This window comes from Danio aesculapii, chromosome 25 (genome assembly GCF_903798145.1).
Source record: "Danio aesculapii chromosome 25, fDanAes4.1, whole genome shotgun sequence".
Taxonomy (NCBI): Eukaryota; Metazoa; Chordata; class Actinopteri; order Cypriniformes; family Danionidae; genus Danio; species Danio aesculapii.
This window is the reverse complement of record NC_079459.1, coordinates 12,903,355-12,975,443: the sequence shown is the minus strand read 5'-3', so window position 1 is coordinate 12,975,443 and position 72,089 is coordinate 12,903,355. Positions and strand designations below refer to the sequence as shown.

General features: G+C 37.8%; 1 protein-coding gene across 1 annotated transcript; it reads left to right on the top strand.

The window, feature by feature from the left end:
* Positions 1-25,106: 25,106 nt before the first annotated feature.
* Positions 25,107-39,781, top strand: hyal6 (hyaluronoglucosaminidase 6). The gene is made up of 4 exons (XM_056452089.1): positions 25,107-25,259; positions 27,804-28,568; positions 33,991-34,080; positions 39,329-39,781. Exons 1-4 carry the CDS (start codon positions 25,107-25,109, stop codon positions 39,779-39,781), a joined length of 1,461 nt encoding a protein of 486 aa, XP_056308064.1.
* The last annotated feature ends 32,308 nt before the right edge of the window (positions 39,782-72,089 follow it).

The window sequence follows — 72,089 nt, the reverse complement described above, 5'->3', positions numbered from 1 at the left end:
TTTAGTACGATTTGCTCATCACCCAATAATGGTTGGGTTTAGGGGCGGGGCTGGGTGACATGCCTCCTTTTTGAAATTTGATATTTTGTCACTAAACTGACAAAACGTAAAATACCTATGTTTTCTCGTGAGATCAGGCTGGAGATGCTCTTCTGCATACTTCGGTTGTAACGAGTGGTTATTTGAGTAACTGTTGTCTTTCTATCAGCTCAAACTAGTCTGGTAATTCTCCTCTGACCTCTGGCATCAACAAGGCATTTGCGCCCACAGAACTGCCACTCACTGGATATTTTCTCTTTTTTGAACCATTCTCTGTAAACCCTAGAGATGGTTGTGCATGAAAATCCCAGTAGATCAACAGTTTCTGAAATACTCAAACAAGCCAGTCTGGCACCAACGACCATGCCATGTTTAAAGTTACTTAAAGAGCCCATATTCTACATGAAATAGGGTCATATTTTGGTTGTAAGGGTCTCCAACAACAGTCTTATATGCATGCAAGGTCAAAAAACACTTTCATGGTCTTATAATCTGCATTTATTTTTACCTAATTATCCCCGCGACTCCCATATAAATCGTTCAGCGATTCATTTGTTCCCAAACCCCTCCTCTACGCGAAGCTAATCTGCGCTGATTGGACCGATGACAGCCTGCTGCTATTGGTCGACAACACTGACAGGCTTCAGCACGAGACAGAGTGAAATGCCCAGCTGCTAATCAACAATATAAAAGTAGTCACAGTGCATACACGCTTCATAGTGGATTTTGGCTGCCAGTGGGTGAATGTAAATACAGACGATGGACTAGAAAATTCTGACGACTAACTATTTTATTGAGCAAAAAGTCAAAAAACTGGTGAGGAGATCTCCAAGCCCATCACAGTCTGCTCTTCACACACACACAGGGCCGGCGCGTCCAGAATAGAGAAGGCGCGGCGGCGACACCTCCCTCATCACCCGCGTCCTCAGTTATATCCGCGATAACCCCCAACCCCCACCCCAGGTCTACGATTCCGGTCCTCACTTTACAAACGGGTCCCTTTCGTTTTCTCCTCTTCAGAGGAGACACACACACACACACACACACACACATTAACACTCACACAAACGACCGTCCTTAGAGGAGACACACACACACACATCACACTCTTCCTCGAGGACATGACACACACGCCTAGAGCGCCAGTTCAGCTTGCTGGGTGCAATTTAGACACCTCACCTCGAACCTGAGCTGAACTATTTTGAAACTTGACTGTTGTATGTGTGTAGAAACAGCTGACGATCCGTAAACAAAGCAGCACGCGTCTCGTTTTCAACGTGGCTTTACACACGATATGAGAATATAAAGAGTTAACCAGATACAGTACATGCGGTTACAAGTAACAAAACACAACTAAAAATACATAACTTGCAAGCTAGAGTAAACGAGGCAACAGTTTTAATCGCACGTACTTACACTGGTGAATTGGGGGAAGAAACTGATTCATGATGCACTGATCCATGTTCTGACAGTCTTTACTGATCCTTCCTTTAACAAAACGATGAAGTCTTCTTTGTAAGCATGTAGTTTCCAGAAGCACTCGATTTGCTCAAGGCTGGGCTATATTGCTATGGTTTCATCTTTGGGTGAACTGTCAATAATATCCATCTGCACAGCGTGACTTCATTCGATCGGTGTCTGTTTGTGTCTCTGTGTGTGTCTGTTTGTGTGTGTTTCAAATCTCCCGGGTTTGCACGCACAACTACTTGTGTTTCGTAGCCGCGTCATCACGAAACACCTAATGACTCGTTATCAAGACGACTCGTTTGAAGCACTATGAGTCGACTCTTTTATAGATGAATCAATAGTTTTAAACACTGTACACTTACAGATTTAAGAGCATTTTCAAAAACCCATAATATGGGCTCTTTAAATCACCTTTCTTTCCCATTCTGATGCTCGGTTTGAACTACAGCAGATTGTCTTGACTATGTCTACATGCCTAAATGCATTGAGTTGCTGCCATGTGATTGGCTGATTAGAAACTTGCGTTAACGAGCAGTTGGACAGGTGTACCTAATAAAGTGGCTGGTTAGTGTAAAGCAAGTCCCACACCAGAAGCGCCGCGCAACGCCAGTCATTTCAGAATTCTAAAAATAAATTTCTATCAGGGTACACACACTGACTCAGGACACTGTTGATATTTCTGCCGTGCCACAGAGCACCATCTGATTAGTTTCAATTTAAATATCATGCGAATGTGTGCGTCTGTTGTGCAATACTTTCAACTGTCATGTGCGCGTCGCATCGCTGAGCGGCGCATCCGGTGTGTGAAGCAGGTCGCACACCAGAAGCGCTGCTCGGCGTCGCGCCACGCAGAGCTATGCATTTTAGAATTCTAAACTAGAATCCCATACATGAAATGCAAGTCAAAGGCACTGTAGGATATCGTGTCCATGTTCTGGTACTGTTTGGGACGATATGTGTTATTTTATACTAACATTGTTTTTTTGTTTTGTTCCTGCATGCTATATGGGATGCTCATACCATTTCATATTATTATCGTTATTAGTAATAATTTTCTAATTATATATGCATCTGTTCATTTGATCAAATAAGGATTTTAAAAAAATGTTCATTGTGAAAAGGAGATTTGCAAAAAGATTTGCCATTTGCTGGATTTGTTTGCTAACACACCAGTGTTACATTATTTATATAGATTTATATAAAATTAACAGATTTATATAAAATTATTTCATAAATTTTCATTTTAACTTAGTCACTTTATTAATCTGGGGTGGCCACATTTGAATGAACCACCAACTTATCCAGCATATGTTTTACGCAGCAAATGCCCTTCCAGCTGCAACCCATCACTGGGAAACATCCATACACACTAATTTACACACATACACTACAGACAATTTAGCTTACCCAATTCACCTGTACCACATGTCTTTGGACTGTGGGGGAAACCGGAGCATCCAGAGGAAACCCACACAAACACAGGGAGAACATGCAAACTCCACACAGAAATGCCACTTAAAGTCACGTAAATCACCTTTCTTCCCCATTCTGATGCTCTGTTTGAACTACAGCAGATCGTCTTGACTATGTCTACATGCCTAAATGCATTGAGTTGCTGCCATGTGATTGGCTGATTGGCTGAAACTTGCGTTAACGAGCAGTTGGACAGGTGTACCTAATAAAGTGGCCGGTTAGTGTAAAGCAAGTCGCACACCAGAAGCGCCGCGCAGCTCCACTCATTTCAGAATCCAAAAAATAAATTTCTATCAGGGTACACACACCGACTCAGGACACTGTTGATATTTCTGCCGTGCCACAGAGCACCATCTGATTAGTTTCAATTTAAATATCATGCGAATGTCCACGTCTGTTGTGCAATACTTTCAACTGTCATTTGCGTGTCGCTGAGCGGTGCATCCGGTGTGTGAAGCAGGTCACACACCAAAAGAGCAGCGCTATGCATTTTAGAATTCTAAACATAGGTTTCTATCAGGGTACACACAACGACGCCACAAGTCAGCGGCTGTCCGCCATGCTTAGCCACAGCTCAAGGGGGTCACACAACGGCGCTGCATGTCGTTGGCTGTCCGCGGCACTCAGCCACTACTCAGGACACTGTTCATATTTCTGCTGCGCCACAGAGCGCCATCTGATTAGTTAGTGATTTTGAATAGCATGGAATGTGCACGTCTGGTCTGCGATACTTTCAACTGTCATGTGCGCGTGTGACTATTTCAGATGTGCAACACTTTCAATGTGCAAACGATATATTTTGCAGCCTATTATTTTCTTTGCACAGTTTAGTTTCTAACAGCTTCAATGTTGTTTGTTGTTGCATTACACAAAACTATCATATGTCAGAACATATGTCATATGTAATTATTGGAATCTACTTACAATTATTCTAGTCTCCTTTCACTTTGGTTATGAGCAGCTTTGACAATGTGCTAAATATATAATTTTGCATTCGACATAAAAAAATCAAAAGGATTAGTATAAATTCACAGAGCATTTTGTGGTGAACCATTCCACTAAATGTTCTATTATGTATAAAGTAATGCACCGAAGCTCTGTTTTTTTCATCTCTGATGTTCTGCCATTGAAGATTTAGCACCTTCCAAGACATGAAGCTGTGAAACAGACCTCCGATTTAGTTCTTTTTTTTTTTTTTCATGGGACCATAGCACTCTCAGGGTGGGCTGACTACTTCGGGAGGATGGCCAAGCTCAAGATTAGATCCAAACCTGGTGGATACATGCCTTGGCCTACCATATATATTCTCTGAACAACTCACAAATGAACTGCAAAACAGATACAGTATATTCTGCAGTAACTATATACACCTCAGTCACACTCCATTTATTTTTTACTGAGTCTAACTCTACCCCCTGTTGCTGTTACATAAGAATATGCAATCTAACCACAGTCCTTAATCTGTCCTTTGTGCCAAATACTGTTGAAGTGTGCAATTTTCATGTTTTGCACGCAGAGAAGGAGAACTTGCTTTGGTCTTTAATTCCCTTCCATGTGTGGGTAACAAAATCAGATAAATACTGACAGGAATGCACCATTAGGCTTTTAGAAATGCCAAAGCACCTTCTTTTAAAGGAAAAAAAAACTATCATTGTATTTGAAAGGAAATAGTAAAGCTGTAGGAATGGGTTTGAATGTGTGAAAACATGCTGAGGGAAGAAAGGAAGAAACGGGCAGGTGGTCTCATGTAAATGCCAGAGGTACTTGCTCCCACCCTGTCATGTAGTCTAAACGTTTGTGTCTGAAAAGTTAATCCACCTTACATTACAGAAACTGTCTACTTCAGTGGATTTACTATCCATAACAGCAATCATATTGCATTACCGTAAAAAGGACGGCTGTGTTTTCACAACTGTTTAAACACAAGGACGAATATCAAGTGTGTTTCTTGGTGCTGAGCTAAGCATATTCTCAGAACATGATCATTTTATTAGGAATATGGGGAAGTTGGATGATTTTTTAGGAGCACCCTCATTTCATGTTAAAAGATTGTAAATATTGAAACTAAATATTCTGTAAATAATTTCACATACTGTACACACTGTATTTAATGTTTTATGACATATTCTACGACAACAGTTTCAGTCTGAAAACACTTCTATTCTTCAGAGAGCAAACGGGACATTATGAAATGACATTGTCTAGCTTATGGAGGGTCGATTTTGTTACATAGCAACAGTTGTGGAAAGAGTACTGAAAAAAAAATCATATGGAAGTAAAAGTACCATTATTTGCCCAAATAGTGTAAAAGTATCTGTTGTAAATATTACTCAAAGTTTGAGTAAAAAGTAGCCCTTTTAAAAGTCCGGTAACACTTTATTTTGATGATCCATTTGAGTATCAGTAGACTGTCTGCTTAATATCTGTTGACACTGCTGCTAAACAGATATCTAACTAACTTTAAGAAACTTTGCAAGTAACATGTCAACTTTAACCCTAACCTAAATCTAACTGTCTACTCATAATAATGAGAATTAATTGCAATGTAACTTAAATTCAACAAACGGACCATTAAAATAAAGTGTGACCAAAAGTACTCAAGAGTAGTGAGTATTACTCTGTATATGCAATATGTGCTGGTGTGTGTAAAGGTAACATTCTGTAGTACATTAAGTTTTTGTTTAAGGGTGCTTTCACACCTGTAAATCGATTCTTTTGTTTCGAAACAGGGATTCAAATTGTTACATTGTTGCACTTTGTTCTTGGTGCGGTTCGCTTTCACACAACAAAGTTTCTAAACGGACCAAAAGAGCTCAAACAAGTCATATGCTAGTAAACTCTCCTCACAATGGTCAGAGTTTCAGGGTTTATTTATCAGCTGAGTCTCGCTCAGCTGTCATGATTCCTTATTTTAATTTATGATGATGAGCAATAAGACTTTATAAGTGAAAAGCTGCACTTTAATTTTAAATGGTGGTAAGAGGTAAGACTTTCTCATAGCAGTTGGCTTAAGCATTATAGGCTTTACATTATAGAGAGAAATAACTGATAGGCTAAACCAAGACTGCTATTTAGTCAATTTTCCCAACAGATAAATAGCTCTTGTTAACATTCAACATGCTTTCATTTTCGTATTTGACATGAAACGCTCATTTCCCGGAAGGAATGACATCCTGCTCTACTCATAATTCTCTCTTCATATAGCCATATGCCTATTACATATCCATAATACACTGTACAACCCAGAATATAGCCTGGTTCAGATCGTATTGCTTTATCACTACAATTGATCTGCTTCAGAGTTAATTTCTATCAAACCGAGACCACCTCATTCAGGCAATCTCGGACCGATTGTTTTGGTTCAGATCTAGCGTAACTGCTGGATTCACATATGCCAAACAAACCGCGCTAACAGGGGAAACGTGCCAGGTTATGAAACAAAAGTACCCTAAGACTGTTTGGCAATTTTCAGACTGTCTAAACAGCCTCTGGGTCATTATGTGTACAGATTGTGGCCTCTCCTTGGACACTTTTAATGCTTTCAAACAGTTAGTTGCATTTATATAGCGACCATGTCATGAGGTTGTTCAGTATGATGCGATTTACTTTCTATGTGCAATTTGATTGGACAGGAATCACAGGACTAACAGTATTTTTCTATTCAGCCAATCACCATAGACAAGAAAAAAAAATTAAGTAGTGACTGCAAGTGGAAGGAAAGTAGTGGAGTAAAAGTACCAATACTGCACTGAAAATATACTCAAGGGAAAGTAAAAGTACACATTTGTAAACTACGTAGTAAATTACAAATCCTGAGAAAAATTACTCAATTACAGTAATTTGAGTATTTGTAATCTGTTACTTTGCACCACTGCATAGCAACTGTGTCATTTGCAAGCAAATGTTTGCTCTGGACTTTTTATAAAATCCTTTTAAACTGAAAACAAAATGGGATTCCCTGCCGATCTACATTTGTTCACCTGGAAATCCTGTGTATACAGTTGTAGTCAGAAGTTTATATACTTAAAGGGAAACTATTATGCAAAACATATATTTATAGGGGGTTTCAAGCCTGTTTGGCAACTATACAGTATGTGATATATAGCCAGCCTCTAATGCTTAAAATTTAATTATTCTATTTTTTATAATTACACCATATTAAAACAGTCTGTAGAAACACTTTGATTGACATTCTCATAGATACCATAAGAGGGGGAAAGTCCTGCCCATTGATTACTATCTCTCCCTCATTAGCATAGACTACCCTGAGTGAGAAGCAGCTGTCCGCCATTAGTTTTCATGCTGTACCAGATAATGTCAGCAAATAATAAGCATAAATGTTGAGTTTTATGATACACAAATGAACAGCGTGTACCTTCTTCTAAGTGACTTTTTTTTTACATTTTCAGATTTTTACAGATAAAATTTGTCCTGTTTTGTATCTACCACTATACTGATGCCACTATGCTCTTTTGAAAAGAGGGCTGGGAACACAATCTAATTTGAATTTAAAGCGACAGTCACCAACACAACACAGTTGGACAAAAGCCTAAAAAGGCCAGTCTTAAAATGTTACAAAAATGATTTGTGAAGTGTTTTGAGCTGAAACTACATACACACTCTAGGGCAGTGGTTCCAAACAGGGGGGTCGCGGCCCACAAGGGGGCCTCAGGGGTCTCGTCATATTTAAAGCATATATTTAGCAGTGGACAATAGAGTGGAGGAACTATGATGCCAGTTTCTATGCATAAACCCAGAAGCGAGTTAGCATTTTAGCAGCTTCGGTTCCTTAGTTTCAAAGTCAATGGGTATTTTGACTGGGATTTTGGTTAAATCGCTTAAATAAGGTTTGTGGCAAACACAACCTCAAGATATTTCACATTTTATTCTATGACATAAAACACATCAGTTACATCACACAAATTTTTTTTTTTATCTGTTACACTTCTTTAAAAAGACGGTTGCTCTCAAGTTGCTAAATGGCACTACAGGTGGTGTCAGCGACATTATATGTCATCGAGCTGAGCTGGTCTGTAATGCAGCTCGCTTGTGTTGGGCATTTGGATTTGTCTGTGAAGTATTTTCATAAATAGTATTTTATAGTTTGTAGTATTTCTAATTGGGAATCTTTCCTGCTCTCAGTAATGCAAACGTGTGAATTAATGTGTAAAAAGTGCATACGTGTTAACTGTCACTTTCTCTGTCATAACTGCAGTGTTTACACTCCTTAAAATTTATAGTACATGTGACTGTATGGGCTGCTTTTCGCTGTACTTTGGGGAAAAAAAGATGACAGGAATGAATGAATGTTGTTTTGTGTCCATAATGGAACTTGCAGACATATAGACTTGTTCCTCACACCTCATTTCTGTCGTCTAAGGTAAGCGGGCTTTATGCACGCAAGCGATACACTTATTTAGTCTTTTGATAATACTATGTTGGCATATTTATACATACAGTTTTAAAACTTTTACAAAAACCGTAAAGCAAAACAAAATTTATTTCCCATGTAAAAAACTATCCAAAAGGCACATAGGTCTATGTGTTTTTGCGTATTTATTTGTTTAGAATATATAGCATGGATTATAACATAATAAAGGGATAGAGTAAATCGTTAGCATGGACCATATTTATAAAAATAAGCTTGAAAAGTTGTGTGTAGCAGGGTAGTGCTGACGTCACGAGCGAGCGCCCAAAGGCACTGTAGTCCATTTATAGCCTAATGTTAGCTTTTCAGTTCTTGCGTTTACATTTAAACACAGAGCTTATTATTTGCAATCTTCAAAAAGCCTATAGGAAATTCTATAGGGATTTTATCAGAGGACCAGTTTTACGATAGCATCCGATTAGCCTACAAGGTGACGTCATAGTTCCTCCACTCTATTAGGAGAATGATCGTATTGCCTTAGTTCATTTTATCCCATAACGGACCGAAAAATGAACAAATTTGTCATTCGTGCACCACAAAAAAAGACAGAGTCTCACTGATTCGCCTTCAGCAACTAATAGTAATGACCCAAGCATACTGGGCCCAGGTGAGGAAGCTCCAAACATTTCAGTTCACAATGCTAGGAATACTGGAAACACAATATGCTGGAAATACCATGATAGTTACCTGAATATGGTTTTAGTCCCTGACCAGCCAGAGTGCATTATCTGCACCAAAGTTCTTGCTAACAAATGCATGAGGCTCTCCAAATTAATAAGACATTTGCAGATGACTTATCCCAATAACCAAGCAAGGTGTACCCAATACAAATGGTCTACTGATGTTTTGCTTTTATATTTTACATTAGGCTATTATTTCTGCATAAACATATCTAGATATAGTAATAAACATACTTTTTGTTTGAAAGCAAATCTTTTTTTGTCATACCTACTGCAAACTTATCCATAAATAATATAGCAATATAATATAGCAAATATAACATAGCAGTAATATCCATACATGTGGATGGGGGCCTTACAAAATTTCTGGGGGAAAAGGGAGTCACAGGCAAAAAAAGGTTGGGAATCACTTGTCTAGAGAGATCAGAGACATATATTACATTATGTGAAAAGGGGCATAAATTAGGTCCCTTTTAACATGGTCATGGAATTTAATCGGAATTTTTGACTTTTAAGGACTTTAATTATGAAAAACTAGGATTGGGTACACTAGTTGAGATGTATTTAGTGTTTTCTGAAACAAAAAAGTTACAATTATACATACAATGTAAGAAATATACATACTGAATGTTTTAAAATTTCCTTTTAACAAGTTTAACAAGGGCCATTAACTCCCTTCAGCTGATGATTGACTACAGCTGGTGGCAAATAATTTTTTTTTCCCTACTACCACACATTGCCTTGCAAACAAGTCAGAGCTCTTAACACACCCATATTCCGGACTGGCCGGTTCGGTGACACCGTGGGTGAATTCGCCCAGGGGTTCTTGCCGGTGAAGAAGCAGTCGGAGGCAATGGGTGAGGTCATCTATCAGCAGGATCGTTAGGCCCATCCACATCCACTGCTTTTTGCCGAGGGCGCTCGTCTGCAGCTTTTTCTCCGCCGCCCCCGTCTGCACCTCTGGCCAACCGGCTACGCCAAGCATCTCGCAGGCAACCAGCGCCACAAAGTTCGGTAAATGGACTGTGAAGCGTCCCTGAGATGGGCCATCTGGAGAAGAGGGAATTTGCTCTTTCCCCGGTGGAGGGCGGGGCTCTTCATCTAACGGCGTTTAAAAAAAAAAGAAAAACGCCATCAAATTCTCAGAGAAAGAGCATTTATCCCCTTCCCCGGATGTGACAGCCTGAACACTGCCAGTCTGGGACGCTATGCCTTCCAGCTCACAGGATCGGTGCACTTCGCCAGTGGCTCGCGGAGCGTGAGAGAAGGATATCCTTTCTCTCCCACTCCCAGCCCCTCCTCCGGAGTATGGGAGCGAGACAAGAGTGGATCTCTTGCCTCCTGCTCTCCTGTGGGACCCTAGCACTCTCTTGTTGAGCCCACCCACTCTGTGCTGCTCCACTGCTGGTGCATTAGTGATTGTGCGGATAAAGCCACTTATGGGGGTTCTGCCTGTCTGGTTAGCGTGGACCAGCCCATCGCAATGGCTCATCCGCACGATCAGACTTGGATATGCGATTCAATTCGCAAAATGTCCTCCCAAGTTCACGGGTGTGTATTTCACCAGGGTCAGCCCTGCATCCTCCCCTATCTTGCGAGAGGAGTTTGCTGTCCTCCTGGCAAAGGATGCAATCGAGCCGGTCCCTCCAGCCAAGATGGACAGCGGGCTTTACAGCCCGTACTTCATCGTTTCCAAAAAAAGTCGTGGGCTATGGCCAATCCTAGATCTGCGCATTTTAAACCGAAGTCTTCAAAAGCTGCAGTTAAGAATGCTTATGCAGAAGCGCATCCTCCAGTGTGTTCCTCCTCGGGATTGGTCTGCAGCAGTAGACCTGAAGGGCGCGTACTTTCAGGTCTCCATACATCCACGCCACCGCCAGTTTCTGCAGTTTGCGCTTTAAGTCCAGCCTGGCAGTATAAGTCCTCCCTTTTGGGCTCTTCAGCGCACTCGCGGGATCAATTGATTATGCACAGTGACAGGGTGCTCCGGCACTTCGACCAGTTGGGGCTTCAGGTCAACCGAGAAAAGCAAGCTCGCCCCCGTGCAGAGCAACTTTTTTCTCAGGTTGGAGCTGGACACAATCACCATGACGGCGTGCTCTTGGGGGAGCTGATGCTGACCTGTCTGAGAGAATTTGGCAGGAAGGCTCCTGGAGCATATTTCAGAGGCTCCTGGAGCATATGGCATCCGCAGTCGCTGTCTTGCCACTCGGGTTCTCCATATGAGACCGCTTTAGCATTGGCTTCACGATCGGGTCCCAAGACGCGAATGGCATGCAAGCGTGCACCAGGTGACAGTCACTTCGCTGTGTCGCCGCGCCCTCAGCCTCTGGATGGACCCTGCATTTCTACAGGCCTGCGAGCCTCTAGAACAAATGTCCAGGCTTGTTGTCTTCTGACAGATGCTTCTAGAACGTGCTGGGGGCCGTGTGTTGCGGGCATGCAGCTGTGGCTCTGTGGAAGGAACCTGGTTGCATTGGCATTTTAACTGCCTTGAGCTGTTGGCAGTGTATCGCACGCTGCGCTGTTTTTTTTATACCGGTGTTAGAAGGGAAACACGTGTTGGTTAGGACAGACAGCATGGCGACGATGGTGTATATCAACCGCTGTCATGCCGAAGCGCTCTCATGGCAGTTTGCCTGGGAAGATGGAGACTCCACCCCCGACTGTCTAGCTGTTATGGGTGCGTTCTGTGCACTGGCTACACAGCTGGCTCCGGGGCGTGCATAATATGCATTTCTCCAGTGAACCTACTCGCACAGATAGTGTAAAGTCAGGGAGGACAAGGAACAGGTCTATGTATTGCGCCTCTCTGACTCAATTGGACCTGTATTTCAGCTCTCTCTTCATGATGGCCCCTCCCTGGCACATTGCCTGAAAGAAGCTTCTTCTCTGGGACAGGCACCGTTAGGCACCCCCGTCGAGATTTATTTCCCATGAGATCTGAAACCTCACGAGCGCGGAGGACTTAGGTAACCTACCGTTTAGGTGGTTAACACCGTAACTCATGCTAGAGCACCCTCTATGAGGCATGCCTACGCCCTGAAATGAAGTCTATTCGCTGTGTGGTATAGTTCTCTCTGAGAAGGAAACCTCGAACATGACAGATCAGTGTGATGCTATCCTCCTTCAGTTGGCTGGAGCTAAGGCTGTTTTCTCCGCACTGAGTTGGCAGGAGTTGGCATTGCGATCTGGGAAAGCATCGCCTCATCATCCAGCTCTCAGAGGCGCGAGACGTGGATATTAATTCTATCCTGTTCCCCTCTCTTACCCATTTGAAGATCTCTTTTTGGAGAGGTCTGTTCGATCAACTTGACTCAGTATCTTTAAGATTCTGTCCAGCTAGACAGCTCTGCTGGTTGCGTTGGCATCGGTCAAATGGCATCTGGTATCAAATGGCATCAAACGGGTATCTGGAGGCATTTTCGGTCAGCGAAATGTGCCAGCATTTTGGGTCAGCCCTCTCTCAAGTTTTCCTGAGACCCCGGCCCACCTAGGTGCCCTAGGTTCCTACAGCATTTGTGTAAACTATGTAGTGAACCTGCAAGTGCTGCCCACGGAGGAGGCAAACCCAGCCCTTTTATTGCTGTGTCCTGTTCACGATTTGCGTATTTATACGGACTGTACTCAGAGCTTTAGATCCTCTTAGCAGCTCCTTATCTGTTACGGTATCTAAACAGAGGTTGGGCCACTGAACAGTGGATGCCATCTCCCTCGCTTATCAGAGCCAGGAGTGAGAATCGCACTTCATTCGGACCGTGCGTCCTTTTGGGCGTTAGCATGCAACTCCTCTCTAACAGACGTTGTAGAGCTGCGGGCTGGGCGACACCTAATACATTTGCAAGATTTTTTTAATCTTCAAGTAAACCAATTTCCTCACATGTGCTGGAAAACCCTGTTGAATGAGGAAATTCAGTTAGGTGTTGTAAAACGCTTGCTGCGCCTTTCTTTCTAACACAGAGATACGTGCGCTTTCTCGCTTTCTCAGTCTTCCTCCCCCCACTAACCTACTTCTCATATGAGTACTCCCCTTCTCAGGGCAAGTCCATATGCTATTTGCCACCAGGTGTCCAGCATGTGTCCTTCGCAGCGTCCTGTCATATCTAAAATTCCAAGAATTTAACTAGGTGTATTTTTACGACTGGCCAAAACCGGAACAGGTAAGTAAGGGCCAGGGGACACGTTGGAAGGCTGCATCTCTGGTGATGCAGGTTCGCTCGTACTGCTGCGTGGCGCGCCCCTCACCAGAAACGAGGTAAGGTTCTTTCGTTGTGGGGTTTTCCATAGATTTCCCCATAGTGGAAGTTTTCCACATAACATTGAAGTTCCCCTCGCGAAGGGGACTGCTCTGGTTATAAAGATAAACCTCATTTTCCGAGGGGGGGAATGGAAATGCTATGTTTCTTTGCCACAGTGATTGTCCATTAGCTGTTGAGCGTGAAAGTCTCTTCAGCTAGAAAAGGATGCCTCAACTGAGCACATGCAGCACTTTTATGCCAAATTGATTGTCATTAACAACAGCTGTGCACGCTGACGCTGCAAAGTCATTGGATTCTGACGAAATTCCCATAGTGGAAGTTTTCCACATGAAATTTCCGTTCCCCCCCTCGGGGAACGAGGGTTACCTTTGTAACCAGAGCGTTGTCCTTCACACTGTTTTTAAAGACACACACACTACAATGTTAAGAGAATGAGATGAAGGTGGAAGACGAAAGAGGACCAATCAATACAGGTGTGGAAGCACTTTTTAAAAAAAAACTGTTAAACTGATCTTTCCCAACACAATCTCATGGCAATTCGTAACTTTTTGATTTAGTGGTTAATTCGTATGATTTCGTACGATCTAATTCATGCAATTTAGTACGATTTTCTAATCACCTCATGATGGTTGTGTTTAGGGGTGGGGTTAGGTGCCACGCCTCCTTTTTAAAATTTTACTACTGAATTAGCCAATAAACTGACAGAACGTAAAATATTTACGTTTTCTCGTGAAATCAGGCTGTCTTTCCTCATGTCATGATAAAATTCCATGTTAACACCTAAAATCATTCATTCATTCATTTTCTTTTCGGCTTAGTCCCTTTATTGATCCGGGGACGCCACAGTGGAATGAACCGCCAACTTATCCAGCATATGTTTTACGCAGCGGATGCCCTTCCAGCTGCAACGCATCTCTGGGAAACATCCATACACACTCATTCACACTCATACACTACGGACAACTTAGCCTACCCAATTCCAACACAATCTCACGCCAATTCGTAACTTTTTTTTAGTGGCTAATTCGTACGAATTCGTACGATCTAATTCGTACAATTTAGTACGATTTGCTCATCCTCCAATGACGGTTGGGTTTAGGGGCGGGGTTAGGTGCCATGCCTCCTTTTTAAAAATCGTACCATTTCGTACGACTGAACTCGTACGAATTCGTACGAATTAGCCACTAAACTGTCAAAACGTAAAATACTTACGTTTTCTCGTGAGATCAGGCTGCCAATTCCCCTGTACTGCATGTCTTTGGACTGTGGGGGAAACAAGAGCACCTGGAGGAAACGCAACGCGAAAGCAGGGAGAACATGCAAACTCCAAACAGAAACGCCAACTGACCCAGACGAGGCTCAAACCAGTGACCTTCTTGCTGTGAGGCGACAGCACTACCTACTGCGCCACTGCGTTGCTTCAACACCTAAAATAGTATTTACAAATAAACTAGTCATCATATCTGCTAAAATTAATCTTTTACCTCAAAATAGGTTTTTAAAACTGCACAATTTACATAAAATGCATTTTCTAACAAATTGATGTTTTGAAAACTGTACAATTATACATCAAGCTAAATTAACCGTAGTGTATGTGTGTGAATGATTGTGTAGAGGTGTTTCCCAGTGATGGGTTACAGCTTGGAGGGCATCCGCTTTGTAAATTTTGGTTATTTTCGCTGTGTGTTCCCTGATTAATAAAAGGACTAATCCTAAAAGAAAATGAATGAATGAATGAATAAATTATACATCATTGACACACAATCGGGCATTCAATTCTCAATTCCTTCAAACAAAAAAAGACATTCCATTGTAATTAGGCCACAAATAATTTGAGAATAACTATAGTCATGGAGAAGCACAACTGCTTTGGGATGTCAGCGATCTCTAATTGCAGCTGATTTTTTTGGAGCTTGATGAGGAGGAGCCAAATCAATTAACAAAGAAACAGAGCATCAATGTTGGCACCTCACAACAAACCGCACAATAAATCCAGATAAACTGTGCTATCCCTGAACACAGCACAACAAAATGCCTCAACTGGATGTTTAGTACAGGGAAATGATAATTGCACCTGATATGCTGAGCGGTTCTGGGACCAGGGGCTTGCTGAGGAAATCTCGTTTTTGAAAACAGGCTCAAAAGGTTAGTGCAAAGAAATTTAATGAAATACTAAAATCTTGCTTTAGCATATGTTAAATACAGTTTTTAAAGCTTTATTAATAAAAATATAGTATTGGAAGTCACAAAAAGGGACCTGAAGCTGATATTGATAAATGTTTTAAACTTGAATTTAAACGTGATGTTAAATGTTTTAAACTTGAATTGAACTTGAATTAATTAATTACAATTAGTTTATTAATGATCAGCTGGGTCACGCTTTATTTTGATGGTCCATTTGTCCATTTAAGTTACATTGCATCTACATGCCAACTAATTCTCATTAGATTATAAGTAGGCTGTTAGGTTGGTGTTAGGGTTAGTGTAAATTGACATGTAGTTGCAAAGTTTCTTATAGTCAGTTATATGTCTGTTTAGCAGCAGTATCAACATATAAGCAGACAGTCTACTGATACTCAAATGGACCATCAAAATAAAGTGTTACCAAGACTGTGATACTTTATTTTAAGTGGCAAAAGTTAATTTATGCATCAAAATATTATCATGTACAGTTTTCAAAATAAGTATTCTGAAATTTACTAAAGATAACTCAACAGTGTATTTAAATGATTGTTTCTTTTAAAGAGTTACTTTAAATGTGGCAATATTAAGTTAAAATTGGTTTCAAATGCTGCTAAAACTTTATTTAGATTCATCTATTACACAAAAATACTATATTGTGCAAAGTCTAGTAGCTGGGAATGTCACTTTGTAAAGAAATATAACATTCTTGCACACACCTGTAGCTATTATTGTTTTGGTTTCAAATACGCTTACCTAACAAATCATGTGCTTATCCCCTGCTCTACCAAATGGTTGACCAATGGTTCACTGTTTTAAATAATGACTGTTAAAGTCATTTAAAGAATGACTGTTTTAAATAACGGTTACGCTACACAGCATTAATGGTTTACAAAAATAATCAAACAAATATAATCATGTTGCAGTTGCACTACTACACTTGATTTTGGTTTTATTGTAAAAGGAAAAAACAAGAAAGTGGGTTAAATGAGATGCTTTAATATTTTATGGCATACTTCAGAAAATAAAGATAATTTAGTATTCAAAAATGCTTTATTTTGATGTTTTTAAATAAATGGGTCTTACACATTTTCTAAATTTCATAGTATATGTATTAATTCCACTACTTTTACTATAAAACGACATATCGACCATATGGTAGAGGTTGATATTTTAGAAATTATGGGGTGTGTTGAAAAAAATGCATTGTGTTAACTAGCGACATTGGGAGTTAATAAATGCCATCCAAAAAAATTTATTGGTCGGGCAGTTTTAATTATTTATATTTTTTAAAATTCATGTTGTATAGTTTACATAAGAGCAATAACGACATTGTTTTAATAACTGTTTTTCAAAAGACCCCCCCCCCCCCCAAATTAAATAAATAAAAAAATCTAATAATAAAAAGTTCTGTTTTAGCTAAAAACAGTGTTATAAAAAGGGCTTTACCTGACTGTAATCAAGTTACAAAATACTTATTCTTAAGTATCTTTAGAGTGTTTAAAATGGAAGGTCAAAATAAGCACAACCAAAAGGTCTAATGAAAAAATTTTTGACTAATAGTATTTTACTTATATATTGTGGATTTGTAACTGATCTAAAATACATTAAACAAGCACATTTTCAGCTGAATGAAATATTGCATCATCATGCTGTTGATGAGATGTCTCTAAAAAGGAAATTACCTGGCGCATGTTACTAGTGAAATCCCTTATTTGCTGTAGTCTAAATGACCATTGAAATTGTAACATGGAAACTGACCAGTAATAATAAAACACTCAGGGCAACTGAACATTCTGGCAGTAAAGTATGCAGAGCAAGTTCCTCCTAATTAGCACTGGACTAGGGACAAGTTCACTAAGAACAGACTTGGTAGGCTTTCAATAGCTAGTTCTTTCAGCACCACCAGTGGATTCATTGTGAAAACAACCTACTTCATGGGAACTATACAGCTATAGAGCACATAAACAAATGCAAAATTGCATGTAAATTGCATGTCTGGACAAAACACTGTAAACATCTATGTGACACTACATTGACAGCACAATAACACTAATGTGGTGTATGTGGTAACACTTTATTGTGACGGTTCTTTTTAGGCCAGATATGCCCAAAGTGGGCCCTGCGGGCCAAAGTTGGCCCATTGTAACCTTTGATTTGGCCCACCATCCCATCTGAGAAGAGAGTGGAAATGATGGAAAGATTTGGAGAAAATGCCTTTAACAGAGATCAGCATTTCTAATTTGAGAAACACCATTTCACATTTTTTTTGTATGTTTTAAAAAAAGCAAACTGAAATTAAATGTTGTAAATTAATCAAAATGTTTTCAAAATGTAAATACTGTCACTCAATGGATAGAGGAATATGAAGAAGACATCAAGCAAATCACGGCAAAAACTAGTGTAACTCCATTCTGTTGTAAATGAGTTATAAAGTTAATTATAAAATATAATGTAAAATAAAGATTATTAGTTAATATTAAGCAATGTTTTGTAGTTCTTTTCAAATATTATTTAATTAATAAGGAAATTACACATGGCAACTATATTTACCTTCAGCCCAGTAGACTCAATTAAGTTTGGTGTTTGGCCCTTCATAAGAAATAGTTTGGGCATCACCGCTTTAGGCATTGTGTTGTGGGTTAGTAACATTGCAACTATGTCAAGTAGCGGTCATGAAAAGATATGTAATCTGTAAACATGCACACAATAGCCTGCAACCATTTTAATGGCAACCCATCAGACATTCTGTTGTCTAAACTTTGCAAGTAAACGGTAACTTATTCTACCAACTTTTATGTACACACCATTTTCATACATGCATACAAAGTGGGAAGAGAGTGTCTCACACAGGTGGTTTGTCAAGCCCACTTCCCTGCATGTGGGTAAAAAAAGTGGAGTGTTTATAAGAAAGTGTCCAGTGCAAATGAAGAGCAAAGAGTCCCTCCTAAAGGCAAGGCTTTGGCACCTCTGAAATCTGATCCGGCACCCCATTTTACCGATCCAGAACTCCCCAAACCTCTTCGTCCTCAACTCCCCAACCTTCTTTGTCCGTGACACGGTCCCCCACCCCAGCTTTTCACATTTTTTTCTGCGACTCCCCAACCTTCCTCTACCATCCCCATTCCCCTCCCGTCACTCTTCACTTTCGTCCGCAAACCCTCTCCCTCCTCTAGTAACATGCCAAATCCATTAGCCCTTGCCTTTTACACATTAAGCACTGCCTAAAAGTAAGGAGTAAGTAATGTAAATTCAATAGCACATTTACTATGTATCACCATACACCCAAAGGGCTTCAAAATCATGAGGGGGTCTCTCCACACCACCACCAGTGTGCAGCATCCTCTTGGATGATGCGACGACAATCACAGGACAGTGGTGCCAGTGCACTCACCACACACCAGCTATGAATGGAGTGGAGAGACAGTGATAGAGCCAATTCAGTGGATGGGATGATTGGGAGGTCATAGGATTTTTAATGACCACAGGGAATCAGGGCCTCGGTTTAACGTCTCATCAGAAAGATGGTGCTCAATTACAATATGGTGTCCTCTTCACTTTACTGGGGCATTAAGACTCACACAGACTGTAGGTTGAGCACCTCCTTTGGCCTCACCAACACCACTTTCAACAGCAACCTACATTGTATAAGCGCTATACAAATAAAGGTGAATCAACCTAACTTTCCCATGCGGTCCCCCATCCTGGTACCGATCAGGCTCAGCCCTGTTTAGCTTCAGTGAGTAACCAGTCTTGGGCTTCAGAGTGAATGGCTGTGCTTTCACTCACTGAATGGCTGTGGCAAGTCCACTCACCTGCATGAAGCACACTCAGAATTGCATATCGTTTTTCCAAAAAACATGGTGTTTATAAGAAAGTGTCTTATAAGTGCATATAGAGAGGAAAAGAGTGTGTACTTAAAGTCAACCAACCAGTTTAACAAATTAAGATGTGAGATACAGAGCTACATAAAAGATCCATTTGCAAAGTTTGGGGGTATGCAAAGAAATAAATTTCATGTGCAAAAAATGTACACCATGAAGTTGTATATTAGCTTTATTTTAATGATTATTACAGGATTGGTGCATTGTTTATAAGACAACCTGTTGTTACATTTACTTGCTGCTTTCGGATGGGTGTCAATGTTGTACTCAACAGGCCCTTTTCCATAAGGTAACTGGGAACCAACAACAGTTATAAACACATTTTTCCACACATGGACTCCAGCAGGCCAAAGACTCATGGCTACTGACTCATTTCTTCTGTCCCTTGTTGAGGCAAATTGAGGCAGCTTGTTCTTACCCCCATGTAACATATTCCACATCAGCCATGTGCCATATGCAGATTATATTTAGTATCAAATTCATAAGCCACACAGGCCATTGTAAAATATTTTGGATGGCATTAGGACACATTTCATTGAACTGCAAGCAAAAACTCATGTTTAGAGAAACACCCGGTTTCTGTATGAAATGATAGTCCTTTCACAATTGTCTGACGCAGTATAGACTTACATTTTATTCTTTTGCTCTGACTCCATTTTTCCAGATTACTTTTCAAATTTAGGCACAAACACATTTTAAAAGCATGCAACACAAGGCTTTCTGATTGCAGCTGACCACTCTGTTTATTCCAGCTGCATGCTGGTTACAATGTTCTGTAAATGTTCTGGTTTTATCATAGAGAAGCATTTTTGCAAGCCATTTTCATAATGAACAAGGTTATAATAAAAGCCTCTGTGGTTGTGAGAGTCATTGAAATGAAGAAATATATATTACACATACCATTTATGAGAAATAATGTACATCTGGTCACATCATAGAAAAACCTCCAAGATCAAAACTCATCTTGTGGGTTAGAAATTCACAAATATGTGATACATTTAGAATTGTGAGATATAATGCTACAAATGTAACGTTAGCAAGCAAGCACACAGATTTCAAGATAAAAGTAATTTATCAAAATCAACAACACTATTATGGTATATAGTATGTGATAAATGTATTGCCAAATGTTCATGGCATTCTAAATCAACCAACTTTCAGAGGGGAATATTAGAGGGACACTTTACTATCCCATAAGTCATAGGAGAGTATTTATGAATGAAACTGAACACTGGTAGGTCATGGGATAAAGAAACATGGCAGATGTTCTGTGTCTGAAATTTTTCTGATAACTGATTTTGAGTGTACTGTAGGTCAACTGAACAAGAAACAGTAAAAACAAAACTGAACGTACTGTAATCCTGACAGTAAGATAGAAGTCACAACAGTGGTGAACTGTAAGTTCACACAGGAGTTCATGAAGGATGAGTTAATGGTCATGTGCTCCTCCAAGTAAAGTCATGCCATAACTATACATTAACAGCTCATGAGTTCGTGTTGGTTACATGCTTAAACTTAAATGTTAATTAATACATTAATTAACAACATGTTTTAACAAGTAATTAAGGTAGCTGTTATTTAAATATGAACTCATGTGGCTTATGTTGTAGTTAATGTTAGTTCATGATTAGCGTACACCTTAACTCATCAATAATGTTTAGTTTACATATTAATACATCATTATTCATGTACTGTTATTGTAAAGTGTTACCGAAGTGTTTTTACTGCACTATTGTAGATAAGGGAATCTTTTTTTGGAAATTGCTAATTTTACAATTCTTCTAGCACTATGATACAGTTTAGCCTCACATATGGAGGATTGCACTATTAAATAGCAACACTAGACTTTTTAAAGTGAATTGAAGTTGCTATGAAAAAAATACAAAATAAAAAGTAAAGAATGCTGAAAATTTAAAAATCATTGCATCTTCAATATTTAAAGCATGCAGCCTATATGAATTGTGAGAAATATAAAGCTACATTGAGAGATATAAAGTCACGTTTAGAAGCTATAATACTGAAATTGCATGAAATAGTCAAATAATCAAAACTTATATTCAGTTTTAAGTGAATAAAATGTTAAAAAGTTATATGTATAACATGATGTGGCTCCTCAGTCATCTGGACTTAATCAGTCCATTTTCTAAAGAGGAGAAAGAAAATAGCAGTTCTCATGTCCCTCGAGCACTGTCTGTCTGAGGAAAAAGCCAGTGCCAGTATGTCTCAGACGGGTTTTTTGGGGGGTCTTTTTTGTGGTGGGGTTCTGTGGATGGTTGTGGTTTATGAAAAGACTCAGTGACTTCACCACGTTGTTGCTCTTGGTTAGATCGACGAGTTTCACTGCCATTTTCTTGGAAGGGGAAATGCAGATCTTCCCCGTGTACCGTAAGCTACATCATCCCTTTTATTTTATCAGACAGACTCCAACAAAGCCACAAGAAGGAGATATTGTCCATTACAAATATGTGAGGAGGAATGACCCTTCAGTTGGTCAATTGATATCATTGTTTTCCTTGACTTTGATTTCTCTTTGAACATGTATTGCAAGCTTTAATTCAAGATAATTCAATAATAATAGTAATAAATGGGCAGAGCTGGAATATTCAGGGCTGATTTCATTCACGAGGCCCCCTGAGTGTTCACAATCACACTAGTTACTGTGAAAGGAATTTGACAGAGATTAGCAAGGAATTTTAATGTTACACACATGTCATTTTTTATGTCAAATTGAGAGGAAAAGGTAAAAGGGAGAATTCCAGAACTCCTGTAATTCATCAAAATATTCTTAGATGAAAATGGTTATGTCTCGTTGTCATGTTATCCTAACAAAATAGCAAAAGAGATTCCAAACATTCAAGGGTGTATTTAACAGCTGAATAAAAAGTTATTTTGTGATTCAACTTAAACCTTTCACAAATTACGTGCTCATTTTCACCATCATTTGGAGAAGACACACTTTTAAAATGTCATTCAGTGACATAACAGGTTACATATCATCTTGTCAGAGAAATTTAAGATCAATAATTATTTGATGACATATTGACAACTAAAATAGTGATTATAATTTTAAATGTTTATACTTTTCATCACCTTTTCGGTCGCTTGATTTTCTCCAAAATGCCAAGATCTAATACAATTCTGTATTCTTTTAACTATAATAATTAAAGTACAGCTACACTTAAACACTACTTTACTTTTTACATGATTTATTAGGGGCCAAGCATCAAAGATGCGTAGGCATCTATTGTATCCGTTCTGGTTTTTATTATTACTCTTGCGGCTTCTTCCTCTTCTTCTGCTCTGGGTGTCTATGGCTGTCCTATCAACCGGTTGCGACAATTGCACAAACTTTGGCACACTGATAGAGGACAGTCTGATCTTCAACCACAACAAATTTGGACTCTCTAACTCAAACTCTCTCTCTAGCACCACTGCTTGTTTAAAGTTTCACTCATGTTTATCTTTATAACTTTAGAACAGAATGGGCTACAATCAAAATTCATGAAAATTCTTATGCTATTTTGAATTTTTTGCAAAACCTATTTGAACGAACTCGTTCTAGGCTGTTTGTCCGATTTTCACCAAAATTGAATCACATGATGTACAGACCATGCTGACAAAAACTGAATTCTAGTTGATTAGATGATCTGTTTTCAATTAACTTGTGAACAAATTTAACGTAGATATTGCAAAATGGACATGAGGCAATATATTCGTAACGCATTGATGTAGTCACACCAAACTTGTTGTGTGTTATGACAAGCATGGAAACTACCTGCTGGATTATCTGAATTTACCTGTTTCAGCGCACTGCCCCCTAGTGGTCCGGAGATACAAGAAAATGGCTTTTTTTGCTTATAACTTCTCAACCCTCGGTCAAAAATTTGTCTCTTTACATCCGGCAAAGCATGCCGAGGCAAATGATGTCTGATTTTCCCAGGTCAGCCATTTTGGCCGTCGGCCATTTTGAATTATGTCAAGAATTGCTATATTTTACGGACACATAGACGAATTGTTATGAAACACAGTATATGTGTTCAGGACTCTGCCCTAAAGGTGTCCAGAAAGTTTTGTCACAGCGCCACCCTTTAGTCAAACGTTATAACAATATTTCTAAAAATGCTAATAACTTTTGACAAATTTTGTCTATTGTTATGGAGCTTGTCTTGATACATTGATACCAATTATGCCTTAATTAACTAAACTTCCTGTCCATCATCTAGCCTTAAGTCAAAAACCTACTTTTTCAAACTTCTCCTACATCTTTGGCTGATTTGCCCTAAATTTGACTCATCATCTTCAGACCAGGCTGACAAAAAAGTTCTGGAAATTGTGTCGATGGGTGTAACGGTCTTTGTTTACTGCACAGACAAATGTAATGGGATGATGCCAAACTACATCTACGTCTGTATCTCTGCGATAGTTAAAGATAATGACACCAAATTTTTTGCCTCACACCATAAAAATTTGGTGACAGCGCCACCTATGTGTCAAGAGTTATAAGACATTCATTAGCCATTATTAATGAAACTTACAATTTTGGTAATAACTTTTGTCTGCATATGCTTATTTTGATGTAAATTGGTCTCAAACTCCTTTGGTCATACCGACAACACAGATCCCAATTATGCCATAATCTGCCAAACTTCCTGTCTGCCATTTTGATTTTGTTCAAACTATTCTTTTTTTAAGTCCTAGACCGTTGGTCTAATCTTCGCCAAATTTGAATTGGATCATCTTTAGACCATGTAGACCAAAAGTTATGGCATTCATGTTGATAGACAAAACTGTTGTCACTTAGCATATGCGCAAACTTGATGTAATGCTGCCAGATGAGCTTACAGGTTGAATAAGTGCAATGATTTGAAATATTGAAACCAAACTTAAAATCTACTGGTCTTGCAGATTCCTTGGATCATACAGAGAACATTGATATCATTTCTTCCTTTCCACCAACTTAAATCAGTTTGAAAATATGTTGTTTTGAACTCTCCATAGATGGTTAGCAGAATTGCTAGCATTGGCTCAGACCATGCTGCCAAAAAGATATAGAATTTTCTCATTGCTCTGTAGCTTGTTGCCATGCTTGTTTATGATGTGGCTCCTGCGGGCTGCTTGGCCCCCTTAATTGCTGCTTGCAGCTATATTTAGAATTGTTATTATATTAATTATGTATTAACTTATGTATTAACTAAAATGAACTAAAATGTTGTTAGAACGCAAAACATAGCTGAAATGAATCAAATGAAAATTAGAAGAAAGAATCACCAAAACTAATACCAACGTCAAAGCACATAACAATATAATAAAAATATGCAGTAAAAGGAAAATCAAAGAAAAAACAATTAAAGCTAATTTAAAATGTGAATAATTTTTTATAAGAATGTTTTATGAATGTCAATGTATAATTTTGCTAGATTATGGTCAGCTAATCAAGTCGTGGATGCATTAATTACTAAACTGAAAACTGAAATTAGAGGACAGTTAACTGAGTGTAGTACAGAGGATCATTGTGCTGTGGAATCTAGGGCATGGCTGCTCATTGAACCTTGCTTTTCTGCCACTCAATTATGCCTTTGAATATCCTTGCCAAGTTAACCCCACAAAGCAATCTTTTTTAAATGCAATTCATCATGTTTTGTTTCTCCATAGGTTGAGGCATGTTGGTTATTTGATCTATGAGGGTATTCAGGCAATGGCGCTGATTGGATTTCTGGTGGTGGCAGTGTGTGGATTTCTGGTTGCTTGGGGTGATCAGTTGAAGCAAGCTCGGACACCATTGTTACCTCATCGCCCATTTCTGGTGGTGTGGAACGCACCTACGGAATCCTGCCGTCTTCGATTTAAGGTTCAAAATATGTCAAAGATCCAGCAAAATTCACTGCGTGGTCCAAATGATGGGAATAAGAATTGGAATGTGAATCTTATTGTCATTGTCTAGATGTACAGTACAATGAAACTTAAGTGTAACTCCTTGTAGTTTGAAGTCACAGTAACAGATTAAAAAGCATATTGTATAGTGCCATGCTAATGTGCATAAACAGTTGAGTGTATATGGGTGATTCTAGAATTGTGGGTACATTTAGCCTCGCCTAACCATCTAAATATAAAAACAAATGATAATAATAAACTAGTTTTAAATTATAATACAAATTATGCCATGATATCTCTATACAATGTTTGTACTGTATGTGTATTTAGGGATATTAAAATATTAACTTAAAGGTCCTATGAAATAAAATAATCTATAATCTAGTGCGCACCAAAACACTGACAAAGTTCACATTTAGAAGATATAAAAATTGATATATGTTAAGCTTGTAGCTTGTAAAGCTTGTCACCTCCGCCTAATTGTTTCAACAGTCTCATCAAATCATGTCCAATCAAATGCCCTCTAGTATCTGACATGCCCCGTTCCCTTCAAGACACTTCACATTTGACGGCTTGAGCTCAACCACTCTCACTGGCAGAGTGGTGATAAAACAAAACGTCATTAGCTGTTTTTTTTTAAGGCGAGGAGCTACTATAATTCCCACCCTCTCTTCATGATTCAGTTTGGATGGTCAAACATTGGATAAAAATGCACATTTCAAAGCACTTAACGGGACTTTTAAAACTACAACTACAGTATGTCTATTTTTGACCGTAATCATACATTCAGCTTGACTCACTCTCTCACTTACTTACTACCTTAATCTTATTGCTGGGTTTATTAGGGGTCCTCACAGCAGAATAAACTGCCAATTACTCTGGCAACTGTTCTGTGGATACCCTTCCTGCTGCAATTCTCAGTCCTGGGACACCCACACAGTCTCCCATTGACACACTATGGCCAATTTAATTCAACTATACCGCATGTCTTTGGACTGTAGGAGAAACTGAAGCACCCAGAGCAAACCCACATAGACACAGGGAGAATAAGCAAACTCCACACAGAATGACATCCTGGTCTAGCCGGGACTCAAACCAGCAACCTTCTTGATGTGAGGCCACTCTGCTAACCACATCCTCCATATTTTTTGTGTCTTTACTAAGTTAAATAAACATTTGCATTACACATCTAATTTTGGTATTATTTGTAGTTTCAGTTATAAAGAGCATTTTGACTTCACTGATATAACATGTGACTTTCTCCATTTCACTTCCTCTGGCAGGAAACTCTGGAAACCCAGTTCTTCTCTCAATCATTTGTACAAAACACAAAATGTAATAGTAGACTGATTATATGTCAACACTGTTACTGTGATATTTCACCAAATTTCTCACTAACATTTTGAAAACTCTAATTTCAAGAGTTCACACTTAACTGATTTTTAATAAAGCGTATTTGGCATGCTGTCCCGGGAGAGAGCCCTGAGCTCGGAATATCTTCGATCCCGGGGCCCCCTCCCATTAGAAGGGCGAGAGGGGAGTTTGAGCTCAGGTAGGTTTCGAGAAAAAAAAATAAAATAAAAGATTAAACTACTCTTTTCAAAAGACATCCTGGGATTTTTAACGACCACAGAGAGTCAGGTCCTCAGTTTAATGTCTCATCCAAAAGACGGCACTCACTGAGCAGTATAGAGTCCCCTTCACTATACTGGGGCGTTAGGACTCACACAGACCGCAGGTTGAGCGCCCCCTTCTGGCCTCACTAACACCACTTCCGGCAGCAACCTAGCTGCATGTGATCTCTCATCCAGGTACTGACCTGGCGCAGTGGGTGACCATGTGAGAGTTGCAGAGAGCTAACTGCTGACGTTTAAGACATGCCATGTAGGGTTTGAGCTTAGCATATTGAGCTAAAGCACAAAATTACAAATGTCAACTCTGTTATTGTCAACTCTTAGTGATTTAAAAAGTTTAACAACAAATCAACAATTAATAACAATCAAATGTCATCTATCACATTTATGCATTTTGCATTATTTTACTTTAGTAATATATTTAGTTTCCTGTAAATAATATGTTTGTTGTAAAATGGATGAAATGTACTCGCAATTGTGGAATGAGTCATATATAAATTACAGAAATAAAGGTACAAAGCTATTACTAGGTTGTTACTGTAGCTTTTCACTTTTTGGTTTGCACATTTTAGGTATGAATTTGTATATTTTAGATATTATTTTGTACCTTTGGGATACCAATATGGACTCTTTAGGAAATTTTTTTATTTTTTAACAAAGGGGCTTCTCCAGATTTTGTACCTCGACATAACATTCATATCATGAATAAGTTTTGTATAAAGTAATTTTCACAGTGCCATAGTAATTCATATTAAACAACCCAGTGTATAATGTAATTAATTCAGATAGTGGTTTGAACATATAAGCAGCTGCAGGTAAAAAAAAAAGTATATTGTGCAGTCCCATGTGTAATATACATAATTACATTTTGTCTATTTCTTTGCAAGGTGGATTTGGACCTTAGTGTCTTCGACATTGTTGCTAACCACAATGAGACCTTGAGTGGCCCCAACGTCACAATCTTTTACCACAGTCACCTGGGTTACTACCCTTACTACACAAGCTCTGAGACTCCTATCAATGGTGGCCTTCCTCAGAACCAAAGCCTGAGCAAACACCTCAGTAAAGCGCGAGCGGATATTGACAAGCTCATACCTATCAAGGACTTTCATGGTCTTGGCGTCATTGATTGGGAAAACTGGCGACCACAGTGGGTACGCAATTGGGGCTCGAAGGACATCTACCGTAACAAATCTAAGGAGCTTATAAGAAAGTTACACCCTGGCTGGCCACAAAGTAAGGTGGAAAATGAAGCAAAGGAGGTGTTTGAGAGGGCTGGACAAGTGTTCATGAACTCAACTCTACTGCTAGCCGAAAGTCGCCGACCACATGGTCTTTGGGGGTTTTACCTGTTTCCTGACTGTTACAACTATGGTTACAAGCAGTATCCATTTCGTTACACAGGAGAGTGTCCTAATATAGAGCACGTACGCAATGACCATCTGATGTGGTTGTGGAAGGAGAGTACAGCCCTATATCCTTCCATCTATCTAGACTATGAGCTAAAATCTTCAGCTAATACTGTCAAATTTGTGCACTACCGTGTCAAGGAGGCCATGCGGATTGCTTCAATTGCCAGGAATGACTATACACTGCCTGTTTTTGTTTACTCCAGACCCTTCTACGCATATACGTTTGTTGTCCTATCAGAGGTAAGTAGATTATTTGAGTTTTATGATAATATATTCAGTAGGCCTAGAGGTTAGAAGATGTGCTTTGACATATGAACAAAGTTGTTGAGCCAGTGTTCTAACAACATCTATCTATCTATCTATCTATCTATCTATCTGAGATAACAATTTTCTTAATCTTAATGTGTTCTTCCAATTAAATTCCAGACCTAAATTACTACAAAAAAAACAAAAAACAAAACTGGTCTGCACTGCACTGGTCTCTCTCTCTCTTTCTCTCTCTCTCTCTCTCTCTCTCTCTCTCTCTCTCTCTCTCTCTCTCTCTATATATATATATCACATGAGTAGCAGTGCGATATGGCTGTAATCGTGCGCATAATCGTGTATAAAACACGGAGAGTCTAAAAATCTTTTTGTATGAGGAACTACTTTTTTCCGCCATTCATTCAAATCTACAGCTGACGTCACAAGGCAAAAGCCGTTACTAATTCACCAACATCATTTTAGAGCTAGTATTTGAATGATTCTCTAGAGTAATGTCTAAAGTTAAGTGACATTTTAAGATTATAAGGCTGAACGACATGAAATGCCATCAGTCTAGAGACATTTCCCAGTATTTCTCTGTTGCAATCAGGATATGCTGTTATTATGCTGTCTTTGTCGCCATCTTGTGGATGGACAACATCAACCATCTTTGCTCTGCTCAATGACAGGCTGATGGATATATCTCAGAAATTATAAATTTTTAAAATAGGTATTATCCTGCATAGTTGCATTCTCAACTAAAAAAAAAACCAAAGTACATTATGTTGTCCAACAGCTGCAATATTTGTCAAACTGTAGTGACTTTTTGATCTGCTGTCACTCTATATGGGATAGTAATATAGAAGGGTGAGGAGGCTGTATGAGTTCTGATAATGGCGAATATCGCATGGCTATCAGCCAATCAGATTTGTGAACCAGACAGGACTGTTGTATATCTATATATACACAGTATGTCAAAAAGGTGAGTACACCCCTCACATTTCTGCAAATATTTATCTATAACTTTTCCTAGGACAACACTGCAGAAATGACTCATTGACACAATGAAAAGTAGTCAGTGTAAAGTTCGACTTAGCAGTGTAAATTTATTCTCCCTTCAAAATAATCAAAAAAATACACCCATTATTAGCTGAACCCCTGGCAACAAAAGTGAGTACACCCCTAAGGAAGAAATTAAAATGTTAATATTTTGTGTGGCCACCATCACTTTCCAGCATGGCTTGAATTCTCCTGGGCATACAGTTGACCAGAGCTTCACAGGTTGCCACTGGAATTCTCTTCCACTCCTCCATCACAACATCACGGCGGTGGTGGACATTTGACACCTTGTGCTCCTCCAACTTTTTTTTTCAGGATGCCCCAGAGGTGTTCTATGGGGTTTATGTCTGAAGACATGCTTGGCCAGTCCATCACCTTTACCCTGAGTCCCTTTCGCAAGCCAGTGATCATCTTATAGCTGTGTTTGGGGTCATTATCATGCTGGAACACTGCTTTGCGGCCCAGTTTCTGGAGGGAGTGGATCATGCTCTGCTTTAGTATGTCAGAGTACATGTTAGAATTCATGTTTCCCTCAATGAAATGTAGCTTCCCAATGCCAGCAGCACTCATGCAGCCCCACATCATGACACTCCCACCACCATGTATAACGGTAGGCAAGACACACTTGTCTTTGTACTCTTCACCTGGTTGCCGCCACAAACGCTTGACACCATCTGAACCAAAAAGATTTATTTTGGTCTCATCAGACCAAAGGACATGGAGTACCAGTACTCCTGGTCCCTAGTTTGGATGTCTGCAGCAAATTGTTTACGAGCTTTCTTGTGCATAGTCTTTAGAAGAGGCTTCTTTCTAGGACGACAACCATGCAGACCAGTTTGATGCAGTGTGCGGCATACGGTCTGAGCACTGACAGGCTGACCTCCCATCCCTTTAATGCTGGAAGCACTTATCTGTCTGTTTTTCAACGACAATCTTTGGATGTGACGGCGAGAACGTGGACTCACCTTCTTTGGCCGACCATGGCGAGGCCTGTTCTGAGAAAAACCTGTCCTCTTAAAGTGCTTGATGGTCTTGGCCACTGTGCTGCAGCATTGTTTCAGAGTGTTGGCTATCCTCTTATAGCCTAGGCCATTTTTATGCAAAGCAACAATTCGTTTTTTCAGGTTATCTGAGAGTTGTTTGCCATGAGGTGCCATGTTGAGCTTTCAGTGGCTAGGTTGAGAGAGTGGTAGAGCTTTTATACCAAATTTAACTCACCTGCCAATTGGTGACACCTGAGACAGTGTAACACTAATGAGTCACATGACACAGGGAAAGGAAAATGACTAATTGTGCTCAAATTGTACATTTACTCTTAGGGGTGTATTCACTTTTGTTGCCAGGGGTTAAGCTATTATTGGCTGTAATTTAAATTATTTTGAAGGGAGAAAAAAATTACACTGCTAAACGAACTTTACACTGACTACTTTTCATCGTGTCAAAGAGTCATTTCTGCAGTGTTGTCCTAGGAAAAGTTATAGATAAATATTTGCAGAAATGTGAGGAGTGTACTCACTTTTGTGACATACTGTATATATATATATGATGGATTGTCAAAAGCTCCTGATCTTTTGGAATATGTTGCACTTAAATAAAAATAGGTTGTATAACAAATTTATTTTGTTATCCAAGTACTAAAAATGACCACATACATTACGCGAATTCCACTTAACGTAGCTTTTGATGTCGGGTATTTAAAGTCAGCTGTTCAACAGTACCTGTTTTTACCGGCAGGTGGGAGTGGGACTGTTTTCGTGGTTTTCACACGGCAAGTGTTAAAAAAATCCCACCATGACACTGTCTTCATTCATTCGTTATTTTGAGGAACTGAAGCTGATGAGGTAATAATCCAACTGTTTCGCGAAACTAATAGTTCTAACAACTGATGAAGCTTAATATTTGTTTTCACAGTATAAAATGTGTTTAGTTTTGCTGAAATAAAATAACTGTAATCAATAAAAATTTAATCATATAAATGTAAATACATGCGAGTTATTCAGAAAAACGTAAACTGTACTAGCTTTCTAGATATGATATAGATATCTAGACATATTTATCTAGATATGAAATAGTCAACCACATCTGTTTCTGTAATAGTTAAATCACAATGAGTTCATGCATCTACTTTGTTATTTTATAGCTATATTCTACTGTAACATGCTATGACAGTTAGCATTGGATTATAAATAAATTTATTCTTATGAAAATACCTAAAATAGCTGGAAGAACACAGTTTAAGCCTTTTTATGTTTATTTGGATCTTATTTTCATTCATTCAACTACAGCAATAGCTGGATGCCGTCATCCATATTAGGGATTTCCTGGAATGTTCTATGTGATGCATTTAAAATGCCACAATGCCCACATCACCAAAAATCTCTCTCTAAAGAAATCTAAAGAAATGGGTTATTTAGCAGGGTGAATTAGAACTTTACTTGAACAACTTTTTGGGGGGTTGGGTGTCCTTATAAACATGTATAAAGAACCTTACATGTGCGTGCGCACACACACACCAAACAAAAATCACCTGCTTACATAAAGGATGATTATTGAGTCTCACCTTGTGCTTGGAGTCATGGCAATTGTGACTGCGTCTTTAGAGAGTGTACAGATATCTTCCCTGAGGGTGACAAATGACTGTTCAGGCCCCAATCACATCAAATGCATATATATATATATATATATATATATATATATATATATATATATATATATATATATATATATATATATATATATATTTTTTTTTTTTTTTTTTTTTTTTTTTTTGTGGTGAGGGGCACCTTTTTAAAATTGTTTTCTATTGGCATCAAGTGTTTGTTTTTTTTTGGTGTTTATGTGCCCACATGCATTTCACCTTTACTTGCTGCGCCTCACATTTTGACGGTGTGCTCTGTGGGTCTGCAGTTGAAAAAAGTCAACTCTGTCAGAACTGAAAGCATGTTCCACATCACACATCAAAAATTACCCTTAAAGCTTTTTGTTTCAGTGGCATAATTGTATCTTCTTAATTCATAATTTGTCTTATAATTTTCTGTGGACAAATGCTGCTTTGCAAGAAGCCCTTATATGGAGCTGGTTTGTGCATGTATAATGTAATTTACTAACCTCATGCATGCAGGCGCTCATATTAAAACACTCAAAATTCTGAATTTTTTTAACAAAAAAAATGCAATTTTAGATATTTGGACAAGAAGCAAGACAAAAACGTTAAAGAAAGAAAAGATTTTATTTATTTATTTATTTTATTCTATTTTTTTGCAGTGCATCACTTTGTTTGCCATTAATTGAATTGTAAAACATCATATCATTGAATTGTATTGGATTACTCACTACCAGCTTTCTACTTTGCACACTCTTCAGCCATTTAGAGGGACCTGTCAAACACACATTGTTTTAATCACTCGTCAAATACTTGAGTGACAGACCCAGCCCCTAAATCACCCTCCTCCGCCCCGACATCTTAAATGCCAGAGATATGCTTAAACACTCAACTGTCACCTCATTATGAGTGGAATGTTCCAAATCAAACTCTGCAGTAGGTCTGCAGTCGTGTTTTCAGTTTGATGGGACCACCCGCTTTTCTAGACAGTGAAGTACATCAAGGTAATGTACTTATTATGGCTAGTTTAGGTTACAACCGATAGTTTCCATATGTTCATTGTGATAGTACAGGCTCCAGACTGTACATTATACATTTAGTTCTACTGTATTGTTTTACTTCCCAAAAGGCAAAAAATTAAATGTGCAATTACACACCATGATTTACGAGATAATGCTAAACCTATGTATGGGTAATGATAAAGAAGATGTTTAACTAAATCATCTTAAAATGATCACCCTTTATGAAAAGGTTCCAGTAGTTAAGGTTAGTTAATATATTTACATGAACAAACACTAAATAATACATTTAGTACAGCATTTATTCATCTTTGTTAACATAAACATATTAATAAATGTTAATAAATTATTGCCTTTTAGATCATATTTTTGTATTATTGTTTTAATTGTGGCAATTAGTCATGTAATAAAATGATAATGTACATCTAGGTAGTTGTTTTCGAATAAAGCCCTTTAGTCTTGTAAAATTCTACTGCCTAGATCACATTATCCCTTTCTTAACAAGCCCAACTTCGAATTTGAATAATGCAGTAAATGCTGAAATCAACACTTTTACATTATTTAACAAATTAAGCATTTAGAACCTTATTGTAAATTGTATATATATATATATATATATATATATATATATATATATATATATATATATATATATATATATATATATATAATTATATAAATTATATATATATAATTTAATTTTTTATTATTTTATTTTATTTATTTTCATTTTGAACAGAGTGACCTGGTCCACACCATTGGAGAGAGTGCAGCATTGGGGGCCGCTGGGGTGGTCCTGTGGGGGTCATCTGAGTATGCAAGATCTCAGGTATTATCCAAACAAATGCCTTAAACAACAGTAAATGTTCAAAGAATATTACAACATTTCTGCTTTCAGTTTTCGGATACACAGTTGAATTCAGAATTATTAGCCCCCCTGTATTATCAGCCCCCCTGTAAATTTTCCCCCCCATTTTCTGTTTAATGGAGAGAAGATTTTTTCAAAACATTTCTTAACATGATAGTTTTAATAACTCATTTCTAATAACTGATTTATTTTATCTTTGCATTGATGAGAGTAAATAATATTTTACTAGATATTTTTCTAAGACACTTCTATACAGCTTAAAGTGACATTTAACGGCTTAATTAGGATAATAAGATTAACTAGACAGGATAGGGTAATTAGGCAAGTTATTGTACAGTATAACAATGGTTTGTTCTGAAGACAGTCGGAAAAAAATTAGCTTAAAGGGGCAAATAATTTTGACCTTAAAATGGTTAATAAAAAAGTAAAAACTGCTTTTATTCTAGCTCAAATAAAAGAAATAAGACTTTCTCCAGAAAAAAAAAATGTATCAGACATACTGAGAAAATTTCCTTGCTCTGTAAACATCATTTGGGAAATATTTAAAAAAGAAAAAAATCAAAGGGGGGCTAAAAATTCTGACTTCAACTGTATATACAGTATATATTCAATTCAAGTAAATTCATGTTTATTTATAAAGTGCCTTTACAATGTAGATTGCGTTAAAGCAGCTTAACATAGAAGTTCTAGTAAATTGAAACTGTGTCAGTCCAATTTTCAGAGATGAATTTCAGTTTGGTTCATTTAACTGTGGTTTAATGTTCACTGCTAAAAGTCCAAACACTGAAGAGCAAATCCATGAATGAGCAGCTCCACAAGTCCCAAACCAAGCAAGCCAGTGGCGACAGTGGCGAGGAAAAAGACGAAAGTGAAGGAAAAAACCTAGAGAGAAACCTATATATATATATATAAATCATGTGATTGCAAAGATTACTCCAAGCTTGAGAGATTAATAGACCACAGATTATTAAAAAATGTCATAAAAAATGATATACAGTGCGTTTTTTTCTTACAGTAAATATCAATTTAATTTATTCTTTGTTTTTTATCCTTTAGTGAAGATGAAATTTATTGTCATATGAACCTTCAGAATTCAGACTTAAAAGCTAATTCCACCCTAAAAAATAGTTTTATTGTCAGTGGTGTGCTGCTTAATATTTGTGGAAACCATTATACTTTTATACATTTTTGCAGAATAAAAGTATTAATTTAAATTATTAAAAGTATTCGGTACATAACCTGTTGTACATTGGACAGGGTGACACTTTACTTGGGCATGTTTATTGACTGAACAAGATATAGTCAAATTTGTGTTTTTGTAACTTCTTCCTCCCCAAAAATATTATTTAAATCAAGGGTGCCCAAACCTTTTCTTATGAAGGGCCAAAAACCAAAATTGATTGAGGGCTGTGGGCCGAAGGTAAATATACTAAACTGTATTAAATTAAAGTGTCCATGAGTAATTTTTAAATTTATTTCCTAATATTTAAAAATAACTACAAAACATTGCTTTATAATATATTAACTAATGCAGTATATACAGGTATTTAAAAAAAAAAATTATTACAGTAAAAACATAAACAAACCCATTAACAACACAATAGAGTTTAATGTTGAAGACACTATTGGCTCATTTCCACTACCAAGGGTACCCTTTTGGTGGGCGTGGTGTACGACAGAAAGTTTCAGTCGACGTCTACAGTAAAGCTGTACGGGTCGTTTACATATCATATGAGAAGCACTTCTCACAAAACAGATGCTTTACACACATAAATACTTGTGTATAAATGTTTATTACTAACTTTTCTATGAACATGAGTTGATCATAAATGCAGATCAATGACAGTGCGAAATAGTCTACTGTAACGTCTGTAATTATATAAAATAAATAAATGCAACATATATGAACACACACAGACCCTTACAGTCTTCGATGTGTTATCAACTACAGAAGAACTACACACAACATACATTTAGTCCTTATTAAGGTTCAAAAACAACACAAAATACAGCCTACAGTCAGTGTAAACCTCTCATCCGTGACATTAATCTTCAGCAGCACATGTAGCCTCTGTTCCGAGTTCATAATAGTGCAAAAGGTGATGATAATAATAGTTAAACATTAACAAAGTTAAAGTTTGTTCACGTTTCCGCCTTCTCCTTTGTTTTTTCGCGCGTCACTCTCGTGTTTGTCAGTATCTGACAGGATCGGGTTTCAAAAGCACACTCAAAAAAATATTTGTTTTTACTTGTTCAAACTGCTTATTTAAAATGAGCTGAATCAACACAATTCTTGAGATTTCATTGGGACAACTTAATTTTTTTTATGTTCAATCCACATAAATTTTCTAAAACTGTTAAGTTAACTTAATCCATTTGTGTTGGGACAACATGAATGCATTGTGTGGAACCCTGCATTTTTTACAGTGCACGTCAATAATTAAATGCACGTTATTATCATCAGCTCAAGAAGTTTGTTATTTCAGATACAGATGCGCAGCAAGCGCAAGCAAGAAAGCGAAACTGCTCGCGCTTCAGACTGGCTCGTAAAAAAAAACTAAGGGGCACAGGGTAAATCTGCTCTTCTTTTTGGCTTTGTGGCTGTTCCTCAAGACAATCACAAGGAATGTTAGAGCCTGGGTCCATCATGGCTCATTATTATATGCATATGTAATTCCGCTGTAATCTCTCAGCTGTGTATTTTAAACATGGCAGGTTTTTTGTTTTCATTCTGACTTGTTGCGTTAGTGAATGATGTACCTCTGTAAACCAATAGCATTCAGCTGTGCGACTAGCTCTGCCTTTTGGTTCCCTTTCTCGTGTTTGATACCCTTTCGAAAGGGTGGCGAAAAAGAGGTATGGTACGGTACGGTTTGGTACAGTTTTTGACAGTGGACACGGCTATAAAACCGCACCGAACCGAACCGTACCGTACCACTCAGTGGAAACGGGCCATAATCTGTACGTGCCATTGATTTGATTTGCTCGCTGATGTCTTGTGCATTACCCTTTATCCATCGAGTGACAGTATTTTTATTATTATATTCCTGTTTGACTTTCTTTTTTTTTAACACAAAAGAAGATATTTTAAAGAAAGTTGGATATCTGTAACCATTGACTTCTATTGTATTAGTTTTACAGCTTTCTTCAAAAAATATATTTTAATGGGTTTAACAGAAAAAAACACATAAAAGTTTGATTCTACACAAGGGTGATCAAATGATGAACTAATTTAAATTTTTAGGTGAATTATTAAATCACTGAATTACTAACTCTCTGGTTGTTAACAAAATGAATTGAACAAAAAATTGACCTGACTGGATTTGCTGCATTTTTTAAAAAGAATATATAAATTCTAACATTAGAAACCATAACAGACAGTCTTTAGAACCAAAGGGGGATCAGCGTCTGCTAAAGCTAATGGTATTAATATATAATCTACCATAGAAGCTTGGGAAACTCTCCTCAAAGTGTCTTAAAACAGACTTCTTATAACTTATTTTTGTCTAAACCAAAAATACAACACACAACTGTCATCATGGCTGATGACATCATGACATCTCTATATCTGGTGATATATACAGTATCTCACAGAGACAGATGTGCTCCTGAAGGACACATGCTCATTTTGTGGGCGCATCCCATTTCCTGTTTACAGAAAGCACAGGGATGAGTTTAAACTGAAGCAGATGGAAAGAGTTAACAAAGCGCTAATGTGTCTGTCTGTTGCGTGACATAATGGCAATTCTGTGTTTGTTTGCCTTGCATGTAATTGAGCTTGGACATTTAAACTCGCTTAGGGGAAATTTCTGGTGAACAGAGTATCATGTTTAGTGATCTTGATGATTCAGCATCTCGCTAACAGAAAAACACACTTTCTAATGATAAATTACAATGAGCTATACAATATATGAACTGAAATAAATGCACAGATATTGCCATGAAGTCAGAATTATTAACCCCCTTTGATTTTTTTTCTTTTTTTAAATATTTCCCAAATGAAATTTTCTGATATTTTTCTTCTGGAGAAAGTCCAGTCCTTATTTGTTTTATTTAGGCTAGAGTAAAAGCAGTTTTTAATTTTTTAAAAACCATTATAAGGTCAAAATTATTAGCATCTTTAAGCTTTTTTTTTTTTTTCAATAGTCTACAGAACAAACCATCATTATACATTAACTTGCCTAATTACTCTAACTTGCCTAGTTAACGTAATTAAGCCTTTAAATGTCTCTTTAAGTTGTATAGAAGTGTCTTGAAAAATAGTAAAATATTATGTACTGTCATCATGGCAAAGATTAGTTAAATAAATCAGTAATTAGAAATCAGTTATTAAAAATAATATGGTATTTTTATTTGTTTATTTAAAAAAAATTGTTGTGTACCTTGGTCATTTTTTACAATAAAAATAGTAATAATAAAAAAAATAAATAAATAAACAAACAAAATAAATGTTAATAATGGTCCATTAGTAATGCTAATAATTAGTTAGTTAATGCATTTACTAACATTAACCAAGTATGATTAATCTTGTAAAGAATGTATTAATCATAGTTCAACATTAACTAATGCATTATTAAAATCCAAAGTTGTGCTTGTTAACATGGAGATTGAGTTAACATGAACTAACGTTAACTAAGTTAAATAACATTAACTAAGATGAATTAATACTGTACTAAATGTTTAACTAATTATTTGTTCATGTTAGTTAATACGTTAACTAACATTAACTAATGGACCATTATTTTTAAGTGTTGCCAAATAAATAAATAAATAAATAAATAATAAAATAAATAAATAAATAATATGTTGTTTAATACATTTTTATTTCAGTTTTATTATGGCTACAGTAAAACAAAAGTTCAGTTACATCATGTACATCAAGTTACATCACACAAAAGTTCAGTTTAATAAATAAATAAACAAACAGTTGTCATTAAAAGACTAAATTTAATTTAGTTTAAATTGATTTAATTTAGTAGGGCATATTCAATATAACAATATTAATAAACACAACAGTAAAAAGAACTCAAAACCTGAACAACCTTTAGTTTGCTATATCTAATATTTATATTTTTTATTTAAATTAATTTATACTTTACATATTTAATTTTGAATATTTTTTTTAATAGTATTAACTAATAATAATGGCTTACTTTTTTTATATGTAAAAATGTCCTAACATCTATAATATGCTTTTATCTTTGTGCAGAGAAACTGCTTGACAGTGAAGAAGTACATTGACGGTCCTCTTGGCCACTATGTGATCAATGTCACCTCAGCTGCTAAACTGTGCAGCAAGGCCTTATGCAAGAAGAATGGTAAATGTGTCCGCAAGAGCCTGGACTCTGGGGCTTACCTGCACCTCAACCCTCGCTTCTTCAACATTCGCCTTAATCAAGGCATCCGTGGACCGCGTTTCTATGTCAGCGGCCACCTCAATAACCTTGACATCCTGGACATGAAGCAGAAGTTTACCTGCCAGTGTTACCAGGGCTGGACGGGCATCTACTGTGAGATGCCCCAGATGGCAGAACCTCTCCCTCCCCACCCGAGAGACAGCATCCTGGGAGAACTACTGTTTGTCCTGTCCCTTCATTTCTCCTGCTTGTCTGTTATCATGTTCTTGGGTCTGTGTCTCATTATTAAGTGTTTGATATTGTAAAACACAAGGTAGATGGGCTTTTGTAAAGTATGTGTTATAAAAACATGAAATTAATGCAATGTGGGGCATCATGGCATCTGTATTCACAAAATATCTTGAGGCTATAAAGTAGCACATTTCATAAAAAAATTAAAGTTAGTTTGGAAATGATGGGCAAAAATAAAGCCTTGCCCCTACTCAATATTCAGTTTCAGTTGGAGGTATATCAACATACAACATACGAAATACGTCCCAGGAGGTGTTTTTTTACAGTTTTTGTTTTCGCAAATCCACGAGAGGCCACTGTGTACACTTTTTGAGATCTCAAATTTCTCTCGTGAGTGCCATACATGCCTGCTGTTCTCGCATAAACCCACCAGAGGCCGCTGTTGACTGACTGTTTGACTGACTGAATGACTGACTGACTGACCCACTGACTGACCCACCCTCCTCCTTCCCTAAACCCAACTAGTTTTATTGATTGACCTGCCCACTCACTTCCCTAAACCCAACCAACAATTTAAAGCAATCTAGAAAAAAAAAAGCCCTTGTCTGATTTTTACCACCTTTTCAGATTTTACCACATTCTCACTCACCCTGTTATTTATTTGTTTATTTTATTTCTTGGATCTGTTTTTGTTATACCTGCTTATTAGAACATCTCATCGCCGGACTCAAACCCTGTCGTCGTGTTCAACTCGTCTCTGGGTCTCAAGTCCGCCAACGGATATGGCGAGCTAATGGGACAAACTGATTACAGCGGGAAAGCCGTCCAATCCGAGGTAAGCGGTCAGCTGGTAAGCACAAAAAAACTGCGTCAGACTGCCCCATAGCATTCTTTTAAAAAACGAAATGCAGCCATGCGTACCTCTAGCTACACAATTCACGGCCTCCAGAAATGAATATAGGGCTACGTTTTCAGAATGAGCCTATGTTGCACACTTCTGTTGTCATGACTTTTTGTTACATTTGTTATAGTAAAAATCTGTGCAAGAAATATATTTTTTTACTTTTCATTTTAATTTTAGCTTTTAGACTGTAAACTGTAAACACTGTAAAATTGGTTATTAAAATGAACAGTTATGAAAGAATTTAATTATTGTTTACGTGAAGCATATACAGTCATTTGAAAAAGTCAGGATGCCCTATTGAATTCTATGGCTTTGAGTTGTATGCAAATCAAACTAAACTCTTATTCTGGCATAATAATCAAGGAAATTTGCTGCTGTACCATGTCTCCAGCAGGCGCAATGATATTATGCAGCACTTGAAAATAGTCCCTAGCTAGATGACCAGATAACCGTGCTGCATAATATCATTCTGCCTGCTGCAGCCGTGATACAGCAGGAAATCCCTTGATTGTTACACTAGAATGAGAGTATAGTTCCTCGTCATATTGACTTAGAAAATAGCATTTGTTAATTATTAGCCCCCCTGAATTATTAGCCCCCCTGTTTATTTTTGTCCCCAATTTCTGTTTAACAGAGAGATTTTTTCAACTAATTTCTAAACATAATATTTTTAATAACTCATTTCTAATAACTGATTTATTTTATCTTTGCCATGATGACAGTAAATAATATTTTATTAGATATTTTTCAAGACACTTCTATACAACTTAAAGTAACATTTAAAGGCTTAACTAGGTTAATTTGGCTAAATAGGCAGGTTAGGGTAATTGGGCAAGTTATTGTATAAGGATGGTTTGTTCTGTAGACTATCGAAAAAATATATACCTTAAAGGGGCTAATAAGTTTGACCTTAAAATGTTTTTTTTATTAAAAACTGCTTTGATTCTAGCCGAAATAAAACAAATAAGACTTTCCATATAACATATACCATGAAAATTTCCTTGCTCTGTTAAGCATCATTTGGGAAAAATTAAAAAATAAATAAAAGCACGCTAATAATTCTGACTTCAACTGTTTATAGATATCTTTCCTGTTCATTTTATTTTTAGCTTTTAAACATTGTGAAAACATTTGGAAATGGTTATTAAAATGAGCACAAACAGTTAGGAAAGAATTGAATGAATGTTAATGTGAAGCATATACAGTCAGGCCCGGATTAGCTAATCGCAAGTCATACCTGCCAACATTTGTTTCAGAAAATCATGCATCGGGTTTGGTGCACGAACATGCACCAGGTTTCAGACAGCTGCCTCAAGCAGATTGTACCAAAAAAGCTGACATGGGGCGTTGTGTTGGGGTGGAATTCTGGGAGTTTTCTGGGAGACAGATCAATACGGGAGATGGGTTTGAAATACGGGAGACTCCCAGGAAAAACGTGAGTGTTGGCAGGTATGCCGGGAGGACCAGCAGAATTCCCGGTGGGCCGGTCCGCTTTTTGGCCGCGAGGGCCAGTGTCTGCCTGTACTCACAGCAGTCGTACTTTTTATTCATTGATTTATTTACTTATTTTAATTTTTTTTTTTTGACCATAGCATTCTTTTTATTCATTACTTTATTACTTTATTGCAACTCTTTTTATTTATTTACTCACAGCCCCATGAGCTAAATGACTGCAGCCTGCAGGTTAAAGATGACGTGATTCATTCGACTCCAACAGCGGTACCTTGCTCATGAGCAAAATCATTTGTCAAGAGATACGCGAGATATGGGTGGGGTGTTTCTGTGTATGTATGCAAAGAACGGGGGCTATGGCATCTCTTTATGAGATCAAAACAGGTGTATGAGGGCAGACCAAGGCTGGTGGACACGCCGTTGCAAAACCGCTCAAATTTTCACTACCTGCCCATGTCATTTTTTACCTGCAAAAGTAATTTCAAACCACCCAATCTGGCAACACTGATTCTGAATGATTTTAAAAAACAACCAACTACTCTTAAATAACTGGTTTGTAAATAATGCAATACTTAATTTAGTAATGAAAAATAAATCATTAAAGTATGAAAGTACAATTATTAAGCACATTATAAATGTGGTTGTAAGTCAAGACTACAGCATTTGTAGATGTTTTATTAACTGCTTGCTAACACTTATTAATGTGGAGTTAATGCTTAACAGATAATGAGTTTACTAGATGCTAATGCTTAATAAATGGTTCATAGTGTGTAGTTATTATAAAGTGTTACCAATGTTTTTTAATTTCAATGTTTGGATATTTATGAGCACTAATTCTTACGGAACATAGATTCTGATACTGTAAACATTACTTTGTGTTAACTGTTCAAATAAATCTTCCCTGCGAAGTACTAAATTGGAATTGACATTATTTTAATAGGCTATAGTCAGTCGTGAACTGAAGTGGGCCAGTCTAAGGCTTGAAACTCTAGGGCTGAAAAGGAGTCCCACTCCTGTATACAGTCATGTGAAAAAGTCAGGATGCCCTATTGAATTCCATAGCTTTGAGTTGTATGTAAAATCAAACTAAACACTTATTCTGGCATAACAATTAACCCGTATCATGGCTGCAGCAGGTGCATTGATATCCTGGAGCACTTGAAAATAATCCCCAGCTAGGTAACTAGATAACTTTTCAATTCACCTTTATTTGTATAATGCTTTTACAATGTAGATTGTGTCAAAGCAGCTTCACATAAAAGATCATAGTAAACTGAAACAGTGTAGTTCAGTTTTTAAAGTTTAAGTTCAGTTCAGTTTAGCTCAGTTTAGTGTGTTTTAATAATCACTACTGAGAGTCCAAACACTGAAGAGCAAATCCATCGATGCGCAGCTCTACATATCCCGAACCATGCCAACTAGTGACGACAGCGGTGAGGAAAAAATAAAACTTCACCATCGGCGAAAGTGAAGAAAAAAACCTTGAGAGAACCAGGCTCAGATGGGTACGACCATATCTCCACTGGCCAAACATCTCGTGCAGAGCTGCAGTCTAAGCACCGGAGGCTGGAAGCTGGGCCTCAGCGAAGACTCGTCTGTCCCTGGAGCATCACAGGAAACAGTCTCATGCTCTCCACTCCTCCATGACCACCACAGCAGCTGCTCAGGATACGGCCTGGTCCAGGATTATGGAAACCTTGGGATCATCTCGTCACTGGTCTTGGATCGAATCAGTGGCGCTGCGTGGTCTGAGGGCCTCGGGATGAGTATCCCCAGGTGGAAATAGAAAATAAAGTGAATAATTAGCATAGCTGCTGTTCATAGTGTATATAAACGAGATGCAGAAACCTGTGTGGAGCACATTCATGTATCATACCGCCAAGTGATGCACTGAGTGTATGCTTTACTAAAAAGATAGGTCTTTAATCTAGTTTTGAACTGCAAGAGTGTATTTGAGCCTTGGACGTTATCAGGAAGGCTATTCCAGAGTTTAGGAGCCATAAATGAGAAGGCTCAACCTCCTTTACTCGACATTGCTATTCTTGGTACTACCAGAAGCCCTGAGTTTTGAGATCTTAAAGAGCAGGTTGGATTGTAGCGAGACAGAAGGTTGGTTAGATAAACAGGAGCTAGATTATTTAAAGCTTTATAGATATGTATAGGCAATTTCTAGGCAATATTTTTAATTCAATACGAAACTTAACAGGCAGCCAGTGTAGTGATATGATCATATTTTCTAGACCTGGTAAGAACTCGGGCAGCTGCATTTTGTACTAGCTGAAGTTTATTAAAAGAGGATGCTGGGCAGCCAGCAAACAGAGCATTACAGTAATCCAGTCTTGAAGTCATAAAAGCATGGACTAGCTTTTCTGCATCTGAGATGGATAGCATACTTCGTAACTTAGTGATATTTCTCAGATGAAAGAAGGCAGTTTTTGTGATTTATGATTTTCAAAAGTTAAATTGCTGTCTAATATGACACCCAGATCTTTTATAGTAGAGCTAATGCTAACTTTGTATTCCTCCAATTGTAGGTCGAGTTGTGTGATCTGGTGAGTACAGGATTTGGGCCCAATAGGTAATAATTCTGTTTTGTCTAAGTTTAAGAGAAGATAATTGTTGGTCATCCAGTCTTTAACATCTTTAATACACTCAGTTAGCTTAGACAGTTCAGATGACTCATCAGATTTAGTTGAAATATATAATTGAGTATCATCTGCATAGCAGTGAAAGTTGATCCCATGTCTTCTAATAATGTCTTCTAACTGTGCTGCATAATATTATGTTTCCCGCTGCAGCCATGATACAGCAGCAAAGTTTCTTGATTATTTCACCAGAATGAGAGTATAATTCGTTGTCATATTGACTTACAAAATAGCATTTGTTCATTTTTCGTAGGTCTAGTAGTAGTAGTAGGAGGCCTCCGTTGGTCAGTGTTGACCATGGATGACGTATCCTAATTCTTATCTTGAGGCATGACTGATTGTCTGAGACAGCGTCTTTGGTGGCTGAAGAGGCCAATACAGGAGAGGCATTCTTTGCCGCAGAAGTCACATCGATAGGTGGCTCCCAGGCTGTCGTTGTTCCGCACCTTTTGGCGAACTCGCTTGTCCTCCGCCGCACACATCATGTTCTTTTTACCTGCCTTGAGCTGTTTGGTCAGGGTGCACCTCCACTTTGGGCGGTCTGCTGCGAGGTCTTCCCAAGACTGTGTGTTTATGTCGAAGGCTTTCATGTCTCTCTTTACGACGTCTTTAAAATCGCAGAATCAGGCGCCCTATGGTTCTCTTCCCGGATGAGAGTTCTCCATAGAAGATGTCCTTTGGGATTCTCCCATCCTCCATACAGCGTACATGGCCAAGCCAGCGCAGGCGACGTTGTTGGAGCATGGTGTACAGGCTGGGAAGGCCGGCTCGATTCAGAACTTCGGCGTTGGAAACTTTGCTCTGCCAGGTAATGCCCAGGATACAGCGCAGACCTCATAGGTGAAAGGTGTTCAGTCTCCTCTCGTCTTGCATAGGTGGACCATGTCTCACTCCAGTACAGCAGAGTGCTGATGACGCAGGCTTTGTACACTGCCATCCATAGTACACGTTGTAAATACTGAGTCAAGCTCTAGTTAGGAAAGTTTTTTTTTTTTAAATTTTATTTATTTTTTGAGTGAGATGCTAATGGTCTAATGCTCCCGCCAGATGCAGAGATCAGTAAAAATGGTTTAACTTAACTACTGATGTTAAGTTCATACATTGTAAAAAAAAATCTTGTAAAACTAAAATTCTTTAGTTGAGACAAATGAACTTTTCTAGTCATCTCTACTCAGTATCAGTTAAGCTGACTAAAAATATTAAGTTGAAACCTGATTAACTAATTAAAATGAGTTGAAGTAACATTTACATTTACATTTAGTCATTTAGCAGACGCTTTTATCCAAAGCGACTTACAAATGAGGACAAGGAAGCAATTTACACTACTATAAGAGCAGGAGTGAACAAGTGCTATAGACAAGTTTCAGGTGTGTAAAGTCTAAGAAGCAAAGCAGTATTAATTTTTTTTTTTTTTTTTTTGTGAGAGAGAGAGAGCACAGTTAGTGGTATAGCCAGAGAGGCAGTTAAGATTTGGAGGGAAAGTGGAGACTAAACAGTTGCGTTTTTAGTCGTTTCTTGAAGACAGCAAGTGACTCTGCTGTTCTGATGTAGTTAGGGAGTTCATTCCACCAACTGGGCAGATTGAACGTGAGAGTTCGGGAAAGTGATTTCTTCCCTCTTAGGGATGGAACAACGAGGCGACGTTCATTCACAGAACGCAAGTTTCTGGAGGGCACATATATCTGCAGAAGTGAGAGCAGATACGAAGGAGCAGAGCCAGAGGTCACTTTGTAAGCAAACATCAGAGCTTTGAATTTGATGCGAGCAGCAACTGGCAGCCAGTGCAAACGGGTGAGTAGCGAAGTGACATGTGCTCTTTTGGGTTCATCAAAGACCACTCGTGCTGCTGCGTTCTGAAGCAGCTGAAGAGGTTTGATGGAATTAGCTGGAAGCCCGGCTAGCAGAGAGTTGCAATAGTCCAGTTTGGAGAGAACAAGAGCTTGAACAATGAGTTGAGCTGTATGTTCAGATAGGAAGGGTCGGACCTTTCTGATGTTATAGAGTGCGAATCTGCAAGATCGAGCAGTTCTAGAAATGTGGTCAGAGAAGTTTAGTTGGTCATCAATCGTTACTCCAAGGCTTTTTACCATTTTGGATGCAGTGATGGTTGCTCCATCCATCTGGATTGAGAAGTTATGGTGAAGAGTCGGGATGGCAGAAACTTCAAGCATTTCCGTTTTCGCGAGGTTAAGCTGAAGATGATGATCTTTCATCCAGTGTGAAATGTCTGACAGGCAGGCTGAAATGCGAGCTGGAACCGAGGGATCATCAGGGTGAAAAGAGAGGTATAGCTGGGTATCATCAGCATAGCAGTGGTAGGAAAATCCATGTTTCTGGATGACTGTTCCTAAAGATGCCGTGTAGATAGAGAAGAGAAGTGGCCCAAGAACAGAGCCCTGAGGTACCCCAGTGTTTAGATGCTGTAGGTTGGACACCTCTCCCCTCCACGACACCCTGAATGACCTGTCCGAGAGATAAGAACTGAACCATTGAATAACAGTGCCTGTGACGCCCAGTGACTCCAGCGTAGATAGCAGGATCTGGTGGTTTACAGTGTCAAAAGCAGCTGATAAATCCAGCAAGATGAGGACAGATGATTTAGAGTCTGCTTTAGCCAGTCTGAGATCCTCCACGACCGAGAGCAGGGCAGTCTCAGTTGAGTGGCCTTTATTAAAGCCAGATTGCTTGTTGTCCATGAGGTTGTTTTGAGTAAGAAAGGCCAGGACCTGATTGAACACTACTTTCTCCAAAATCTTGGCCATGAATGGAAGCAGGGATACCGGTCGGTAGTTTTCAAGTAGCGTTTGATCCAGGTTGGGTTTCTTTAGCAGTGGGGTTAACCTAGCCTGCTTAAATGAAGTAGGGAATAGACCAGAGTCAAGAGATGTGTTAATTATGTGAGTCAGTGTTGGTATGACTGCAGGAGAAATGGCTTGCAAGAGATGAGAGGGAATGGGATCAAGCGGACAGGTGGTTGCATGGCTTGATAGCACGAGATTGGACACCTCAGACTCAGAGAGCTGGGAAAAAGAGGTGAGTGTGTGTGGTGTTGGTGGTGTATCTTGTGTGTTTGTTGTAGGTGCAGCAAATTGAGCACTGATTTTTGCAGTTTTGGTGCAAAAGAATGTAGCAAAGTCATCAGTAGTGAGTGTGGAGCATGCGGGTGGAGGAGGAGGATAGAGGAGGGAGGAAAATGTTTTAAAAAGCAAGTGAGGATTGGTGGCACTGTTGACTTTCTGACGGAAGTATGTCTGCTGTGCAGAAGTAACCTCAGCCGAGAAAGAAGACAGAAGAGTTTGGTATGTTATGAGCTGTTCAGGATTTTTAGTTTTTCGCCAACTTCTCTCAGCAGCCCGAAGTTTTGAGCGATGCTCACGGAGAACATCAGAGAGCCAGGGTGCAGGAGGACTGGCTCGGGCTGGCCTGGAAGTAAGAGGACATAGTCTGTCTAGACATGATACTAGCGTGGAGCAGAGTATATCAGTGGCACTGTTCGTGTCTAGTGCAGAGAGTTTGCAAGATGGAGGCAGAGAGTTTGAAACAATGGTGGATAGTCTATTGGGTGAGAGAGAGCGTAGGTTTCTGCGAAAGGCAACTAGAGTTGGAGTGTGTGGCGGCTCAGGAGTAATGTGGATGTTGAGAGAGAGAAGGAAATGATCCGATGTTTGTAGTGGAGTTACTAGTGTTTGATCAGCGAGGCAATGTCGAGTGTAGATAAGGCCTAGCTGATTACCTGATTTGTGAGTAGCAGAAGAAGGTGCTCTTTTGAGGTCAAAAGATGCAAGCAGAGTCTGGAAGTCAGCAGCTTGAGGTCTTTCAATGTGAATGTTGAAGTCACCTAGCACCAACAAGGGAGTGTCATAATCAGAAAAAGATGAGAGAAGAACATCCAGTTCATCTAAGAAGTGACCTAATGTACCCGGTGGGCGGTAGATGACAACCACATTTATGTTGAAGGGGTGGATAATGGTGACTGCATGGACTTCAAAGGAGCTGATTTTTGGCAGAGATGGTCTCTGAGTAAATTTCCATTTTTTGCAAATCAGTAGTCCAGTCCCACCCCCTCTCCCTGTCTGACGAGGAGTGTGGGAAAGAGAGAAATTAGTAGAAAGAGCTGCATGTGTAGCAGTGTAATCCGGTTTCAACCAGGTCTCATGTAGAGCCATGAGGTTAAAGTCAGAATGAGTGGCTATGGAGGTAATAAAATCTGCCTTGTTAACAGCAGATTGACAATTCCAGAGGCCCACAGAGAGAGAGAGAGTTGTGAAATAGAAGATACATGAATTGATCGAAGGTTGTGAGGGTTGCGCCTGCAGCGTACCTCCCGTGCTCTGCGAGTGTTAGTAACAACAGGAATTAGTAAACAGATAATAAAGTGCAAGGAAAACAATAATGAGTGCAGAGATAAAGTAAAATAATAAAGTAAAAAGTACTCAAGTGCTTTGTCGGTGTCTTTGCTCGATGGAGTCGCGCAGGTAGAGTCGATGGTCTTTACCCTCGTCGGGCTTCACAAGAGGCTGCCGCGACCGCTGCCGTGGTGAGACTAGCCGCTTATATACACCCCTGAGAGCTTTGCTGATTGAGCTCAGCTGGGCACGTCTCGAGAGTAAAAAACACCCGAAACTTGCAGCGGCGGGGCGCGAAAAAACGTCCGGCTCGGCACACAAGCTCTTATAGTAACAAAGGAAACAGTGGCTAACCTTTCTACTACTAAACACAGATAGCTGAAAACAATTTTAAATGTCCAACAACTATGCACAACCAGCTGAAAACAAGTCTAAGTGTTCTCAAACCAAACACAGCAACTGAAAACAGGTCTAAATGTACTTACACAGCGTTGCTCTCGATGCTAAAGTGCTTCTCCTGCTAGCTAAACCCACTGTGCTCAAATATATAGTCTTTACCTGGCATATGGACACGCCTCCAAAGTAAAAAAACACCCGAAACTTGCAGCGGCGGGGCGCGAAAAAACGTCCGGCTCGGCACACAAGCTCTTATAGTAACAAAGGAAACAGTGGCTAACCTTTCTACTACTAAACACAGATAGCTGAAAACAATTTTAAATGTCCAACAACTATGCACAACCAGCTGAAAACAAGTCTAAGTGTTCTCAAACCAAACACAGCAACTGAAAACAGGTCTAAATGTACTTACACAGCGTTGCTCTCGATGCTAAAGTGCTTCTCCTGCTAGCTAAACCCACTGTGCTCAAATATATAGTCTTTACCTGGCGTTTGGACACGCCTCCAAAGTAAAAAAACACCCGAAACTTGCAGCGGCGGGGCGTGAAAAAACGTCCGGCTCGGCACACAAGCTCTTATAGTAACAAAGGAAACAGTGGCTAACCTTTCTACTACTAAACACAGATAGCTGAAAACAATTTTAAATGTCCAACAACTATGCACAACCAGCTGAAAACAAGTCTAAGTGTTCTCAAACCAAACACAGCAACTGAAAACAGGTCTAAATGTACTTACACAGCGTTGCTCTCGATGCTAAAGTGCTTTTCCTGCTAGCTAAACCCACTGTGCTCAAATATATAGTCTTTACCTGGCGTTTGGACACGCCTCCAAAGTAAAAAAAACACCCGAAGCTTGCAGCGGCGGGGCGCGAAAAAACGTCCGGCTCGGCACACAAGCTCTTATAGTAACAAAGGAAACAGTGGCTAACCTTTCTACTACTAAACACAGATAGCTGATAACAATTTTAAATGTCCAACAACTATGCACAACCAGCTGAAAACAAGTCAAAGTGTTCTCAAACCAAACACAGCAACTGAAAACAGGTCTAAATGTACTTACACAGCGTTGCTCTCGATGCTAAAGTGCTTCTCCTGCTAGCTAAACCCACTGTGCTCAAATATATAGTCTTTACCTGGTGTTTGGACACGCCTCCAAAGTATAAAAAACACCCGAAACTTGCAGCGGCGGCGCGCGAAAAAACGTCCGGCTCGGCACACAAGCTCTTATAGTAACAAAGGAAACAGTGGCTAACCTTTCTACTACTAAACACAGATAGCTGAAAACAATTTTAAATGTCCAACAACTATGCACAACCAGCTGAAAACAAGTCTAAGTGTTCTCAAACCAAACACAGCAACTGAAAACAGGTCTAAATGTACTTACACGGCGTTGCTCTCGATGCTAAAGTGCTTCTCCATACATAACATAACATTTATTGTTATGACTTTTTTTTGCAGTGTAAAAAAGTGAAGGGTTCCTTTAACATTAAGAGCAGTCAAGACAGCCAATTAAATGCCTTTGATTAACTGATCACCAGCAAGTGCGTGCATGCGTGCATCTCTATAAAAGCAGACACTTTGGCAGTTTGTTGGTCTGGAGCCTTTAGGCTTGTGTTAACACTGCCAAGTTGGAAAAACATCAGCAATGATCTTTAAGCAGCAGTTGCTGCCATCAATATAGCAGGAGTAATATATCAGAAGTCCACAGTACTGAGAATGTGAGAATGAGCCACCTCATTCTTTACTTTCACTTTCACTCTCTTTCGTGGATAAGGAAACATGTTGTAAGCACAGACATCCATTAGCCTACATAATTATTTTTGTTTGTTAAGCACAAAGATTTGTTTCAAAACTATTTCTAAATTCAATTCTATTTTCCAGCAAATGAATAAATGAACAATAATATCGAAGGGTGGTCAAACAACTGAGTTATATCCAAATACACATGCTGTGCCCATATAGTCTAAAACCTGAGAGGTGGGCAAATCTAAGCTTGTTTTTAATAAAACAAATATAAATATGCATATAATAAATCCTACTACTACTAACAATAACATTATATAAAACCAAATTGTCATGAATACACTGAAGAAGGCATGAACGCAGTGTTTTTATATTTATATAGAAAATAATAATTTTTGTAATATTTTATTCCTTTAATTCTTTTTCATTTGTTAATATATTTGCGTATTGTTGTACATCTGGTGTGTATTAAGCAATGTGTAAGGGAGGCGCACAACTAACGCACGCTGCGCCGGACTTTAGACCTGCTCTCAGCTGGTCTATTGTGCAGTCTATTTTATTTTCTCAAAATAGCAACACGCCAGCAATACGCTTTAACATACCTCCTTTTTAGACCAGAACGCCTATGGGCGCACATATGAGCACAAATGCATTTGCTATTTAAACAGCGTAGTGCAAAATGTCAAAATGACACTTGCTTCGAGCTGAAACTAGCAAATAACATTTGCGTCGCGCCTTGCTCCGGGTGAATGATAGGGCCCATAATGCCAGACAACTCAAGGACTTCACCACCAGTAGTTCATGAAAATACAATAAGAATAAGACCAGACAAGTACTACAGCATGTTTGGAAGGGTTCCCAGAGGGAAGCCTATCCTCTCTAAAAATAAATAAATAAATAAATAAATAAATAAATAAATAAATAAATAAATAAATAAATAAATAAATAAATAAATAAATAAATAAATAAATAAATGAAACAAGGCAGTATTTTTGCAAGGTTTGTAACGTTGCAGCTGAACAAACCATAAGAACATTAACCACCAGACATCTAGCCCGCATACAAAAAAAGAACAAAAAACAAGATGCAATTGTGCAGTCAAAGTCCAGACCTCATCCTGAAAACCATGAAATTTTATAAGGTTTCTAATCTTTTTACATGACTGTATGTAAGATGCTAACAATTAGCTGAATATATACGAATTGATTTATTGACATTTAACCTACATTTTTAAATCTTTATTTGAATGTGGCAACATTTTTATATTTAAACCTATTTTGGACCATGCAGTATAGATGAATTGGGTAAACAAAACTGGCCATGATATGTGTGCGTGTGTGAATGAGAGTGTATGGGTGTTTCCCAGTACTTGGTTGCAGCTGGAAAGGCAAAAAACATATGCTGGAATAGTTGACGGTTCATTACGGTGTTGCGACCACTGATAAATAAAAAAACAACTAATGTCTCACTGAGAGCTTTTCATTCACAATTCAGCATTTCATTCACTACCATAACACAAGACATTAGAGTACAACTCTTACCTTTTCTTAGCTAATTTCTTGTCAAAAATGAATGAGAGGCACTCTGAAGCATGGATTTTTCTTCTCAAGCTTTATTTCACATTGGCAATAAAAGAAAAAGATTAATTCATGACAGTTCATACTCATAGGTCATTCATTCATTCATGCATTTTCTTTTTGGCTTAGCCTATTTATTAATCAGGGGTCGCCACAGCGGAATGAACCGCCAACTTATCCATATATCCATATGTTTTATGCAGCGGATGCACTTCCAGCTGCAACCCATCACTGGGAAACACCCATACACTCTCATTCACTCACACACACACACACTCACTATGGACAGTTTAGCTTACCCAATTCACCTATAGTGCATGTGTTTGAACTTGTAAGGGAGACCGGAGCACCTGGAGGAAACCCACGCGAACACTGGGAGAACATGCATACTCCACCCAGAAATTCCAACTGACCCAGCCGAGGCTCGAACCAGCGACTGTGAGGCTAAAGTGCTAACCACTATGCCACCGCGCCCCCCTAGATTATTTATTATACAAAAAATGAATAGAAAAATGCCATATACTGAACATACAACCATTGTAAGTAATTTATGGACAACGTTTTCCTCTTATCTTTAGTTTTATAAGCACAAAAACATCATAATTCATTGAAAAGGAAACCAAAGTATCCCTTTCCAAACCAAGAGAATTTTTCTCATCTATTTCCCCAGAAATCAGACAAAACAGCATGGTGTAATATACAAAGTTGGATAAAAACATGTCTCAGTGTAGACAGAGGTTCCGTAGTTAGTGATTCAGCTTGTCAGCCAAAAAACTTTCAATAAATTACCAAGCCTGGGAAAACTGCGAATCCTGCTCATTTTAAGCTAAATACTATATTTTTGTAGCAACCATTATCTGTTAAGGGATTTGAGGTCATGCTGCTAGAAAAAAAAAGTTTTTCCCCAATTTTTGGCTAAGACATTACATAAAAACAATTACATTGAAAACAATATGTGGTGTAAATAGTTTATTGTTGATCTGGTCTGGCCTAAAACGAGTAAAAAAAAGGCAACAGAAGGTTTTGTTCCATGTGTCTTAACTAAGCATTCAAGATATATTTATTTTCCTTTTGTCCAAGCTTATGTGTCACTGATGGACTTGGGAGTGTTAAATTACATTGGAATTTACTGAAAACAAACACCGTCCCACAGATGAAAAGACTCTTAACTAAAACACATTTGCATTTGAATATTTATATGTGTCTATGTTATTTGTTGAACCTGGATCCCTGCACACGTAAGAAGTAGGAATGTGAGGAAAGGTTTTTCAGCTTCCAAAGTCATGCATAACAGAGACACACCTCACAGCTGTTGGTTCCAGCCCAGGATACACTTGCAAACCTGATCTGGAGATGGAGGAATTCCTGGAGTTTTGGGTGGGACAGTCCAATCCAACATAAGCACCTCCAGACCCCTTGCCGGGAAGTTGAGAGGAAAAAACACCAGTGTATATATGTTAGAGTGGGGTCATTCAGTGCCTTTGCATAGTGTGTGCTCTATGGGGACCACATCAAAGCAGTACAGTATATGAGTTTTGGTGGATTGGGGAAGGGGGAGGGGGTGGTTAGTGTCCTTTGCAATAAACAGCAGTACTGTATGAAGTACAGAAGTACAATTTTAACTACATCAAAAACAAAATTGAATGTGGCTAAACTAATAGTCCAATGAGTCAGCTGTTCATACCTATTAACGCAACCCAGGCTCATTGGAAACATGTACCTAGGACTACATTTTTGAGAACTGATAAATATATACCCTGGGCTTCGTTATCTTGTAGTTTTTGTTTTCACAAATCCACTAGAGGGCACCATGTACATTTTTGACGATTCGAAATTCATTACTCAGGCACAATTTGTCCTACGTGCCATTTCTCGTAAATCCACCAGAGGCCGTCATATATATTTCTGCAAATATGAACATTCTTCTCGTGCACATCCCTGACAGAGGCTATCGGCTTGTCGTGCATAATCTATCAGCTTGATATCGACTGACCCACCCAAAATATACACACTAAATGCTGCTATATGTACTTGCGAGCACATATTTCTCGGTTCTCAAAAGTGTACACCAGGATGCATTTTCCCAATCATCCTTTTGTTTTAGCATTAGATTAAACAATTGTCCTGTATTATTTATGTACACTGAAGGTTATAGATTAACTCAGCATTCCTTTATCATAGTAATTTATTTTAATAATTTGTGTTGTCAGACAATTAATTGTGATTAACTGCATCCAAAATAAAAGTGCATATTTACAAAATTTATTTGCTACTGTGAATGTTTTTATGTATGTGTATTTTATGCATGACTATATTGAATAAATTTGTATATATATAGCAACATCACACGAGTAGCAATGCTATATGTCTGTATATCAACACTGATGGGAGGCATGCGTAGTGTCCCAGGGACAATATACAGCCATATCGCATTGCTAATCATGTATATAAAAAAGAAAATCAAACGGAGAGTCTCAAAAATCATTTGTATGGGGAACTACTTTCTTCTGCCATTCATTCACATGTGCAGCTGATGTCAGAACCACAGAAATCATTGCTCATTCACAAACGTCATTTTAAAGCTAGTATTTTGTTGATTTTCTTGCGTAATGTCTAAAATGATGACAAAACAAGTGATTTTGCCTACATTTTAAGATTATTAGGCTGAACGGCATGAAATGCCATCAGTCTAGAGTAATTTCCCAGTATTTCTCTGTTGCAGTTGGATATTAAAATAATTAACCCTGAAAAAGCCAAAGCAGTGCAAACACTACCAGATTATTGTTGTGATTTTCTTCTCAAGCTTTATTTCACATTGGCAATACAAGAAAAGATTAATTGTGAAAAATGCTAAACACATGCAGGCATTTCTTCTTTCTTTCTTTTTACTGAACTAGTCTGCAGTAACAAAAACAGGAGACTCATTAGAAACAAACAGATGGCCAACCAAAACTCTGGGTTATACAAAGATTGGCCAACAAAAAATACATACATTCTTTATATGTGAGTCCCATCTCACGCTCAATACACTACAATTATGGTATAAAAACTACAACATACAAAAGAGAGAGATCGACTTAGAAAGTCACTTACCTGTTTTATAATAATTTGATCAGCTGTAGTTTGAAATTATGGATAGTTTTTCTCCTCTAAGGGTTTATTACGCGATCTCTGTCGCCTTCTTGTGGATGGACAACATCAACTGTCTTTTCTCTAGTTGATGGATTGACACACTGTATCTCAGAAATTATAAATAGGCACTATCCTTATAAATAAACTGCACAGATGCAATTTAAACAACTACATTCTCGCATCAAAAAGCCTCAAAAGTACATAATGTTGTCCAACATCTGCAAAATTTTCCAAACTGTAGTAAGTTTATTCATCTGCTGTCACTCTATGTGGGCAGAGTAATACACAAGGGTGAGAAGGTTGTACAAGTGCTGTTATTAAAGGAATATCGCACAACTATCATCCGATTTTATATATATATATATATATATATATATATATATATATATATATATATATATATATATATATATATATATATATATATATATATATATACAATATGAATATATTCTTAAACATATTTCTTTAGTATATTTTTGTATTTTATGTAAAGTATGTGTGTATTAGTACATATATACATTAATATACAAAATACACATGTATATATTATATAAATTCAAACTTTTAATATTAATAATAATAAAAATAATAATTCCTTACAGTTATATAGCGATTTTTTGGACACTCAAAGCGCTTTACACATTTTTGAGGGGAATCTTCTCATTCACCACCAGTGTGCAGCATCCTCCTGGATGACACGACGGCAGCCATATTGCGCCAGACTGCACACCAGCTGATTAGTGGAGAGGAGACATGGACATAGGCCAGTAGGCAAATTTGGACAGGATGCCAGGATTAAACCCCTACTCTTTTTCGAAGGACATCCTGGGATTTTTTAAAATTACACTACAAGGCGTTATGACGTTATTCCTTTTCGCGCTTACCAGCTGACCACCTCCGTATGGATGGCTTTCCTGCTGTTACCACTTTGTCCAGTTAGCTCACCATGTATGTTGGTGGACTTGAGATGCAGAGAGGAGTTGATCACGACGACAGGGTTTGAGTCTGGTGAGGAATGGGTCCAGAAAGCAGGTAAGACAAAAACAGAATCCAAAAAAATAAAATAAATAAATAAATAACAGGGTGAGAACATGATAAAATCTGAAAAAGTGGTAAAAATTAGGCAAGGGCTTTCCTTTTTCTGCATTGCCTTTTAAAACTGTTGGTTGGGTTTAGGAAAGGAGGCAGGTGGGTCAGTCGATTGGTCAGTCATTCATTCAGTCAAACAGTCAGTCAACAGCAGCCTCTGGTGGATTTACATGAATGAGAGCAGCAGGCATGAATGGCACTCGCGAGAAAAAAATTGAGATCTCAAAACGCATACACAGTAACCTCTAGTGAATTTGTGAAAACAAAAACTGCTAAAAAAAAAACGTAGCTCCTGAGATGTATTTGGCTGTCTCCAGAAATATATATAAAGGTATGTTTTCAGAATGGGCCTGGATTAAATATACTGGGGCATTAGGAACCACACCCCTGCTGGTCTCACTAACACCACTTCCAGCAGCAACCTAGCTTGTGGTCTCCCATCCAGGTATTGGATAAGCTAAGCTTTAGTGGGCAATCATGTGAGAGATGCAGAATTTTTAAAGGTACAATAAATTTGAACTTACATAAGTATAAAAGCATTATAAAAACTGAGTGTTAATATAATTTTGGATGACACTGGGCATTCAATTTTTGTTTTGAGATTTTGACACGGTTAAAAAAAACACTGAATTAACATGGCATAATCTCAAAAAGTCCCACAAATGTGGGTTGTGGATTGACGCAATTCACCACTAACAATAGATGATGGAATACTAATGTAACAAAAACATGTTATTTTGGACATTTTTAAAGATATATGACAAGAGATGCTGGCTAACATAATAACTTTATTGTGTTTTGTAAATATCTTGCAGTGACATCTAAATTAATTTCAATAAATAGTGCTATCACCATGATGTCCATATACTAAAAGTACTAAAAATATACATGGATACTTACAGTACATGGTTATATAAGCTATAAAGATATAGTTAAACAGTTTAATCTTCCTCTTAGTTTAAATGACTGGTCATTTTATTTCTTAAAATGTCTTCATGAGTTTAGTTATCAGGAGTTCTTTAGCAGAAAACCCTTAGAAAAGGTTTCATTGGTGATGTTGTCTTTCCCTTCCATAATTTCTCCACAAACTACTAGTTTACATTACCCCACTTCTTACCACTAATAACAGGCTATGGTTTGCTAAAATGTGCCACACATCCATTTATTTTACCCACTGACAGGTATTACATTAAATAAGGGTTGCTACTGCCACTGTATGTGTCTTACTTTGTAGTAAAAATGGGTCAACATTAATATAAAGACTTGTTTAGTAATAGTTGACTCAGAAATGTTAATTTCCTCACTGTTTACTCATACTCGAGTAGTTCTAAACCTTTATGAATTTCTTTCTTCTGTTGAAGACAAAACAAGTGTTATAAAAATGTGGAAAAACATCCACATAATAGGAACAATAAATACTATGAAGTTAGTGAATGCTACTTTAGAAATTTTCCATTTTATAAAACTTTAAATGTATTTTTTAAATGTAAAATACTATGTAAAATGGCTGGGTTCCATATAATTCATTTGTGTTGGACAAAATGAAGGAATTAAGTTAACTTGTTAGTTATATATTTATAAATTTAAGTGGACTGAACATAAAATTCTTGGCATTTTGGCTTTGTCCCTTTAATAATCAGGGGTTGCCACAGCGGAATGAACCGCCAACTTATCCAGCATATGTTTAACGCAGCGGATGCCCTTCCAGATGCAACCCATCACTAGGAAACATCCATACAAACTTATTCACACACATACTCTACGGACAATTTAGCTTATTTAATTCACCTATAGCGCATGTTATTGGACTTGTATGGGAAACCGGAGCACCCGGAGGAAACATGCCAACATGAGTAGAACATGCAAACTCCACACAGAAGTGCCAACTGACCCAGCCGAGGCTTGAACCAGCGACCTTCTTGCTGTGAGGCGATCGTGCTACCCTCTACGCCACCATGACGCTGTATTGATAGTAGTGTATTGTATTATACTTAGAAAAGATCAGTTGTTTAATATATGTCAGTGTTATAGCTCTTGCTTTTAAATGTATTAAACATTTCGATGGTATCATTGTGTAATAAATAGAACAGAGTCTCAAAAACCTGTGTGTCTGTCTAAGCAACTATTTCTGTCATGCACAATTTTAAATCTTAAGCGAAAGCCTAATTATAATGTTGATCATTTTTCACGTTAGAACTTATATTGAAGGAATTTTTTTTTAGCATTGTGTTACATAGAAAATTAATGTCTCAGTGATTAGTTATAAGCCTGAAAACAGCAGTATTTGCAAAACTATAGAATAATATATCAAATTTAAATTTCCACCAGAAGTGGTTAGAGTAGGTAATGGTTGGAGTAGTGGTTGGAGTCCATATATCACTTTGTTTCTGCTGCTACTGTAAGTCTCTCGCTTCTTACTCTTTCTGTGAAAGTTAGCAACAAGTTAATTTGCTGGTTGATTTACTTTTAGCCTTTTTATACTTTTTTCTGTTTTTATTTAAGAAGACTACCATGACAATGCTGGTACAATCAAACTTGATCAATTGTGGAGGGTCTATCTGTTTGTTCGACTAATGGCAGAGGAACCAGTTTGAAAACTGCCAACATGCAACCTTGGCTTGGATTCCACATAAATCCGCAGATTTTTTTACAAAATCTTTCGCAGAAATAGCAAAAAACGCCCACAGATTCTGTCTGGCCAGTTATCACCTACTGTTATGAAAATTAAACTGTAACCTGCATTAAAAAAACATCAAACTAAATCAGGATAAAATATAGTTGATGATTAGAAATAATAATTTAGTGAGTCTAGACACATCTTGTTAACAGTGGCATGAAACCAGCCATTTCTAAACAGAATTTTGGCTGGGTGAAAAATTTACCTGCACTGGTGGTTTATTGTATACTGTGACCTCTGGTCAATGCTGTAGAAACCTTATGAACCTTATTGAAAATATAAACACTTCTGTGCATATGACTCTTTCAGGTGTTCCAATCACTTTCATTGCTACATGTATACAATGTAGACTGCTTCTACAAACAAAGGTGGAAGAATAGATTGCTCTCAGGAGCTCGGTGAATTCAAGTATGCTATCTTGATAGGTTGTTACCAATGTGATAAATCCAATAGTGAAATTCCTGGCAATCCGATGCATAAGTTTAAGTTTGGTGGTTGTCGTAACAATAGTACTTGCCTGACTGCATATATAGAATATATGGAATAGACTGACTTGCACGTAGTCCTGACATCAACTTGAATGAGCACTTTTAGGATGAATTAGAGTGGAAACTGTTGATCCAGACCTTCTCATCCAACATCAGTGAAACTCCCATACAGACACTTCTTAACCTTGTGGAAAGCCTTCCCTGAAGAGTTGAATATCTGCAAGAGTGAGCCAGCTCCATATTAAAACCTACAGATTAAGATTGGAATATCATTAAATTTGATGTACCTGTAAAAGCTAAATTTTCTAATATAGTGTATGTCTTACTGCAGTTTCTAGGTCAAACACTTGCAGTAAACACTAGTCCATGTGATCATTAGTATACAAAGTCCTTTAAATATTAAATATTTGGTTAGGTTTGTAGAAAGTTTAGTATGGTGAATGATGATACATGTATGACAAACAAAGGATTTAATTATTGTTATTATTATTTTGTATTCTGTTTGAAAAATTAAGTGCTACCACTATGCATACAATTAGAACAAATGAGCATGCATAATTATATTTTAAACATTATTTGATACTGATATGTAATTTGTTTTAGTTGTTTTCTTGGCAAATAATTTGTGTTGTCTATTAAAGTATTAATTCACACTAAAATGAAAATTCTATTATTAATTACGCAGTAGGTAGTGCTGTCGCCTCACAGCAAGAAGGTCACTGGTTCAAGCCTCGGCTGGGTCAGTTGGTGTTTCTGTGTGGAGTTTGCATGTTCTACCTGCATTCGCGTGGGTTTCCTCCAGGTGCTCCGGTTTCCACCACAGTCCAAAGACATGCAGTACAGGTGAATTGGGTGTAAGCTAAAATTGTTGTGTATGTGTGTGAATGAGTGTGTACGGATGTTTCCCAGAGATGGGTTGCGGCTGGAAGGGCATCCGCTGCGTAAAAAATGTGATGAATAAGTTGCCGGTTTATTCCGCTGTGGCGACTCCTAATTAATAAAGGGACTAAGCCGAAAAGAAAATGAATGAATGAATAATTACTCAGTCTTTTTACTTTAATTACTTGTCATTCCAAACCCATCATTCCAATGAAGGTTCAACTACACTACCTGACAAAAGTCTTGTCATCAATCTCAGTTGTAAGCGCAACAAATAATAACGACTTCTAGCTGATCATTTGGAAAAGTGGCGGAAGGTAATTTTTTCCGATGAATCATCTGTTGAACTGCATCCTAATCATCACAAATACTGCAGAACACTTATTAGAACCCGCATGGACCCAAGATTCTCTCAGAAATCAGTAAAGTTTGGTGAAGGAACAGTCATGATTTGGGGTTACATTCAGTATGGGGGCATATGAGATGGCAACATGGATGGCAACATCAACAGCCTGAGATATCAAGACATTTGTGCTGCCCATTACATTACAAACCACACAAGAGGGCAAATTCTTTAGCAGGATAGCGCTCCTTCTCATACTTCAGCCTCCACATCAACGTTTCTGAAAGCAAAGAGGTCAAGGTGCTCCAACATTGGCCAGCCCAGTCACCAAAGTGAACGTTATTGAATGTGTCTGGGGTAAGATGAAGGAAGAGGCATTGAAGATGAATCCATAGAATCTTGATGAACTCTGGGGGTCCTGCAAGAACACTTTCGTTGCCTTTCCAGATGACTTTATTAATGCGTTATTTGAGTTATTGCAGAGATAAATGGATGCAGTCCTCCAAGCTAATGGGAGTCATGCACAATATTGATTATTTTTCCACTGCTACATGACTTTATATTCTATACTAGGGATGTCGATAATTTTTTTTTGCCCTCGAGTCCAAGTCATTTGATTTTAAGTATCTACCGATACTGAAACCTGATCTGATACTTCTATAATACATAAAAAGAATAAAGAAGAGCAAAGAAACAGATCCAGGATGTTCCTTATTTTCATTTAATTTACCTTATTTTAACATTTAACAACTCCGTTAACAAACAGAACACTTCTTTGTGGTAGCTTGAACAATCAAGTAATAAATGACATACATGTAAATTCTTTACTTTTGGACTTTAGTGCAACAGAAAATATTTAAAAAATCTAATTTAAAAACAAATAGAACCTCAACTTAAAATACATGGCCAGCAATCCCAAGTTTACATATCTCACAGTTTTCTATAGCAATGTTGTCGTCATCAACATTATATCTCCAGACCGCAGACATACTTGTGCTTTCCACTTCAAGCTGCTTCGGTGTTCTACTTTGCCGGCATTTAATCAATAGAGTCTCTCCAACAAAGCGATGTCATGCCGCATGCGTTGCTGTTTCTGTGTGAAGTCAAGAAAGAATATATATATAATGTATAATATATATATATATGTATAACTCTGTGCCACCGCATAACTATAGAAGTGTTAAAAAGTAATGAGAATATATATATATATATATATATATATATATATATATATATATATACAGTCAAAGTCAGAATTATTAGCCCCCCTGAATTATTAGTCCCCCTGTTTAATTTTTTCCCCAATTTCTGTTTAACAGAGAGATTTTTTTTCAACACATTTCTAAACATGATATTTTTAATAACTCATTTCTAATAACTGATTTATTTTCTCTTTGTCATGATGACAGTAAATAATATTTTATTAGATAATTTTCAAGACACTTCTATACACCTTAAAGTGACATTTAAAGGCTTAACAAGGTTATTTAGGCTGGTTAGGGTAAATATGCAAGTTATTGTATACTGATGGTTTGTTCTGTAGACTATCGAAAAAAAAATAGCTTAAACGGGCTAATGATTTTGACCTTAAAATGGTTTAAAAAAAATTAAAACTGCTTTTATTCTAGCCAAAATAAAACAAACAAGACTTTCTCCAGAAGAAAAAATATTATCAGACATACTGTGAAAATTTCCTTGCTCTGTAAAACATCATTTGGGAAATATTTAAAAATAAAGAAAAAAATCAAAGTGGCGCTAATAATTCTGATCTCAACTGTATATATATATATATATATATATATATATATATATATATATATATATATATATATATATTTATATTTGACTCCTGATCGGGAGGTAACGTTCGATTCCGATTAAGTCTGATACGTGATCGGATCTGAAGATCCATATTCTATACTGTACATTATTTCTGTTAAGTGACAAGGTTTTTGTCTAAGCAAAGTCAGACATTGCTGTCCTAATTAATGAATTAATAAAAAATCAAGGCATGATCATATTTTATTTAGGTAAAATCAGCGTTTGCCTTTCATTTAAGCCACTTCCGATAACAAATAATCAACTAGAAGTCAAGTTATTATTTGTTGTTCCTAAAACTTGGATAGGCGACAAGACTATTGTCAGGGTGCATAATACTTTATATTAATTTTTTGATAGTTACAGCACACTTATAATTGCCTCCTTTAAAGACTTTTGAAGTTTTAATTGTTTCAAAGGGTTTTTTTCCATGGCAACAGCTTTAAAACATTTTGTGAAACACAAATATTTAAAATTGCTCCATTTGAAAAAGTTACATAATTTGTACAAATTTTCCCGTTATGATCAAGTGCATTCGAGGGACGACTCCATAAATGATTCATAACTTGTTCTCAAAACCTGGTTTACATTAATGCTGTTTTTGAAGTATGAGAAGCAAATATTTCCATACAATTATGCTACAGTTTTTCATGCCAAAAGCTACTCGAGTGAGGAACATTGAGAGCATTGGAAGAATCTTTATTTTCATTGCAAAGGTTCAGATCAAATGCCAGCCTGCATGCCCTAAAGACGGCCAGTTCAAAAAGCACTTCATGCTCATCAAGTTTATACCATCAGACATGCACCATCTGAACAAGCAAACCAAACACCAGATTCATGTTACAGCAAACTTTAAAGTGCTATTAAATCAACAGAGAAGTTGCATTTCCTAAGCTCTGGAATAATAACGGACCTCCCAGTTTGTACAATAAAATGTGGTTTTGTACCAGTGAACATGTGGCGTTCAGTGTCCATGCTCCAATCATAATATAAATCCAATCATAACATAAATATATAAAACTTGGAGGATATTGAATAAACCTCAAACTCTTTCAGCCTTACTTCTGACATTTGGCCTTAATTGCATTACTGGACAGTTTAGACAGAGGAGAATGGAGGTAGGATTTGAACCCTTTGAGCATGTGCACAAACCACTAAAAGTATTATCTATTTGTTTACATAAGCCCACACACACTTGTGCTGCTAGCATTAGCATTACCTCTAAAGAGTGTGGGGTGTGTCATACACACTCACACAGTCATAGCTAATTGTTGCTATATTAACCAGGAGACAGGAAGTCTGTAATTAGCTTACTGTCTGAAAAAATACTCTTCTTAAGGCTTAAAAAGAAGAAGAAGAAAAAAAAAAAACACCATCGTCATCATCACCAATTTTTTTTGCATGTTTCACAGCCCAAATTTTGGAAGCTACAACCCAAATGACTAAAACACCACTGTTGTCATGGTGTCACCCCATCTGCAATGTAACAAGTCAATGTCAGATGAACATTTGCAGTTTCACTGCCCTGATATTATGTTCTCTCACTGTAATCTTCTAAGGATTATACTCTGAAATTTAAACCACTCAGCTATTCTCAAGGGAACATTTTGCTGCTTAAAGTTTGCACTCTCACCACTCAGGTCATGAACCCAGTATGTTTACATGCACTTTAATGTTGGCATGAGAAGTTAAATACAGTAAAATACACTTTACTGGTTCATCGATGCTTGTATTTCATTCATTTGTTTTAGACTTATACTTTTAAGTAGGAATCTTGACTTTTCCAATCACCTATCCAATACCCCCACAAATGTATTTTTTTATGATTGGCTACAAATTCACATTCAATTTTATTGACAATCAACAACTGATGAGCATTTTAAAAATACGTACATAGTTTCATAGTTTTACTCAGGTATCCCAAAAAGATTTCAATATAATGTTTTATGTTGTTTGTCACTCAATAAGTTTGATATCAGTCAAACTAAAGAAAATATTTTGCTGTGTCACCAATTCGCATACTATCTATCCTAAATAGTATTCAAAAATATAATTAGAAGTCAAAATAATTCTAACTAATAATAATGAAAAGAGTATTCTAAAGGTTCCAGGATGGTTTACTATTTCCATAAAAAAAAAAAGTGAAAAAAAAAAAGTGCAGAAGGGTTCGTACTCTAACCGCAAATATTGCCCACATTACATTGCACAATGGACATGAATTTGATTAGAACTACAAACTTGGGTAAAAAGTGTAAACAAATTACAAACATGGCAGACATACGAGACCAGACTAAGTAGAGAGACTTCTGTAAAGTTGTTTGAATTACTATTAATTCATATCCAGCCACCTGGAACATATTTAAAACACACTTTCTTTGTGATATTTCATCTGCAGCAGCAATGTGAACTTTATATCTAGATATGTTTGGACATTAACTTCTGAATGCATAATTACCCAAAGACCTGAGAAGATTTCTCTGCATAAAAGAATTAATGGTAGATTAACCTGCTGCTGCTTCTCCAATAAGGTAGGTAATTAAATATGAAAAAAATGTGGATGATGTGTCGAGATGATTGACGGATGTAACTAAGCAACATACTAATCTGTTAACGAGGAAGTGGTATGTCCCAAAGCTTGCACACTCTTCTGTTACATATTCAAGAGTATATACTTTTAGGTCATAGTATAAGTATATTAATTGGGATGCAGCATTTGTCACATTCACCAAGTTGAGTGCCCACCGGACACACTAGACCACTCAACACACATCTGCCACTGAACCACATATTCCATCATGCACTTCACACACACATCAGTTTCAGATAACCACTGATTACAAACACACAGCAAAATTTTTTTATGTGTTTTCTGCATGCCCTGACTATTGCCTGTCTTTCTGGATTTCTCCGTTGTATTACCCATGTTCTACCATTTGCTCCTATTGACCCTGCCTGACCATCCATTTGCTTAAAGCCAGCAAGTAGCGGTGGGCAAAGCAAGGCTTCATGAAACACTGAAACTGTCGAAGCAAAATGTGTCGAATCTTCGAAACGTTTCGAAACCCATCTCTACAGTGACACTTAGTGGTCATTATTTATGTATTGCTCTAGAACAGCTTAAGCAAAGAAACAGACTGACTAACATGCAGAGACAATGGGTTCAAATCCAGGGAGATGAAACTATAGATGTTAGTTTTTAAATGCTCTTTTCCTGTAACATGTTTTGTGTTAACATTGGTCTGACATCCGAATGAAAACTTTGTGAATAAATATGTCTTGTTTTGGTCAAAAATGGTAACATTAATAAAATCAAGTCATAATTTCAGAGTATTGGTACAAGTCAGGATTCAAACTCGGTCCATTTGCAGCACAGTTATTCTAAGAGAGTTGTTTTCTGAAATGACAGATGCTTTGAATCGCTTTAGTCACATGACCTGGGTGTTTCGAATCACCTTAGTTACGTGACCTGGGTGTTTCAGATCATGTTTCGGTACAGTGTTTCGAATCACTTGCGGTACAGGATCTCGACATTTTGTTGAAACGTCAGTTTCAAGTCAGCCATCCCTACCTGCCAAGTTTAGAATAATTTTGGATTTTTTATTAGTTTTCGTTTTTATTTCATTTTCGTTTTAAGATTCAATTAGTTTTAATTAGTTTTTAAAGGCAGATTTACTAGTGTAAATTGAAATTGCTTCGTTTTAGTTTAGTTTTTATTAGTTTCAGTATAAGTTTTAGTTTTAGTAATTAGAATATTTGTTAGGTGCAAGATACAAAATCATCAGATTATTGCATAATAACTCAACGAAAGATATATATTTGAAACTACCATCTACCTGATGGTACAATCTACCATCTACCTATCCTCAAATTCAAATACAACAGCCCACAAGATAGCAGGCCTAAGTACCGTTCAATATGTGTGCAAGGCTGCTTCTGGGGTTAGATACACAGTAGTGATGGAAAGTTCGGATCTTTTCTGTGAACCGGATCTTTGTGACAATCCTCACGAAAGGGGGCTCAACATATCAAAAATATGTACTATAGTCAGCAATCATAATTTCAGACAGTTAAAACATTATCATGATCTAAAAAGTTTCTTACAAATAAGTTTTACAACCCAACTGAAGCATTCACTTATTTAAATTCCAGTATGACTTTCTGTTATGAAATAAACTTACGTTTCACCAGATCCTCTCATTTAAGCCCTCGGTTTACCCACGCTGCAGTTGTTCAAGTTTAGTTCAGTCACAGCAGGCTGCCATGTACTGTTTGTGTTCGGTTTACTGAGTCACATATGCACATTATTCACCTGTTCTCAAATCCGATCTCTGTGTACTGTTTTAATAATTCAATAACTCTGGAAATTGGTTTATTTCAAGTCAGAGGGGGTATCAGGCGTGATAAAAAAGCAGGTTTTTGTGAATAAGTGCTTACTGGAAACTCAAATCATTTCAAATGATTCAGTTCAATTTGGTAAACTAGTTCAACTGGTTCACTTAGAAGATCTGTTAAAAAGGAATGATTCGTTCAATCGATCAGGATTGCTCATACAGAAATATAACCCATTATTGGAAACATTTTAAATGAATACTGTAAAGGGTCTGCTCGGATCGTATTTACAACAGCGAGGACCGACTGGAGGACGACCGCCTTGATCTGGCCAATGGCAGCAGGATAACAGATGGATCGCGAAGTAAATAGATTTACTTCTAATAGGCATACAGTAGGTTTATGTCAAAGACGAAAATGAAATATAAAGGACATTTGTGCTTTAATTTTAGTTAGTTTTGTATTTGCACAATACAGTTTTAGTTAGTTTTAGTTTTTTTAAAACTTGTTTTTGTTTTTATTTCAGTTAACGAAAATGACTTCTCAATTTTACTTTTAGTTTGTTCTTTCGTTTTCGTTAACTATAATAACCGTGCTACCTGCCTGACCATCCCTTAAAGCATGTGGAACTTTATCTCAGTGTATGCAATTGTAACAGAATTCATCATCATAATTGTTTATGCAATCATTTTAGTAAAAAATAAAAAAAAAATCTGTCCACTTACAATTTAAGTTTAGCTGTATAGTGCTTTTGACAATAATTATTATTTCAAAGTAGATGAACAGACCTGGATAAAAAAGCGATTAGTTAACTTTACTTAACCCTTGTGTGGTGTTCGTATTTTTGTTACTCAGCCAGTGTTTATGGGTCTGGTGGACCCATTAGAGTTTTAGCTTTTCAAATTAACACTCTCAAACAATTTTATGTTAAATTACTCAACAAATGTTTACTTCATCCCAATTACAAGCCATATGAACAGCAAACATGGTTAATTTTTATCTTTTACCTTTGTTAGATCACATTGATGAATTAATGTGCTTCTCGGTTTTAAATTTTTTTTTATTATTGTTATGAAAAAAGTAAAACCCACAGATTTGTTTTTTCGTATTGTTTCGTATTGCTCCTCTCTCTTCCACAATCAATTGCAAGGCCCTTGCAGCAGATAATCTTTTGGCCATCTTGATCAGTTGTGATAAAGAACCACACTGGTAAACTCTTATTTATAATATTATGCCCCTAATGCGCAGATGGGAAAGGGTGTGAGAAAATAAAGCTCTGTTCCCGCAAGAGAGAGTGTAAAATGTCTTAATTTTACGTGATATTATTAAGTAATGTGCATAATTGAGTCAATCTAACTATTATGTTAATGAGGTTACACCGGGTTTAACCATTTTTACAGAGTTTGGCTTCAAGTTAGCTATAGCATGCAAACTACTTTCAACATTTAATCTTTTACATTTTTAACTAAACTTTGTGCCATGCATTTGTGGGGTATACATACATTGGTTATCTTTCTCTCAAATGTGATCTTGAAACTCCAAGATCAAGTTTTTTTGAACACTTTTCACTATAAATTTTCATCAGACTTCTAAGTTAAATTGAAATCTAAACACTGATTTGAGACACTATCAAGGTCTCTTCTGAATAAATTAACTATGGAGCTTTTTCAAAAGGAGCCATTTAATCTATTATAAAGAAGGAATTGTGATACTAAGATTTAATTTCAATTTTTTGTTTTTTTTTTGTTTTCTAACTTAGAAAAGAAAGTGAAAATGCGAGGGAGTCTTGAAACATATGTTCCAGAACGATGCCAGAAAAAAAGGCTTCCTGACCACTTGGTCTGGCATCTTGCCTCGAGGTCTGGAATCTGATGACTGCGCTAGACTAGACCTCACTGGTTTCTCTTCAGTTCTGCAGATCCCACTCATTCAACTTCAATATTAATCCCACTTTCCAGTTTGCATTCACTCAAACACTCTTTGCAGCATTATAATCTTTTTAAAAAAAAATTATTTTAGTTAGATATTTGATCCAAATAAGGTCCATCGGGCTAATTTAATATCTATATGGCATGACTCAGATTCTCAACACACTGCGTAGGTTTTACAAGCTAAATCAAAACCAAAACACAGTAAAAGAAAGTAAATGTGCTAATTCATAATGTTCACCCTGGATCTTTGGTTAAACTAGACAGTTGTGAAAAAAAATTGCAGCATAGACCTAACCAGTTTATTTATATGGTTCTATTTTATTTTATTCAAATATCTGTTTCACCATACACTAAATACATTCTTAGTTATTTGGACAATAAATACCTGTCACCTGTTCTTTTGAGGATGCAAACAGCTCAAGTACAGGCACACAAAGTATATGACAAGATCATTTCTGTCAAACTACATCCCTACTTGTTGTATTTTTTAAATAAATCAGCATTTTTTACACTTTTATATGAAAGGCAGGCAAGTCTCAACCAATGTTTAACAGTGCTGGCCTAACATGACCTTTTCATTCCCTCAACTGTGGGAATGTGGTTTTCTATTGAAGTTCTCCCACCTCTACAACCTTCCTCATCTTCTACCGCTGAATAAACTCATTTTGAATAAATTCATTTCCCCTTAACTCTGAAGAAGCTGGACATTGGCAAGCAGTCTAATGCAGAACGCAGCATTCGGCAAGCAATGAATCAAACGTAACATTTTTGGTCTGTTGGTGGCCCTAGTAAATCATGATGAAAGGTTCTTTTCCTGAATAAGTAGTTTTTATTAGTTTCACCACACATGCTATCTGATGACAAGGAAAGGCTAGTGCAAGTTGAAGATGTAATGTATTTATGAAATATTCAACATTAAAATGGGATCAAAAAAGTTTTTTAAAATAGTCAAGAAAAGGTGATCAGCTTTAAATATTATAAACATTAATTCATTCGTTTTCTATTCAGTTTAGTCCCTTTATTTAATCTGGGTTTGCCACAGAGGAATGATCCACCAACTTATCCAGCATACTGTATGTTTTATGCAGCGCAACCCATCTCTGGGAAACTGTTATTAATACTTGTATTTTCATTTCAAAAGAATAAATGTTCCTAAAATCCTCATGAAATCAATGGTGTAAAAACAATTAGTTGCTTTACTGTGTAAAAGGGAGCAAACCAGTTGCCTTAAAAACAAGGTAACTCACTTTTTAAAGTTAACTAATCGCTTTAAAAGTTACGGGTTTACTTACCTAAATGATAATAGCTCTTGACAGTGCATTCACCAGCAAGGGCCATGCCACTTGCCTCCGGATGGATGAAAAGGGATGGAGGAGGAGGGGGGGTAAGGGGACCATGGGATGAAGGAGAATGGGAGTAAGAGTATCATGAAAGAGTTGGTAGACTGATTGGGCGTCCTACGATGATGCCCAAAGACTCAGGGCTCTATTTTAACAATCTAGGCGCAAAGTCTAAGGGCTCTATTTAAACGATCTAGGCACAAAGTCTAAGGGCTCTATTTTAATGATCCAGGCGCAAAGTCTAAAGCGCAGGGTGCAAATGCATTATGGGCGTGTCCAAATCAACGTTTGCTATTTTAAGGATGGAAAAATACGCTCCGTGCAGCAGCGCATGGTCTAACAGGGTTGTGTTTATTCTCTTTATGAGTTATAGGTGTGTTTTGAGAATAAACCAATCAGAGTCTCATCTCCCATTACCTTTTAGAGTCAGTTGAGTCACGCCATGGCGCATTTGCTATTTACATGGCGAACTTTGTAAGTGGAAAAACTGAAAGCGTCACTAGCGAGAAAATCAATTTAGCTGTTGCAATCAATTTAGCATGAAAGCACAGCGAAAGGAGGGAGAGCTCTGACATCCAGGTCCGGTTGGGCCAGAAGAGCGCAACGAGCAAGACCTGCTCGTCGTCCTCCCTGACCTTGCACAGTAACTGCGCGAGCAGTCTCACTGGGGGAAACGCATATTTGCGCATACCCCAAGGCCAGCTGTAGGCCAGTGCATCCATGCAGAGAGTGCCCTTGGTCAGGGAAAAAACAACTGGCAATGAGCGTTCTCAGGGGAAGCAAACAGATCGATCTGGGCTTCCCCGAAACGCGCAAATATATCAGCTGAACAGAATCGGGGTGGAGTCTCCATTCTCCGGGACGTAACGGCTGGCGTGAGAGCGCGTCAGCTGCACAGTTGAGCTTGCCTGGAATGGGAATGGCGCGCAGCGATTTTAGCTGCGTATGACTCCAGAGGAGCAGACGGCGGGCGAGCTGAGACATGCGGCAAGAGCGAATACCCCCCATGCGGTTGATATACGCCACCGCCTCCATGCTGTCAACCCTGACCAGCACGTGCTGCTGCTCCAGCACCGGAAAAAAAATGGTGGAGAGCGAGGAACACTGCTAACAGCTCTAGGTGATTGGTATGTCAATGCAACTAGGTTCCTTTCCACAGGCCCGCAGCTGAGTCCAGCTCCAGCCCGAGAAAAGAGCAAACTCGTTGACCTGAAACCCCAACTGGTGGAGGTGCTGGAGCACCTTGTCTCTGTGCATAATCAATTGCTCCCGAGAGTGGGCTAAAATCAGC

Coding starts and splice junctions, on each gene's coding strand:
- hyal6 (XM_056452089.1), top strand. CDS start 25,107: ATGGCGCTGATTGGATTTCTGGTGGTGGCAGTGTGTGGATTTCTGGTT. Junction 28,569..33,990: donor CGTTTGTTGTCCTATCAGAG/GTAAGTAGATTA, acceptor CATTTTGAACAG/AGTGACCTGGTCCACACCAT. Junction 34,081..39,328: donor CTGAGTATGCAAGATCTCAG/GTATTATCCAAA, acceptor ATCTTTGTGCAG/AGAAACTGCTTGACAGTGAA.